The 72089-nt window shown below is 38.0% G+C and overlaps 4 protein-coding genes across 4 annotated transcripts; 3 read left to right on the top strand and 1 right to left on the bottom strand.

Moving 5' to 3' along the window:
- Positions 1-40765: 40765 nt before the first annotated feature.
- On the bottom strand, positions 40766-44830 carry LOC146638118 (alcohol dehydrogenase class-3-like). Its single transcript, XM_085366105.1, has 10 exons — positions 44782-44830; positions 44621-44670; positions 44306-44407; positions 44017-44167; positions 43838-43925; positions 43529-43748; positions 42539-42799; positions 42206-42338; positions 41333-41471; positions 40766-40842 (listed from the first exon to the last, which is right to left on the bottom strand). Exons 2-10 carry the CDS (start codon positions 44636-44638, stop codon positions 40809-40811), a joined length of 1146 nt encoding a protein of 381 aa, XP_085222231.1. The 5' UTR covers positions 44639-44670; positions 44782-44830; the 3' UTR covers positions 40766-40808.
- A 93-nt stretch (positions 44831-44923) lies between these two features.
- gar1 (GAR1 homolog, ribonucleoprotein) lies at positions 44924-48176 on the top strand. Its single transcript, XM_085374642.1, has 7 exons — positions 44924-44970; positions 45269-45487; positions 47168-47322; positions 47426-47485; positions 47564-47678; positions 47871-48004; positions 48099-48176. The coding sequence occupies exons 2-7, from the start codon at positions 45283-45285 to the stop codon at positions 48174-48176; spliced, it is 747 nt and encodes a 248-aa protein (XP_085230768.1). The 5' UTR covers positions 44924-44970; positions 45269-45282.
- A 2821-nt stretch (positions 48177-50997) lies between these two features.
- On the top strand, positions 50998-55016 carry LOC146638116 (alcohol dehydrogenase class-3). Its single transcript, XM_085366093.1, has 9 exons — positions 50998-51046; positions 51581-51682; positions 52401-52542; positions 52653-52740; positions 52922-53141; positions 53584-53844; positions 54030-54165; positions 54558-54696; positions 54827-55016. The coding sequence occupies exons 1-9, from the start codon at positions 51029-51031 to the stop codon at positions 54849-54851; spliced, it is 1131 nt and encodes a 376-aa protein (XP_085222219.1). The 5' UTR covers positions 50998-51028; the 3' UTR covers positions 54852-55016.
- A 733-nt stretch (positions 55017-55749) lies between these two features.
- Positions 55750-59282, top strand: LOC146638115 (eukaryotic translation initiation factor 4E-1A-like). The gene is made up of 7 exons (XM_085366079.1): positions 55750-55845; positions 56619-56722; positions 57030-57125; positions 57795-57858; positions 58338-58451; positions 58743-58882; positions 59150-59282. Exons 1-7 carry the CDS (start codon positions 55750-55752, stop codon positions 59262-59264), a joined length of 729 nt encoding a protein of 242 aa, XP_085222205.1. The 3' UTR covers positions 59265-59282.
- The last annotated feature ends 12807 nt before the right edge of the window (positions 59283-72089 follow it).

Below are 72089 nucleotides of genomic sequence, written 5' to 3'. Positions count from 1 at the left end.
ACAAACAGTGGATAGTGGGGAATATCACAAGGATCAGTCCCTCTTTGGCAGATCCCCAATAGTCCTATGATGGGAACTATGCTTTTGTTACAATAGAAATGACCCTATTGTGTGTGGATCTGTGTGTTTTTTGTTTCTTTCTTTCACTTATAACTTTCTGAAATCCAGATTTAGGCCAGAACAACACATTTAGTTGATAAAATCCATTTGAGTGAGTTATTGCAAAGCATGTACACCCTCTTATTGACAAAAGATTGTATCAATTTAACCTTTGTCATGTGGTAATTTATCTCTGCTGTAGCCATGGGAACACTTTGGTTTACCCAAGTAAGATATTCCTTTGTGGAAAACAGAAGTAATACCAGGGGCTGGTCAGAGATGTTACACGTGAGCCTCCAAGACACACTCGATACTCCTTCAAAGATTATGGTCAAGTGCCGTGAACCCACTTAGCACTTCATCTTCTGCTGTCTGTGCACAACCCTGTGCTTTCAAAATGCATACATGTGTGAAATGCATGAGTATCTGTGTGATCCACAATGTACCACCTCCTCCTGCTCTTTGAGGAGGAGCAGGAAGGAGGAGACCTGCTAGCACTCACTCCCTCAAGCTCTGCATTTCCTCAAGCATTGACCTCCGCCAGACTTTGTCCAGATTCCTCTGTACTTTAAACAAGACTCCCATTACAGTCCTCTTGAGTACAGTAACAGGTTTCCACAGTTTGCGCTGGGCAGTTGCATGGCATATGTGTGCTTGAACATGCCTCTATGTATATGTCTGCAGAACACAGGACTCAGAGCATGTCCATACGTGCCCTTGTGTATAAATCACTTGACCTAGACTTATTGTTGTCCATGGATTTATGCCAGCATGAGAGGGTCCTGATGACACTGTATCTACCTTAGCCTTAATGGATGGTACACAGAGCTCACTGTCATCCGGCAAATATGCTCTCCGACTGAATCTCAGAGAGGCAGCAGGCAACGGCTGTTGGAGAGATGGATGGTGTTCAACTCGGGGTGGAGCTGTCAGCCACAGATTCTCCCCAACAGTTTTTTGAAAACTCAAAATGTTGCTTGACTTAGATCAGCTATCAGCACCACAGTTGGTTGGGTGGTCAGGCTGACTGATGCCCACTGTGCACTAAGCTCAGTGGTAGCGGCGTAAAAATAAGAAAAGGGAAATTCAATGCTCTGTGTTATTATATGTGAAAATGATGAATATCCTCACATGTGGTGAGGACCAAAAGAGGCCAGCAAGGAGCCGGTCAGGAAGCCAAAATGTGATGCAGCATTACATATATGTTCAATTCACAGCAGTATGCTCGGTTGGAAATCCACCACTTATATCATCTGTTGTTACTTTGATAATGTGTAGAATAATAGCATTAGCACTGTACGACATTTATCAAGAAAAATGAAAGCAGTTTTGTGAGGGATCAAATTAAAACCACATGTTTCAGAACTTGATACAATGTATGGGTTTCAACTGGTTCGAGGAGACAACTCCATGATTCTGCCAGACTATCACAAAGCATAACTTCTTCCAGACAAACTGGAGCTATCAGTGGGGGAGAGAGCTGAGAACCTTCCACAAACCACTGTGATGAAGTGTCCTATCACAAGGTTGTCTCCCAAAATCTATGGTCTCTACTCCACTTATAGACAGTCAGAAAGCACAGGCGAGGCATCTTATCTGTACAGTTTAAGTGTCTCTGTGTTGGTGATCTGTGTGTGTATTGTTTTCATTAATAGATGTCAGTATGAATACACTTGGATGTTGTTTTTAGCTGAATAATGGGAAATCCTTAAATGGTTTGATATGATCAAAGTCTGATTTTAATGTGTGAAAGTTTCAATATGAGCACAAAGATTCAATTTATTTTCAGCAATCCCAAAAAGGGGGGAAAGAAAAACGTTTTGATAATTATCACAATCTGTCAAAGCTGAAAGATCTATTAAAGCTGTTTCAAGCAGACTCTGTTACAGAGCAAAGAGCTACAGTGAACCTACACAGATGGGAAAAGCAAACCAGACAGAAGATACTTAGTGTCTGTGTTTGAAAATCCTAATTATACATCTTGCTTTGTATTGAAAGGCAAATTTTCTTCCAGTAGCAATGGTGGATGTGCCTACCTTTTGCTGTTGTGACTACTATCACTGGTATATCTTTAGATGTGCAGTAGGAAACCTTCAGCAGTAGAAATGGAATTTTTTTATTCGTACCGAGTGCATGTATCAAACTAGTGTATACAGTTTTACAGTTTGGAGTTACTTTCACAGACCGGCCTTTAAGGTGTGGGGCGATTGTGGCTCAAGAGTTGGCAGTTCGTCTTGTAATCGGAAGGTTGCCGGTTCGAGCCCTGGCTCCGACAGTCTTGGTCGTTGTGTCCTTGGGCACCCGTTGCCTACTGGTGGTGGTCAGAGGGCCCGGTGGCGCCAGTGTCCACTCTGGAATTCATTCATTTTAACAACATCCCAACAAATTTCTAAAAATCAAGAACATCTGATTCTATTTTAAATTACTTTTCAAACATATTTAATACAAATAGCATGCAGGTGTTGCAGGTTGTAATGCACTTTTAAAGAACCCACAGTTTCTGTTCTTTGTTGGTGTTGCTGAGTATGAAGAAGTTCATTAACACAATAGAGTTTTGACCTTTTTCATACTACGACAGGTGACTGTGATTATTCAAACTTGAGCATGTGCATGATAGCATGTCACATTATTGTGCCTTTAGATTATTTTCAAAGTAAGTTGCATGGGTCAACCCTTCAGCTTTTATTTAGTGTATGGAGGGCACCAAGACATCAGTGAATGAGCACACACTCGCAGAAAGGGTCCCTCATAATTCTGTCCAAACATATGACTTTCAACGTAGGAAAAACCCAATACCCAGTGCACACAGACACACATACATCTGCACACACGCCCTCACACACTTTCTAATCCTCTCATTCACCCTTGTCTTTTACACTCCCTCCCTTGCTGCTGGCGACATCGCTCGTGAAGCACGGACGCTCGTAAATTCCCTTTCTTGATTTTGTTAACCTTTACTGCGACCCGGCACTTCTCTGCTTGGTGTTCTAGCACCCACTCAGTCACAGATGAGGCCCTACTTGCCTCTGCGGAGACGAGTCTTGGCGCTTCTACAGCTCATCGCTCAGACTTCTGGCTCATCATGATGCAAAATGCCAACACACCTCAGAATTATGAGACACTTTTGGACTAAATAATAAATGTTTAAATCAGAAGTTTATGTCTGTCATCATTGCCCAGCATTACACTTTCATTAAGGCTCTGGAATAACTCTGGAAAATTATCAGTCCAAGATTCAATCATTCAAAAATATAAGATCCAGTTTGTAAAAAGAACAAGAAAGGGACCTTAAAGGTTTGGGGTATTAATCATTTTAAAAGAGAGTATTTATTATATATTTTTCTATATTATAATCTATGTTGTAAAATATGGAAAAGCCATTGCATAAAGGCAAACCATTTCAAATATGTGTTAGCGTTAAGTAACTTTAGGTGAACTAATGCGATGCTCCCAGTGCTTTTTTACCTAAATTATACACATCAAAATAGAGAGGAGAGGAAACCATGAAAAACTAATTCAAGAGTAATGTGCAATGTATACAGTTGAAAAAGAAAGTACCATGGCTAGAACCATTCTCCCACTCATTACAACTGAGTAATTTCTTATGTCACAGGTTCAAGCAGCAAAAGTACTTTTCTTACATGAAGTTACTTTCCAGAGGTTTGAACTGCCTAATTCTTTGCATTTTAACCTATGCGTATAAAAGCTTGTATATAGTCACACTGATTTATCTTTCTAATGGTCATTAGACTGACAAAGAATGCATGTCTCTGTCTGTAATATACACATATCTCTGGCTGTTTAGATGTTCTGTCTCCTGATGTCAGCTAGATGGCAATTTGTTTAGTAATTCTGATAGGTATGTTGTCTGGTGTAATGTTGTCTGCATGTTGAGACCTGGACAGCTTGTAATTTGCAGTGTATACAAATGCAGTCACCCAGAAATCAACTTTTTTCAATTTTATCACTTCCTTGACCTTTTCAGATAACATGGATAAAAATATTAATGCATAAGAAAATCACTTTTTTATTCAAGTGACTAGAGACACGGGAGACATTGGCTTGCGTGTGCGTATACCTGACGAAAGACGAAAAAAAAAAACAGATGGAAGTAATAACCATCTATATACACTGACAGAAGTGCCATTCTTTCCTGGCAGGAGCTCTGGTAAAAAAGTTTGCCTAGTCTCACCATCAACATCTCATCAAACTCTGTCAAACGAAATGTTAAATTGATGGATCCCACTGTGAATATATGGCTCATATTCAGTCATTTGTATGAAAACCATTCCAAAAAGATGTTTTAATATAAAGTATTATCTTACTTGACTCCAAGACCTTAATGTGTGTCAGTCTAAAGTCAGTCTTTACAATAGTGCTACAATTGACACTGGGCCACATTACTTTTTGAATAGTCAACAGTTGATAAAATATAAACGTATTTGTAATGTTTTTATAAAGCTAAAACCACAAAATAAGAGCAGTATAGAACTGTCGTAAGTGCACTGAAAGTATTCGTATCAAATTATATTTCAATTTCAATTACAGAAGATGCAATATGGTCTTGAAATTTCTTGATAGGTAAATGTATTAGAACCCTTACTGAGCTGATGAATAAACTGAATGAAAACCATAAAAGTTCAGTACACTCATAGCCAATTTGTTTTAAGTTTTAAGTGAGTTGATGCTTTAAAGGCTGCCTCATGGCCTGATGAGGAACTGTGTTAGTTCAAAAGAAATATATCAGGAGCAGAGATGGGCAGACTGTAATCTGATTACTTTTTTCAAGTAACGAGTAAAGTAAGGGATTACTATTGCAAAAACGGTAATTAGATTACCGTTACTTTCCCGTAGGAACGCTGCGTTACTGCGTTACTAAAACCGTGATTTTTTTGTGAGAATGTCTCATGACAGTGACGTAAGCGAGTGCGAAGTTTGTGGCAACAGCTGTGTGCAGATCAACAATGGATAATATATCGAGTGCGGGAGAGAGTATGAGCGTGCAGCGTTTAAAGCGTGGAAGTACTGACCTTACTTTGAGTTTGATTCCATAAAAAGTGACAAAAACATTAGCGTCCGTTGTGCGTGGGAAGAAAACTTCTTCCTGCACCAGAGCACACCTCCGCCTACCCCACTCCTGCTTTACACGTGAAAATAGAGCAAAAGGACCTCTAGTCTTTGACTTTATTTATTTTCTGCTCTGTTTTACTTGCATCTATTTGAAAGACTGAGTGTAAACACAAAAAATATTTTATTTTATGTGCTGGAATGTGCAGAAAATAGGTTTAAATGTTAAACTAATTTCTTCAAGTCAGAGAATGTTGCATATAATTTAAGTTTTGCTTAATGCATAAAGTTAAAAGATTAAAACTGATAAAACAAGTTTAAAAAAAAAGAGACTTTTCCATTTGATTACATTTTGTATGATGGATTATGTAGAAAAAGTAGAAATGGGCTGAAAGATCTATCGCTTTATCACCTATTCAGGTTGTAAATCGTGTTTTTAAAAAGTAACTAAGTAACTAAGTAATTAATTACTTTTGAAAATAAGTAATCAGTAAAGTAATGGGATTACTTTTTAGGGAAAGTAATTAGTAATTAGTTACTGATTACCTTTTTCAAGTAACTTGACCAACATTGATCAGGAGTAGCCAATTTCCACGAATTTGACTTGCATACTTTAGGCCCTCTTGCTACTTCAATTAGTGCAGATGTTCAGTGCTACTGTACTTGTACTTGCTTTTTACCACAATGCAATGTGTGCATTTATAATTTCCATTTCCAAATTGAATTGCTTTTTTTTTAATTGCTGTAAAATTCAGCTTACCTTTTTGGACAAGCCTGTACCTCTGCAGTCCATTCGTCCATACAGATGCTGACAGTCGCATAGAAAAGGCAACACTGTAATTTCTAAAATTCTATAATAATCACTGCATTTGACATCTAAACAGTGCAGTTTACAAGAGATCATAGTGAGCCCTGGAACCGTTAGCCTTGAATTTAGTTGAGCTTTTGTTCATTCTATATTTAGAAAAGATTTTTCAAAGAAATTTTTAGTTTGTGCAGTCATAAATTTTGGTGACTGCTAAGTTATAAACAAGTGATATACGTTCAACATGAAACAAATGCAAATGAGAACATAACACTGCATTTGCAGGGTGAAGTGAAATTGACACAATATATATATATATATATATATATATATATATATATATATATATATATATATATATGTATATATCATATATATATATATATATATATATATATATATATATATATATGTATATATCATATATATATATATAACAATCAAGAGAATTTACAGTAATATATTATGTTGTATCATACAGAAATTGTTTGTTTTCAAAGTTAAACTCACCACCCACTGAACCTATTAGACACAGTCATTATGCAAACACAATTTCTCCAACATTTAACTATAAATGGACAGCCAGCAGCGCTACTTAAGCCCTCAGAATGTGGTTTTCATCCTGCAGAGTGATGTATCTGCAGCAGCTGTCCTCTATACTGTGCCGGCTTGGTACATGCAAACTCCTATCTTCTCAGTCATGTTCTCATGCACACACACACACACACACAACACACACACACACACACATGAGGGAAATGTCCTCTGAGTAATGAGACATAGCTGGGCCTATGTTCAGTGTCCTGTCACTTAATGTGACATGAATCTCCTTTGCTATGTGTGATCGATCTATTTATTACCCTGTTTATGTAAAGCCAAGCAAAGTCTCCTGACACAGGATTTCATCAGGCTGAAATATCAATGGTCATCACTCACTTTTTATTGCCTTTTTCTTGTCCTTTCTGGTTTTGTGACATTTGTTCTGTGGTCTATTGAGACTAGCCTATAAGATATGGTATAACACTCAACAAATCTACAGGTATATGTGACTGCTTTCTTTTTCTTTTGAATCCTGAAGTATTTTCATAATTGGTTATTGGTATACACCAAATAAAAGATTTGGTAAAGAATAGCAAAAATATTGTGTTTACAATACAACAATTTTTATTTGTCACAGAAAAAAAAATAAGATACCTTGGTGGAACTGACCTTTGTGGAAATGCTTGGAGCAGACTAACCTGTGAGCTGGAGTGTTCTGGGACGTTATATTTTGTCTTTGAATGGCTGCAATCCAGGCCACCCGTCGCCTCTTTGTGACTTGGCTCGAACAATTTCTCTTCAACGATGTAATCCGATAACAACCGATCTCTTTACCCGTCGGCTTCCCGTGGCTGTCATGCGACTGGCTATTGCAGTTAATAATACAACAGCTTCTTGCCATTTTTTGTGTTTCTTTTTATCGCTGTGTAACTGATTTCAATTGAAAGCCTGCGTGCGCTAGTACCTCTTGCCACGAGTTCCCAGAATTCATTGCGGTTTTACCCCTGAATGACGTCACATTTTCAATCTCTATTCCAAGGCAAAAATCTGTATTGGCTGCTGTGGACATGATGGGTCCATGCATGACAAATATGTCTTAACATTAAAATATGTTGTTTACCATTTTATGGTTATTGCTGCCAAATGTGCCATCACCATCCCTGACACCCAGCCTCCACTATCTAATAGCAACCCTCATTAATCAAAATTAAGGTGAACGTAGAAGATGAATGTGGTTTGACCCATGAGTACTGAGTAGTCATTTAGAAACACATTAATGAGTAATAAGCCTGCTCATGGGTCACAACATCCACATGTCGATAGGCATCATTGCTTATGTAATGTCACTGCAAAGAGAAAGTTTCTGTACTAAGACACCAAGACCTCGTTGCTCCAACCTTTCCTACATGCTTTAAACTGTATGCTGGAAGAGTTTGGGGTAAACTGAAAGTCTTTTTATTTCACTACAGGTATAGTGTACATGAATGTACCACCAAGGGCTGCTTACTGGACCTCATGTTAAATGTACTATGATTACCTTTTACATATACACACACAAGGGTGCCAGTTTCTAGGGTGTCACGCAAGAGATGAAGCTATTTTCTGGAAGTGTAGTGTGTGGAAGATATACCCACATGTGTGGACAAACAAGAAAAAGAAAGACAGTGTATATGCCTCTTGTCAACACAACACACAAACAATGTTGGCCTTCATGCATTATAATCACTGTGATCCATCTGTGTCATTTATTCTATCCATAAAACACTATGCATATTTTTTTCCAGTGTGTTCATGAAAACCATATTCTTTATCTTTACCGTGGAAGATACTGATTTTAACCCACACACATATTTCTGATTTTTCTTTCAACAAAAAAATCACATTTAAAATAAAAAAACAAATACCACTTAGACCAGGGATGGCCAACTACAGGCCTCGAGAGCTGGTGTCCTGCAGGTTTTCGATCTCACCCTGGGTCAGCACACCTGAATCAAATGATTAGTTCATTACCAGGCTTCTGGAGAACTTCAAGAAATGTTGAGAAGGTAATTTAGCCATTATATCAGCTGTGATGGATCAAGGGCACATCTAAAACCTCCAGGACACCGGCTCTCGAGGCCTGGAGTTGGCCACCCCTGACTTAGACTGATGTGGCTGAGCAGTATTTCATGTCAGTTAAACTATACAAGAAATCTATATATCTTGCAACTGAGATAATTTCAATATCTATTTGGCATTGTTAATTTTTATGGTTGCAATGTTTTAAAAACTCAGATAATGTTGTGAGACCATCACAGAGTTTAATATTGGATGATTGTCAAAAATGCAAACACCACAAACGGGTTAGGAAACAGGTTCCTTTGCTGAGTTCCTTGTAGAGATAGGAAACGAGAATCCGTCTTGTTCCCAGTATTCCTGTTCCTTGGAATTGTTAGTCAGCTTGTCTATCAGTCTCACTTATCAGTTCCAGTTGCACTTCAGCTAATTTCAGTTTGTGTATCAGAAGAGGAAAATATTAGAGCAGTCTACATCATGGATATGAACACTACTTTTATTTTTATTGCACAAAAGGACAAGACCACTGCATTCAGGACTTCAACTTCATTTTGCAGCTAACACAACTTTGGCTATTTAGAAGCATGTTACCAGTAAGCTTGCCAGACAACTGCTAACGATAAGTTAGCCACAGTTAACGCTAATACTAATGCTAAACTGGCGAAGAACCCAAAGTGATGTTAAAGCTGATTGAATGCTGGCCCCAGGCAACAGCCAGACACTGAACTTTAACAGGTAATACACTGATGAGGAGTCAGGCTGCTGCCTCCATTTTTACTTGTTCATGTTTCTACAGTAGAATCACTTTCATAGAGTCTTTGTGCTGGTTTTCATCTTTGCTTTGCGCTCTCGTCTTTGTGTTCATAGTGTGTTCATGCTAAGAGAAAGATAATATGTGTGTCCTCATTAGGATAAGGATTTCTTTTGGTATGTGGGCTCCAGCTATTTTACAGAGTAACATTAAGGCAATTTAACAAGCAGTATAAAGAATGACTTTTTCCTTGGAGCAATTGAATAATGTACTGCATTACTTTTAAGAAAAATGTTCTATGTAATATGTGTAATAATTACTTTTTTTTGCAACAACTCCAACACTGATCACAACAAACAGGGAAAATACCTCCGACATACAAAAACATTTGATCTACAGCATGCAATTAACTTGCACAAATATAATGTCTTTGATATGCTTTTTAGTGATAGTGGTCTCTCTCAAAGCGGAGCCAATGAGAATCGATAATGAACTGAATCATAATATCGATAATCAGAATCACTAGATTCCTTTTAATTCCCATCCCTAGTTCCTTATGACTAAATGGAGAACCAAGCATTTTGTTTTGTAGTGTTTACTTATTTGTGACGTTTTTTGTGAGGGTTTTTCTTTCTTAGTTAAAAGGCTTTTAAGTTTTCCTGCTTTGTCTAACACTTACAAGAACCAGTACACTATCTGTTCTTTTTACCAACAATCATCTTCAGAGGTGTGCTGGGGGGAACTTCTGTCCTAGCCACCTTCCAGACCTGTTGTGTGCTCAGTTGTGTGAGCGTCAGGGCTTTTGCTATCTTGCAGATGCCAGGCCTTCCTAAGAGGGCTTCTTGGGGCAATCCCAGTTACAAGCTCTGGTGTTAACCTGCTGGAGGACTCTTATCAGCTACATGTCATGTTCACATTTTCCCTGCAGGTCCACCAACCCTCTCACTGTCATCTCAACACTTCCCTAAGCTCCACCCTTGAAGGCCACTTTTATCTGGAGCTCTAAAGTGGCAAACATATTTGTCCAGAGCTTTCCCACAGTCTAGGCTTTTTGAAAGTGGACAAAGCAGCAGCACAGTAAAGCAGAACAAGAGTCAGTATGTCCACATGGAGCCCCCTGTTTTTACAGAGTCCATTTCAGATTAAATAATTATACTATGGTTGTAGTTACATCATCTAAATTGTCACTCCTTTCATTAATTTTATTATGGTAAAATGCAAACATTTTACACTTGCGTAAGATGGTTAATCTGTTATAGTGAACAAGCTGTTAGCTTGTTTTAAATGCAGTTATATTTTAGTAGCAATTATATCTTAAATGTATCATATATTTCAACAAATAACATCTTTTCGGGTGTGAAAATATTATTTTGATATGTGTACTGTAAAAAAATTTTCACAAAATTCCTTTTTTTGTGCCACACCAGAAACAAGTTCATGATTCAGCAACGCAGATTAGTGTCCAGGGACTTTGCTGATTATACTTGATGGACATTGACAAAGTGGAATTCTAAATCCCCTGTTGACAGCCACAAACCATGATCCCCACCTACTGCAGCCTACTGAATTTGTTCATTATAGGGAACAATGAAAAAGAAGAACAGGTACAAGAAAACAAAACAAAGCATGAATGAAAAAACAGTTTAAAGCTTTATTGCTTGTGTGCACCTCAACTTTCTGAAACTTTCATTTTTGTTGATGGGGAGTTGGCTTAGTTTGACTTCATTTGGCTTTGACTTCTGTCAAGCCTTTTATGTTCTTACTGTGGATTTTGGGTCACTGTCAGGGAGACTGGAAGAGAATGTGAAGGAAATTCAAATGTGGCTCTGTAAAAGGGAGAGGAGAATACTGATTGGCCGGTTTACCATTTGGGGAAACGCAGCTGTGTCCTGAGCACTGGAGTTCAACCCAGCCTCTGGTGCCTAAGGAAACAATGTGAGTATATACTTTTATATCCATGTTAAGACCATAAATCATAAGTAACTGGTTGTTTTTCTTCCCACTTGCTAAATTTTAATTTTGTACTGTAATTTTGTATAGTACTTAAGGGATACTTTGGTATTGCTATAAAAATATTTAGAGTCATTTTAGTGCAATAGCGTCCTTTCTCTATTTGTCAATATTTAAAGTAATTGGTGAAATCCTTTAGTTGGCCATTGATTGGGCACCCATCGCTGCCTTAAATTGGCACATTTCCCACCCCTTGGGGATTAAAATCTGTCAATGCACACTCATACGCTTTCACATACACTGCAGTAGCATCTCAAATCTCTAGTTCTTAGAGTGCTCTGTATGATAGTGACTGGGCAAGCTTGGGGCTTGATTAGTGCAGTTAGCCCTTCTAAGGCTCTGGCTGTTTACAGTGGATTACAGGGAGGGAGGCAGGGGTTAAGTCTACCCAGGCACAATGCCCCCCCACCTGCCTCCACCCCACACCCCTACGGGAGCCACTGCAGCAGGGCTGGCAGCTCGTCTGGGCTCCACATCGCAAGGCCAGGCTGACAGGTAGTGGGATTTGGCAGAGCACTTTGCATGAGAGCCAACAAGAAAAACTGAACATGGCGGATTAGCTCGGGATTATGTTGTCAGAGTTAGCCTTGATGGACAAACTACAGAGGAATAAATTGCAATCTGTTTGAGGAGAGGGCTGCCACGCAAACAGGAGAGGCGTGGGCTTGTTTCACAGCCTGTCCAAAATGACAGGGAGGGAAGAAAATCATTAATAATTTATAAACAAAGTCCACTGCCATTACTGACATCTTCCAACTCTGGCTGGACAAGACGTCTGGTTGTCTAACCTCTAACATCAGGAGCTGGTTCATGTTAAATCTTAAAACCAAAAGTGACATGGGCACGTATGAAGATAACAAAAGGTCATACCGAGACAGGCTTCTAAGATGAACTGGCTACCACTGTGATTTGAATACTATCATTGTTTCTGATAAGGAAGTATGTGAGCAGCAGACAGGGAGATGCACATTTACCCAATGCAGTCTCCAAGTTTAATATTCATTAGCTTACAATGACAGGTTCTGCCACCTGCCGTCTTAGAACAAAGTTTTGTCCAAGTAGCTTTCACGAAACCAGAAAAAGCTACTTGAAGCAAGCCCATTATTTACTTTCTCATCAGTTAATTATAAATGCATTTAGATCAATTTGATGGGTGGGTTTGGCATGCAGTCAAATATGGTCAAAGGCAACTTTTAGAGTGTTGTTTCTGAACTGGACAGTTCTGCCAATTGTTGCTTTATTATTTTATTTATTAATTGCATTCAGCGTTCCTTGGAGAGAAGAAATTTTAAGCATTTGTGAGATTTTCATGTCATATAAGACTTACAATGACACTAAATAGCAGCGCCATCTGGAAATTAAATTGTGTCTTGTTTCACACAATACCGGTAAATGTAACAAAATTTAAAAAAAGAAGGAAAAGTGACTTTTTAATTGTTAATGTTTCATGAGAAGACAAGACCAAACTTTGCAGTTGAGGAGGTAATGAGATGATAAATGAGAAACTATCGAAATATGAATTTTTTAAAAGTCCAAAATTTCCACTAAAAACGATGGCTTTATTTAATTTCTTTTTGTTTTCATCTCACACTGGAGAAGCTCTTTGCTGGGGAATTGAATTAGCTCAATTTGACGCTGTGCAGCACCCTTTTTGTGATGAGGACTGACTGGCATGGTAAAATGTATTAATGAGCTTTATTGTATTCCACTCTTCCCTACATCATTAGGAATGCATGTCTGTATGTTAAACATATGAATATGCATCGGCATAGAGCATTTGCTCTCAGAGTTAGCAGTGAGCCAGTGTTGTGCCTTGAATAATAATCTAGCTGGGAAATGAAATTTCTTTGCCTTTGCTTCCTAATTGAAAAAAAGATAATATCAACAATTTTTTATTTTTTATTCTTAATGTCAAATTACATTTTGATTAAGCAAACTGATAACTGTGTTTGTACTAATGTTTGCTCATATGATAAAAGTACATTTTACGTTTCATTTCAAGATTTAGCTTCATTCGTTTAACCAAACTGTATATTTGTGATCACGCTGTATCATGCAATACATTAGCAAACAAGTAGAGTGAATTACAATCTTTCACTGTGTTAATGGGAAATATAGCAAGTAACAATGTAACAAGTTAAACAGCAATATGTATTAGAGATGTTTCATTCCTGTCTGTTTTACTAAAAACATCCAGTGCAGCTTTTCTACACACACAGTCAGCCTGAGGGTGAATCTAAGGTCAGCAGAGATCACTGGATAAAGGTTAACAAATTACCACTATGCCTCTCACACGCTTGATTGATGTTGAGGGGGGGAGATGTGTGTATAGAAGTTAGGTCAAGATAAGGTAAGTTTAAAGCAATGCCATAAAATGTGCTTTACAGAATACTTGAGGCAAAAGTAAACAAAAACAAGTAAAACTGGAAAAAAGGCCAAACTTTTATTATATATATATACATACTTACATACATATATATATATATATATATATATATATATATATATATATATATATATATATATATATATATATATAGATAGATAGATAGATAGATAGATAGATAGATAGATAGATAGATAGATAGATAGATAGATAGATAGATAGATAGACACTATTGTGTATGCTCTTGCATTTAATTGCTTCATTATCTTTTTTTTTCAACAACAGGACACAAGAATTCAGCAGTGGTATGTGCTTACTCGACTAATCGATGGCAAATCATAACTCGCAGATGGAAAGAGGCAGATTTCTTTAGTCAAAGCTGTATTTAATTGATCCACTTGGAATGCTTTTATATCAACTCTGTGTTCCAATTTCTTTTCCAACTGTGCTCTCATCATTTTTGACCCAAATATGATGTGTGGACATCTGTACACATCAGGCAGCATGTCATAGGCATGGATGACATGAAGCAGTAAAGTGAGGGAGGAGCCAAAGTTACTAATTTACTGACAGGACAATTAGAAAGGACTAATCTCCTATCTGAGCAAACTATTCCAGATAGGATGGGCATGCAGCAGGGTGACGAACTCTCCAGGGATCCGAAGGTGGGGGTCTGTTACCCAGCGGGGCGCCACGGGAGTGTTTGTGTTGACTGATTTATCAGGGTAAAGGTGAAATTCGGATGCATCAGACTTCCTTCTGTCACAACTGAGCTGTTGTTTTGCTTATTGTGCTCATTATGACTCAAGCAATTAGACAAGATTTTGCTCCAAAAATAGCAACAGTCCTGAAAATCAGTCCAGATTTAAAATCCAGGAAGTTAAGACCCAGACATCGAAATAGTTTCCAAGATCGTCATAAACCATTCCAAAAGGAGACTAAAACAAAAGTAGCAAGTTAATCACACAGTATATGCTGCTCATCTTTTCCCAATCCCCATTGTAAATACATAGATTAGCTACATCTGTACATGCAGTTTCTGACCTGCGCTGACTTTATTCCTTGAACATTACAGATTTCATTTTCCTTTTCTTTCCTTTTTTTTCTTCCCTTTGATTTTCAAACATTATTATCTTTGCTCTCAAGTGCAAGAAGGGTAAACAGTAGCGGTGGAGAGTCATATGTCTCTTTAAATAAACCGTATTGTCTGATGATGTTTTAATGGGCAAACCTCGATCCCCTGGGCAGTGACCCTTCTGACTGTGTTTCTGCTATGTACTCTGCACAGGGTGCTGAGATGTAATTACTGTGTACATACCAGGCTTTTCTCTGGTTACTACACTGCAAAAAATATCCAACTCCTTTACTATTGCATTTTCACTTGTTTCAGGAAATTCCATTAAACCTTTAGACGCTTCATAACCACTTCTGGAATAAATCCAGAAAGATTCAAATTGGAGATAACATGAATAACCCCTACTCACTTGCAGGCCGGTTTCTTCATTTTCTCCCATAGATCATATTTTAGTTACTCACAACTGAAGTTTTGAAAATCACATCATTTATCATAACCATAACTGGATCCAAGAAAGCAGTGTTAGGATTCCTCCACTGTGTAATGCACTCAACAGATGTTAAAATAAATCAAAATTAACATGGTAGGAATAATAACAAACAAGATTATAGATAGATAGATATGTATAGATAGCCATGGAATATGAGCTTTGCAGTGTTGTGAAAGAACTTCCATCCAAATGGTACAAAAAGAGCTGGTGTAGTTTTGCAGTGTTTGTGTGATATATAGGACGTGTTCCAGTAGGCACACCACAATAGCAAAACATATGCACCAGATGCTGTTGTGGAAAACTTTTTAAGCATCTTCCAACCCATTAGCTTGGATTTGTTTTGTTTATTTATTGAATTATGTAATTATTATCTGGCTATCTGCATATAATGTGCGTCGCTTTTTAATACACACATGTAATTTGTGTCTTTTATTGTGAAGCACTATATGAAAGATGCTATTTAGTGTGAATAAACAAATATATTACCTAATTTTTACCTACTCCAAATGTCCAGGTTTGTTGTGCATCATGTCCTATCACTCTGGGACAATTCAGAATTTGACATTAAATAGTTGAATCATATTTTTCAAGGAAATTCTTTTTTGTAGTGTCTGCCTGTACAAAATGTTCCTCCCACCTTTACCCCCCTGAAGTCCCTTTCCAGTCAAAACAGACAGGGTGTCCACAGAACAGGCAACACATAACTTTGGCTGCTATTTTAGTGATGTTTTCTTGGGAAGAAGCAGAAACGTGCAAGACTGAGGGCATGACAAAGAGGATGGGAAACTTGAATGAAGGAATGAGCAAGAGAGCAAACAATGAGACAAAGTACCTCAACTCATATGTGAACTATTCCCACATTTTCCTTTTTCAACTAGAACTAATGAATTTTTGCAGACACAGGAAATGCTTTGGGAATAGGTAAAATTTCATCAAACACCGGATGTGTGCTTTTGATTAGTCATTCAGACCAAAGCTAACTTTCATAAGACAATATTATAAGAGTGCTCGAGAAAATAGCTAATGAGCAGCTAAGCTAACTTTATCTTGTTCCAAAGCATACAGTCATCTAATTTTTTCAGCACTGAGACCTAATTGGATTGTGAAGAAGTGAATCAGACAAAGAACATTTGTCTTTCACAATTATCAGGAATTCATATCTTGCGCAAATTTGCTGGCTTGCATTAACATTCGATTAAATTAAGTATTGATGAGTAGCAGAAACCATTGTCACTCCAGTCTTCCAACCCTTAACACTCAAGAGATTATTCAAAATTTTCATATTACAGAAAACTTCAAAAATCCAATGAATTCAGGTCATCTTGTTACTTTTATCGGTAATTCACCAGCTTTTTGGCCTCTTGCCTCCGAGCGCCTGTCTTCTATTAGAGCTCAGTGACCACCTATTGACTCAGTGTACAGAGGAAGCAATACAGTGACGTGGTGGACAGTCTAGCGTAATTCACGAGCCGACACTGAGGAAGCAGCCTGATGAAGACGTAAAGTAATATCCCAGCCGCACATGAGGTCAGCGATCCCCCTTTTACAAGCAGCAGGGAAAGAGGTTCGAGCATCGGTCACGAGACAGGGCTGGGTCCTTTTGTTTCAACAAGAGTTCATCAGTTCAGATAATATAACAGGGTGAGGTGGCTGCTGCAGGCCATTTCTAATGTAATTAGATAATATCACATGCATGCACTAAAATTTGCAGACACAAACAATGTTCAAAAGAGAGTTACGTCATTCATTCCATGTGAACTATTTTCCTTTTTTTTAAATTATAACATAAAAAAAATTGTTCCACTTTGAAAGGAAAAGAGTTGCTAATCTGAGATTGGATGTTTCATTTATTTATTATTTTTTTACCTTTTTCTGATTTTTTTTTTTTATTTCTGCAAATAGCACTATAAGAAAAATACCAGCACGTCTCTCTTTTTAAATTATTTAATGATTATATATCTGTTGTCACCGTGATATTTTGTCTAGGTGCAAAATAAAGAAAAAAACACAGTATAAATAACACTGTCTAGTCTGTACTGACATTGTCCATGCCAGGCCACCAGTTAACCTCAGATGGATGGAAATCGCCCACATATAAGGTGGTGTGAGGTGAATCACCATAACTTTGGTATTAGTCCCATAATGCAAGCTGACGGTGGGGATTTCAGAAGCAGAGGAGGCAAGGCCAGAGGGTGGGACTGGGGTCCAAAGGGTTTGTGATCATGGATCTTCTGTGAATCATGCAGCCTAGCGTGCGATCGGCACACTGCCCTCCTCTTGACTCCCTCATAAGCTCTGTTACAATAACACACTTGCCTTCACTCTGGTCCTACCCCCTCCTCCCACCACCACTAATACTCCACTTCCCTGAAAAACACGAGTGGAAGAAAAAAAAAGAAACAGCCACGTACCTAAAGTTTCAAGATAAAAGCTTGATGGTATTTATTTCGGCCGCTGGCTGCCCTCTGAATTCCATACTGTTGTTAGCATAACTGTGATGACAAAGATAATCTTTGTTATTATTATTATTATTCCCCACTTTAATTAATTTCACCCTGGGGCTGAGAATGGTAATGAAGAGCAGACATTGACTGCTTCAGCACCACTTGACTTCCTTAACACTGAAAGCCCAACCAAGTATAAGTCAAGGTTAACAGTGCCACCTACAGTAGAGAGAAAAGTCCATCATGTGCTCTGATGACATGAAAGGAACAACCGTGGACAGATATGAAGTATCAGCTATCCTGTACTGAAAGGATTTTACCCATTTTAATTTAGGCTGGATTCAGGGAAAGTGGGCCTCTTTATTGCAAATAAATTGTTTAAACATGTTTAAAGGTTTTAGAGCCTTAAACTGTGAGAGGCCTCCCCTTTAGACATGAGTTGTAGGCTGAGAGGGACAAGTTGACAGCCTGTGGCTGTATATGTAGTAGTTTAAGTTAATTGTACTAAATTTCAGTCAATTATACTAATTTATACTAAAAGTAACTACTTGTCAGTAGTTTAAAACACTTTAATAAAAAAAAACCTCTAACAAAAAGTATATTTGATGTTGAACCCTGAAACCTGGGAACTAAATACACACACAAAAAGATGTTGTGATTTGAGGCTAAATAAATAAAACTAAACTGAACATACAGAGCTGTATGATGAGCTTTAATGTTGATTTAGAATTCAGAAATTATGGTGTAATATATACAATATGTAATTGTACCACTTATGTAAGTTCACAGAATAAATCATTCATAATCAACGAATAAGATTTGCATTCTGTCTGTCTCTCACAGCTTTACCCTAATCTTTTGTCCAATATTGAATAAAAAATGCTTAATGCCAAAAATGCTACAACTGACACAGAGACTAAAACATCTGAAACAAGTGCTGAAAACAACAAGAAAAGCATGGCATTGTGCATTCTTGTTTTTGATTATGGTCAGTGATGGCTTTGGTTTTTATTAGCTTTTTTGTGTTTACTGTAGTTGTTCAATTTGTAGTTTGTAAAAGAATTGTGTTTTTAATCATCTGAACTGACTGCACTTTAGTGTCATCAAGCAAATATAAATTTGCCTCTCTTTAAATTTCCCTACAGTCATGATAATGTTGCAAAGATCTAAAAAAGACTGTGGTCCAAGTGTCTCATAAGACAAATTCATCTTGATAGAGAAACCCACTCTAAGTCATTGCCTACTTTGTTACAATTTATTATTTCACAGCTGACTAATTTAGTTCATCAGTTTAAGGGACTACCCGCAGGAATCCAGAGATTTAACCATTTGCCTTGGCAAGAGAAAGACAAAAAAGAGGCAGAAGACGAACCATTGATGTTTATCCTCAGCCTTATCACTGCTGGCGATAGGCTTGTAAATATTATCCTATTCTCTTTAATCCACTGCACGACGTCGTGCTCACCCACTTACCGGAAGCTCCGACATTTACCTCGGGATTTGCCGGGGCTTGGGTTAGAGTGGCTGTGAGTGGGAAAGTGCTAATCTACAAGGCCGATTCCGGATTAGTCTGGTGAGCCAGGTGACCTGAGGCCCTGAGATCTTATTGGTCACAGGAGATGCAAGCCTGTGGTCCATGGTCGGGGGGTGAATGGCTAAAGGAAAACTAAGAAAATGAGAAAGGGATCTCACTGACTCTAAAGTCTCTTTTTTTCCCCTTTTCTCTCACTCTTCTTTTTTTTTCCTCCTTTTTTCTCTCCTTGTCTCTCTTCCGCACTCTTTCTTGCTTACTCTGTCTCTCAAGGAGCCTTGATGAGAATTCCACTAATCAGCTGAGGATTAACAGGGACTCAGACAACACTACAACTAATTCCCCCTTCACCGCCACTGGGGCAGCATGAGGCCTCACAGAACACTGCTGTACAACAGCACACTAGTACAGAATAAATCATTATGCATGAATATGAATTTTTCTGCTAGGCTCAGATATAAGAGATATTCACCTGTTGATTTCAACATTGCTTTAAACACGAGCCTGGATTATGTTCAGCTACATCATTTTAGAAGAAAAAAACTGTTGAATTGTCAATGCGTTTAATAATACATTAATTAGCTGTTAAAATAACTAAACAATATGGAAAGTTATGTTTTATTGCTTAATAAACAACTTTTTTTTGTCATTTATTTTTGTTTCATTTTTGGGAAAATGCATTTCACATTTCTGGCCATTTTTTAATCCGCATAGCATTTTAAAAATTTGAAATGAGGATAATTAACTGCAGTTTTAGAAGCCTTTGAGCTACGAAGTAGTAGTTCCTTCCTTAAAACTGTGCAGCTGCGCTTTTGTTGAGCACAAATATGATGAAATATTCAATAAAAACATTTAACAAAGGAAAGTAAAAAAAAAAAATGTTACTACATATATGACTCATCTTGTCTAAAATACCAAAATTGGCAATAATGTGTTGTACAAACACAGCACAGCTCGATGTTTTAATCGTAATGTTTTCTTATATCGTTCATATTTTCTCTAAGACAAGTGTGTAAGCCTGCATGACTGCTTTGAGGGTAATCCTGTAGGCTTGGATAGGAACACGGTGGTCAGCTTGGGTTTTTCAAAGTGACACTGGCATCAGGAGCTCATTCATTTTAATGTCAAGACTCATTCACTTGCTAGGTCATGCAGGCCCACCCACAAAGCAATTCTCATTACAAAAAAAGTGAAAATCAAAAGTGTAAAGTTTCACACCATAGATAAGGTACATATTTTGTCACGATATTTTGAATTTGCTTAATTTTAGTAATGCAAACTGCAATTTGACCAGTCCAGAGTTCATGATAATAAATTAGAGGCACTGAAGGTAATTCGGTTGCATTTTCAGTCTGGTTAAGTACATTTTTGCAGCAGTTCCATGCTATCGCAGAGACAGGTTGGCTTCTCAGCCTCCCACAGTTTTGCAGTAATGAAGGAGCTGTCTTACCCAAACAAACAGGCTCTCTGGAGATGTACCTCAACTACCTCCTTAATCCAGGAAGTCTCCTTATCTCCCCACAAATGGCCCCGTAGTGAGCCACAGCACACTACAGTGTCATTCATCAGTTAAACCCCAGAGCGATGAGCAGGTACGATTGCTTGATGTTCGGAAAGTGAAAAGTGACCGTTCTGAATATGATAGCATAAATCAGGGCTTCACCATTAGTTTTGTCAATATCGCCTCAGCTTATTTGTCACTATATTGAATCCTTACCGAATGATGTGCTGTTACAGTTCACTGGCAGACTATTAACGATCATCTAACCAAAGTCTACCTGGTGTGATGGTGCTGTTGTGTTCTTTCTTTTCAAAACATCACATCTTGGGCAATGAAATTCATTTCAGGTTTTGCAGGTCTAATTCAGTTTAGTTAAAAAAAAATTAAAAATAAAATAAATTCATAATTATAATAAAGGTCAATCAAATGGACCAATATGAAAAAAAATAATAATAAAAATTTAAAAAAAATTTAATGAATAACAAATTAAATCAGTACATCCCTTTGTTCAGATCTTCTTAATGTTAAATGAAGAAAAATACAACAACTGTTGGACTGGATTGATTTGTTGAACATATCAAGAAAAGCAGTATTTTTTAATAAAGGGCCTGTAGATACTAGAACATCATGAGCCTTACTGAAACACACAATATAGCTTAGCCTCACTCACTCCCATGCAATTATTTTCTTTGCTGGTTTTGAAAATAAATTAAACAAATGAACAAAAAAGGAAAAGAAAGGAAAGAAAGATCAGATTTCTGTAAGACTGCACAGAATATAACTTCTATCTTGATATATATGAGCAGTTTTGTTTACGAGTTCCAGAATTATGTTGAGACTTAAAAATATATGGTTTACAGCCCTTAAAAAGTTAAATGTTCAAATTTAACTTTTATGACAAGTTTATGACATCTGATAGAAATACACTGAAAGGGCTTGTGAAAAGAAAAAGGAGGGCCTGGAGGTGTTGACACGGAGAAAAAGGGGGCACAAAAACAGAGGAGGGAGGACTGGAAGCAGAGTAAAGTAATTTGTGGAGGAGTGGTGATACTTGGCGCCACTCATTAGACAGCTTCATAAAGAGTTAAAAGCTTTGCTTCTTGGACTGAATACACTCCCACACAAAGCTTAATGGACCATGTCAGAAACAGAGCTGTCAAATAACAAAAAAAGGAACTTAAAAATTTATATCTATACATAAATATGCAGTATTTTAAGAAGCATTAAGAATTTAAGAAAACAATAACATACGGAACTAAACTGACAAATTACAATCGATTGCAAATAAATATGGATGAATATGGCATGATGGTTTGGTAAGATTATAATTTCATATATTTATTCAGAAATGACACAAAATAAAAAAAAAACCTTTTTTTAAGTTAAACTGCTTTTCTGTTACCAATAACAACACAGTTAAACAATTAAATGCTGAAAATAAGTAAAATATAAATAGACTAAAAATATAAAATTGGTTATGATTTAGCTAATTTGAATTCACTATAATGCCCCCAGGTTTGCTCTTTGTAATTTAGATGATTAAAAATGTCTGATTTTTGTTTTCTTTTAACAGCTGTCAAATTTACCTAGAAAGTTAAATCAATGTAATACGAGACTGACTGTTTTTATTTCAACTGACCTACATAAAAAGTAAGTATTAGGTTTAAGTCTAATCAGTCTTTTTGCTTTTGGTTTGCTAACAAGACTTTAAGGTTGCTTTGTTATTTTGTCATGTATTTACTGTATCTGCTGTATAATTTGTAAATCTTCTAATTTAATAAATTGTGCAGTTCTCTCTTATGATTGAATTGTTGTCTGTGTTAATATGTGTATGTGCTAAATAGCCGAGCAGTTTCCCATTAATATCAATTACTCTGAGGCAGGTTTTGAGCTAGTTGCCACTTGCCAGTTGCCAGAGCTTTCATCCAGCAGTGTTGATCGTTAATACTGATGTGTACATTTTTCCAACTAAAGCTCTTATAAAGAGCTAAGACCATAAGACGGTGTTGGCGAGTTTAGTGACTACGCCAACAAGGCAACAAGGAGCTGGAGAGAATTGGAAACCGAGTACGCAGCCGCTTCAGAAAGCTGAAAACAGCTGTGTTTTTACAACCGCTGAAATACAACGCTGGAAAGGATTTTTTTTTTCCTCAGCTACCCATACTGCACCTGCCATTTCCATCACAGCCATGTGGTCACAAAGGGAGCAGTATATCTGTCAACAGGATCAAGTCCTCAATAGACCCCGCAAGCCACTCAATCCTTCAAGACACCCCCTCCACAGGCCTCAACAAAGCCTCAAAACCCCTCAACCTGGCCATGTTGGCCAAATTCATTCAGGATATCCTCCAGTTTTCTACAAGGAAGATACCTCCATCACCTGTCGAACTTGTCCAAACTACCTGGGGAGCTGTTTATTACCATTCCAGAGACCAGGTCAGAAGTTAGTAACCTGTTTCTGAGCTTACTTTGCGCAATTTTGCACAGCAAAAATGTCTGTATTAGCAACATTATTTAGTGTAGGAAGAACAAGGACATGGAAAAATAAAAACTCACTAACCCTCATAAAGACACCTGTCATCGTGGCTCAGCTCTGAACTCTCCATAAGCATTAAATAGTATGGGTCCTGAGTTATCCCCACATCTGACCCAAGCGGTAGTGTGGGGTAGGCACCCTCTAGGTAAAGCCCAAAAGACGAAGAAAACGGGGATACTGGTTCAACCTGCCGGGGATTAGGAAGGGGTCACAGTGGATTGGCTGGGTTTTCCTCTCCCACCGAGGAGGGAAAACAAATATTAATCACCTCTAGCACTTCACACACAAAGGGCCCCAAGGCACAAGGGCAGGAGGGCTAGCTGAGAAGAAGACACAGGCCCCGACAACTAATGAAACTCCCTCCTTAGTGGCTTTGCCATGGTGGGTCTTGATCTCAAGACACCGTGGAGTGTAGAGTATGTGTGTTTGCAATGTTTGGAGGCAAATGTAGTTGTCCTTCTACATGCATGTGATTACTGTTATTACTGAGTTATTAACATAAAGGTAATAACTCAGTATTAAGTGCATGTTTACATCTATGACCTGTATATGTTTTACATATTCCGTGTACTTAGAAAAGTAACAGAGTGATCAAGACAGAGAAGGAAAATGAGCATGTGTGATAACATAGATAGCAGAAAATGTGTGTTTGTTTACTCTGTTCCTACTTGGCAACACGTTCCTCTTCCTCCCACACCTCCCAAAACTCCCCCGTCCTTCGTCCACAAGGCATCTCACAAGTGGTAACGACGAACCCCACCTGGCATACTGGTGATGGTGCCATCTGGTTGTGGCCAAAGCTCGCCATCGGGCCCGCAGTCAGTACCCACAAGCCAGTGTGGTGTTGTTTAATGAGCGCATATGAGCAAACATTTGACTGCCAGGTGGCGTTGCAGCCACGCCATGCAGACCAGGCGTGGTTCTGCCATTGCCGTTCAAACCCGGGGGCATCAAAGAGGGGCCTTGGATTTCTAAAGTAACTAAGACATAATCCACCCCCTTATTGGTCCCATTCATATTGAAATACATGATCAGAGGAGCTGCAGAGGCCTTAATCTTGCCAATGAGCGGTCCGGCACAGCTGCAGGGATAAAGTCAGAGTATGAGACTGCCAGTATATTAGAAAAACTCAGGCCTTGCTGATTGGATTAGGGGAGACGAAGAAGGGGGGGTGTCTCGGGGGTGAGGAAATGTCATCTTCCAGCGTTATGTGTGGCGTGGTGGTCTCAGTGTTGGCGACCAAGGATCAGGAGGTGGGGCAGACACACTTTGTCCCAGGGTTCAGTGACCCACAAAATAGAAATTGAAGGGGGTGAGATGAAGAATAACGACAAAATGGAAAGCAAAGGCAAAGGCTGAGTGTGTGTAGTCAGGCCTTGATAGCACCACCCAGCCACCCAGCGTGAGCTCGTCTGGTATTAAGTTGTAGCATGGCAGTTTTGAGGAGGAAAAGAAAAAGAGAGTCAGAAAGAGGGAGAGGACTAAACCGGGCATTAGCTGTCGACTTAAAGGTTTGTTCTGGTTCCTCTGGTAGGAAGAGCCGCCCCGTTTAAGTGTGATTGAGCATGGCTTAGATGGGGATCAATGGTTATCCTCTTGACTGTTTTGTTTTGAGGTTTCTTTTCTGTATTTACTGTGAGGAAAAGGAGAAGCCATTTTGTTTCACAGAGCATGAGCCAAATATTTCCATAGTTGTATGTCTGGCACTGGCATTGTGATTTATTCATTTAAACTGGCAAATACTTCTCAAACACACGCTTCACTATTCATTACTGTTGCACACTTAACTCCTCCTTGATTATCAACCTAAACATTGACTATAAAAACTGTGGACACTCATTTTTTCCTGGTGGTATTTTGAGAGTGCTTGTATATCACATGAACATTCTGCTCGAGTTTATTTCTTGTTATTTGGTGAGAGTGGGTATTTGACCCTTGCCCTGTTCTGCAATCTCCTATGTAGAGATGGCTTTAATGTTTATCTAAAATAACACGCTGTATAGGCTCAGGTTTCTTTGCTTTTCTCTCTCTCTCTCTTTTTTTTCTTAGCCTCACTTTCTTTTTTTTCAGGTGCTAAAATCTCCAATCTCCTGAAATCTTTGATACAAACTTGCAAAAGTGGTCATTCTTACCCTATTTTCTAAAAAATAAAATATTAATTTGTTAATTATTCTCTCTTAAGCTTTTGGCTTGGTAAGCCTGCACAGGTTTTTATGTTCTTCTGTATTAAGCACATTTATTTAGCTGGTAATGAAATATGCTATTGACATTGTCATTGCCATTAAGCAACATGTTTACCGTGCCTTTTTCAGACTTCACAATTTAAATTCTATGACCTGCCTGCAAGCTATAATGTCTGTCATTTAAATGCAAATGATATAACATTATCAATATACATTCAGGGTTTAAAGCGCATTTAAAGCACACTTTGTATACATGTAATATACAAAATATAAGCTATAAGACAAACATACACAAAGACTCTACAGTATATATGCAAAAAAACAAAATCTTATGTAATATTTTTTTTCTGCCAGGACATTTATTGCTGTGGGTGATTAGACTGATTCAGCATCATTATCTCCTTCAGACACACAGTTGGGAGCAAAAGCATAGAGTAACACGGCCTATATGCACTGGGCTGACGATGGATTTTTGGCTCATGGTACACCTGCCCAAGATATTTACACTGGATTGACACTTAGCCTGCACTTAGGAAAGTATTGCAGAGAATTGCATGACTCTATTTCACATAAATTATTATTCTAATTTGAAGATTTGAACAATTTCATGATATGATCGAATAATAATGTTTCCTAACCCGATTGCAAAATAGTGCCAAATACACTTCTACAGAGAGAGAGAGATTTCAGGTTTAGGTCTTTTAATAAATAAAAATAAAATAAAATGTTGCACTAAAATCTACATAACGGGGTCTCAATACTTTCTGAATCCCCTCTGAAATTGAATTCATATAAATCAAAGTGTACTTGCGCAAATCATTTCTTATTAGCGGACCATATATTATTTAAAATCCACCAGCAATTATTATTGGATATATGTGTGCCTCGACAGACATATATATGCACAAACATGCGCATGTGCATAACCAGACACACAGGTGGGACATCTAATCTCAGTCATTCTTTGAGTTTGTAGACAGCAGACTTTCATGGAATCCCTTTGCAAATTTAACCAGCCACACTGGAAAAACTTTACCACTTCGTGTTTTCACTGTGAGAATACTATGCCAAGCACATTTCTCCATAACATGTTAAAGATAAACTTTATATCCAGGACAACATTTTAATCTGAGAGACGTATACACAAATAGCAGCTTTCAATTAAGGTTCATTGTATTTTAGGATTGAGTTTAGATTCATTTTGAATCTTTCTCTAAACTGGAAGGTTGAAGTTTAAACTCTCATTTCCTTAAATTAGATCCACATGACCACTGATGTTTTTAATGATACTGCCCTGCCCCAATACATATCTACTATATCTATTATATCTACTATCTACTAGGCATGAATATTTTCCTACATTATTACTGAACAGTATTAAATATATGATTAAATATGACATTGTTGTCATATTATATAGTATAATGCACAATAGACATGAGAGGTGTGCAGTGCAAATCAGAATTACAGATTAGTACAAATGTTTGACCAAACCTCATAATACATTTAGAACAAATTTAACATTTACCTATCAAATACAGGTATAAATCATACATTTCTCAAAATGATGACATATTTCAGCAGTATTAATTCCTTTATATGTGCATTTTTTTCCTTTTTAAACTGTATTTATTCCATTTTGCTTAATTAAAAAAATTCACCGTGAATTACGTAATTCACTGTTATTTCTATTAAATACATGGCTGCACCGGGGTTTGATCCCACCCAGGATATTTACTTAAGCACTACATTGCTGCATGCTCTCTCAAAGAAGAGTTGATCATTGTATTTTGTATTACTATAATGTTCTCTCTGGAGGTTTGGAACCTTAAAAAACCTGTCTTCCTCCGTTATCTATCATATGATGTCATACATCTGCACATGTACCGTTGGTCACTCGAGTCAAAAAACAAATGTCTGCTTTGGTCCCTGTGGGCTAAATGAGCTAGCTCAACAATGCTATTGTTCCTTCGAGGGATCTACAGTTGATTAAGTACCCTGTTGAGAGAGTGGAGCTGTTGCCAAACAAATACTAAAATGTCCACAGCAACAATGGTTGGTCCAGTGCCAGAGATAATTATCCACTGTGTGGATTCACACACCAATGGCGGCAGAGCTGCCAAAGTGCTCGCCTGACATTGAGCATTTAGGGTTCGGTGCCTTACCCAAGAACACAAAGGGACCATGGATCAAAGTGCCAAACTACTCCTTATAATTAGGAGACAACCTGCTCTAAATACAAACTTCTTACCAAGTGTGAAATTATTTTACTTATTTCATTTATGTAGCATTGAAGTTCAGTCTTGTTTATGATAACACAGTGAAACACAATGATGTGATTCAGTTCATTAAAAGATTCTTAAACATAAAGATAGAAGTAATTAATTGACTGGCAGTTTTTTGTTTTTTGTTTGGGGTTTTTTGTAAGTAGTTAGCCGTCTTTTGGTATGACACACCACAAGTATACTGCTTCAAAAACTGAGTGTAAAGAACATGTTGATAGCCATTAACATCTACTTGTCTTATTTATAACTGCATATATATTTCCCTTCTAACGACTGCAATGGTGCCTATTCCTGCTGCTCAGGATAACAGTCTGTGCCAGTATGACAGACGGCAGCACGTAGCCCATGTGCGCCGTGGGAATTGACAGTTTGTGTCAGCTGTGTCTTCTACCTGTCGTCAATAAGCTGCCACTAACTCTCTTCCTCTTTCCCTGAGCAGGCTTGTTTTCCGTCCACTTGTATCTAAAGGCTCCTTGCTGGGTGACATACCTCTGTAATGCCAAGGAGCTCCAGAGCTATTTATCTCCATCTCTGCACCTTTTGGAATTAGTAACATCGCATTTCAATAGTGATTCCTCAATCAACAGTGGAGTGCTTGGACATCTGGCTGTAGCTGTGATACTTGTATATTCTTACATGTTGAAATAGCAGCAAGTAAATGAGGGAGTTGGTGAGTGATTGACTGAGTGTTGAATTTGTCAGGGAAGCACCATGTTTAGTCAGTGGTAAGACCTTCAGGCATACAAACTACAAACTACTACAGGAATGTAATATCAAATCTCCAAACAACTTGTAAATTAGTGAAGCTGAGCATGATCTAGGATGTACTGTCTAAATAACCTTAACAATGAGCTGGCTGCTAGATTGTCCTATGTCAGAATTTTACCTGTACTTTGGGAAGTGTACAAATAAAATATTCTCAATAAACTGCAATAGTCAATTTGCCAGCATTGATTTTTGTTCTGCAGCAGCAGAAAAACGTTGGTATGCCTCAGCCTGTGAGTGCTGACAATTTGATCTAACTAATTTCCAAATATTTGTTTGGCTCCAAGAAGTTTCAGAGTTGACCACACTTATCCTTTGGCAATAACGTGCAAAAACTGCAGCGATAAAATGCATTATCATTCACCGTTAATTGTTAAAGGAAGCTGCAGAGTTGGACGTGTTGTATTTTTAAGTAATATTCTATGAACTGCATCTTTAATAAACTCCAAAATTAATGGAACTGTTTTATTACAGTTTGAAAAAAATGTCCAGAATACCACCAACATCAGAGAGGTTAATTTTGTGAATGTGTGTTTCATCACAGTAAAATATGTTCTACCTAGTATAGCAGACATGACCACAAGATCAACCTGCAAACTGAGTTTGAATGTGGGTATCAAAATTTACATGTAACCAAAGTACTTTGGTTACATGTAATTATGTTACAAGTACAATGTAAAAAATTAAATTTAATGTAATCTGGTCAAAGAAAATGTATGTAATTAGTATACATTCATTGAGCATATTTTGTTAAGTATTTAGAGTTATTATTTTAAATAAATCAACCTTTTAATTTATACATCTCAGTCGCATTTTACTCAAACATTTTTAGTGTCAAACTTACTGATTCATGTTTATGAGGGCAAAAATAATTTATTTGAGTGCTGGTCGCTTTCAGCCACTATCCGGCTTAGAGCTCAGTGACCCTGTCTGTAACTTTATGAAGTCTGCCACTTTATGCCTGAATTGCTGTGGTTTCTAAGCACTTCCACTTTGCAATAATACCAATTAAGATTGAAATATCTAGGATGAAAGAAATCTCACAAGCTGCCTTGTTGCAACAGTGGCATCCTACTACAATCCCACACATGAAATTCAATGAGCTCTTTAGATCAACCCATCCTTTCACAAATGTTTGTGAAGGCAATGTGAATAGCTAGGTGCTTGATTTTATACACATTGTACATTGTCCACAGTGTATTTGTAACTCCCCTTATGATGTATCTTGATCTGGTGGTATATTTCAATCAGCTTTGAATCCATCATGAAACAAACATTGCTTTACTCTGCTATGTATGGTAACCAGTAATTTACCTGAAGCCTGCTTCTCAGCTGCTGGTTAAACATTTAAACTGTGTGTCAAAAAAGTAATATAAAATCTTTAAATTGCCTGGTTTTGTCACTGTAGCTTCAGAATGATGATAAATTAAACTGAATTCTTCATTGTCTGTGGGCTCAAAAGTCAACTCCATATGACAGGAACACTGAAAGAGCTCAATTTTAAGTCTAGGCCCTCAGATTATACTAATTATACGCAATAACAGACTCAGTTCTTTGAAGGTTAAGCCTCATTAACTTCTCCGTGTAGGCACATGTAGCAGTAAAAGATCATCGGAAAACCCCTGGAAGAGTGTCAACATGTACAAATTCGGCTGTATCTACAAGTGGTATGTATTGTAAGTATTTCGGCATGCTGTACTTTCTGTAAATTATTCTGACTTCATGTTTTTTCCATTTTGTAAGTAGTTTTGTTAAAACCACTACTGTTTTCTAGACCAAATTAAAACAATTTGTGCATGTATTGTTTATCCAAGATCCATTCATTCACCTGACAGTTGTTGTTGATCTACTTATCAACTTCAGCTTAGTAAATTGTGTGATTTTTAATGCAATTTTGTTAGGCCTTTTTTGTAAATGAAAAAAGACAAAAAGGTAATCTACTTGGTTTAACTTGAAACAAAGTTGAAACACACAACCCTAAATCCATCTGCTTCCTCGGTGCTGGTACAAAATTCATCTCAAAAACAAACACCTGTTTCAGAGATGCTCGCTCCCTCAGTTTTAAGCTTTATTATTGGAGAACAAACATGGTGTTTAATCGTTCATATTAGACATGATTTTGATAAACCCAAGATTTTAATGTATCTCAGTGCACTGGCTCAAAGGTCACTGCCTTCCACCTAACAGAGGAGTCATATAGTAAGAGAATGAGCCCTGTAAAGGAGACCAGAGATTTACTGTGTCTTCCTCATACCCATGCTTTGATGCCATAACATTTTATGATGTATTTTCAGCAATACTTTTTAAGCACATCTATCCCATAAGGCAGAGACATAATTCACTTATGGCTATAGCTGAGTCATAGCCTTTCAAAGCCTGATCTAAACCTGATTTGAATTGCTGACGCACACAAGAGCTCATCTACAGTGTTATAGAATAGTCCATACAGAACGGATTTAAACTGATTATTATGTTATGTATACCATTGTTATGGTACTATAATGTTATTGTTGATAGTCGCATCATAACTGCACTATGCAAGTCAGTGTCAATTAAAACTCATATATTATACGCTAATTTTATTTCCATAATTCACTTATTATAAATGGGAAAATAATTTTGGTAGCTTCTGTGGATATTTTGTTATATTGTTATGGTTATATTTAACTTATGACTTATTATTTTTGATTTTTATTTAGATTTATTTATTTATCTAGACATATGTTGTGTTGCAAGGAAAATTAGCTAAAACTATTTATATTATACATGCAGAAGAAGAACATTCCCCACATTTTCCCACACTTAAGGTCATGAAAGTGTCTTGAAAAAATGATTATCGAAAAGAAAAAAAATGCTTACATATAGATTTAGCTAGGTGTCTTAACTTAGAAAGGAACCACTGCCACTTTTAGCCACTTCTAAATGTACATGAAACTCCCATTAAATGTGATAGAATAAAAGAAAATATCTAAAGATAAACTTTATTAGATAATTACAATTTATTGTTACTTAAAATGAATCAGAACATTTCCATATAAGGATGTAAGACAAAACACATTCATGTCTGATGCAGACAAGCAAATGCATGCAATATTTAGTTTCAGAAATGTTACACCGTAAAGAGTTTTGGCAGTGAGGCTGCTCTAATTAAGCTTAGATGTTTTGGTTCATAGTTCAAACTCACCCGTTTTTATTTGGAGAGCAGTAAGGGTTCAAACTTGTCCTCTGAGTGATGTGATTGGAGGACACTAAATCCTTGTTCTGTTAAGGCTCAAAGAAATATTGTGGATGAGAGAAAATATCTTGGCAAAAAGCATCAGTCAGAGATGCTCATGGGAAATTATTGTTTTTAAGTTAATAAGTTGTTTTACTCTTAGCTGAGTGAAAGGGGATTTTAGGGATTCAAATCAAAACAAACAAAATGTCCAAATGAACTAAAGTGCAAAGGAAGAATCCTTGGAAGGAAATCAGTTCTACACATGGTATGAGCAAAATAAAGTCCAGATGTAGTGAGCTGATTTTCTGCTTCAGCTGTGTTTATAGGCATGCAATAACTAACACAAACACACACACAAACTCTCAAAATGGCTTGTCAGGAATAAAAAATTATGAAGGAGCCCACAATTTCTTCATACTAATCAAGATAAATAACCTCTACTGTAGCAAATTGAACTCGCTCCATTTAATGCTTCTCTAATTTCTTATCTCAGCTGAGACATGGCATTAATACAAATTGTGAACACGAAGGTTTGGACCATATTTAAAAGCTTGATTGCAGCCACATGATTAATGGATTAATGTAGTAGAGTTCACAGATAGGAGCAGCTGTCATTTTAGCACCTTGACAGTCCATTTTAACTGAGTCTTGTGCACTTTTAGTATATTTACAATATAAAAAACATGTATAATAGCAATATAATAACTTTCATTAAATGTGCTACATTTCATAATAAAGTTTTATGTGTAATATGTACATTTTTTTCTACCTTACACACAAAAGACAGATTTTTCATTATATTATTAAATATATGTTTTCCTTTTCAATAATAAAATTTATAATTACAGTTAACAATGAACTCCTTTGCATGATGTCTCCCAGTTAGGGGATGTACTTTTCTCTAACCAACTACTGTTGCAACGTTGCTCCCCCTAGTGGACGTCCTTCTCTGCTGAATGAACAAGAAAACAGAAATTGTAAACAACTTATTTCACACAAGCAAGACTAGTCATATTTCTTGATGATGTTGTTGAATTTACTTTGAACATGTCTGCAAAGCTACAGGTTTCAACTTGGGCAACAAAAATTAATCACAGGAGACAAATCTCTCCCTTAATATCTCCAAATATTGAGCACATCTCAAAGAGCAATGCTGTAACTGATCATTAGGCAACACTCTCGGGTTAGGGCTCCCTTTGAAAACAGCCCAGTTAGCAAACAGAATGCTGATCCCTCTGTCACTGTGCTCTTCAACCATTAAACCGCCTTTCTTTATGAGTCCAGAGATGAGGTTTAGGTGCTAACAGAGCAGGACGCAGAAGGAGCAAGGGCCATAAAATCACTTGGCTTCCCATATCTCCATAAAGTCATATTTTTCATGCTTCACACAAAGTTACGTTCTATTTGCCCAGAAATGAGATATACCGACTCATAGAGATAGACTGTTAACTTCATTAACCATGAAATTGGATGCTTTGTTCATGTCTTTTAGGTGTTCTGTACTTTTTGAACTGTATTATGTGATACTGGCATTTAAAACACATTTTGAAAACTTAAAGAAGGCACAATTAATCATTTTGATTAATCTAAATGTTCTAAAACAAACATTTTATGGTGGTTGTGGGTGTTCCAAGAGCCCATGCAATAGTCTAACTTGTCAGGGCAGGGCAGAGCTCTGGGGTGGGTAAATCTACCTCCAGTACCCTGGGGATGTGGGATTACCCTGGGCCATTTGGCTGTTTCCAAACAGGTGAGGAGTCAGGTTAGACAAGACGGACTTTGTTGGGGTGTCCAGGGCTTAGTGGATATTACTTTAAAAGCAACTTGGTGGGTGTTCCCTTTGGCATCTCCCTGCCTCTCTGGGTTGTTTGTTTGTCAGTCATTAGAGATGGAGCATTTTGTGTGGGTAGTAGGTCTTAATCCAAGTGATAGTGATTATAGGGGCAGTCAATAGAAGCTAATTGTGTGCACTGCAGAGTTAATAACACAAACATAATCAGTCAGCTTTTAAACGATGAAGTAATCTTGTATTGTGCTGAAGGACTTTCCTTGCTGATTGCTAATGAATTAACATAGTATGAAAACTACTTCTGCGCCTTCTGTTAAAATATAATAATTTCTATGTACAAATGCAATGACCTTTGACTAGGGTGCGTATTCAAAGTCTTTAAATTGAATTGTTACTCGACCAAACTGTCAAGCATAAACCCTACCTTGACTGGGGACTTTGTGCACCTTAATAAAGTCCTAATAACTGGGAAGCATTGTTTATTTTCTGTTACACTGGCCCTGGGGCCAAACAAATTTAAACCCACTGGCACTGTGGCTTTACCTCAAAGCCTCACATATCCGCTAAATACCATTGGAGATCTGAGACTTTTCCTCGACCGTCCCTTTCACTAATGTTTCTGGTGACCTGACTAGGCCGCCCTGGCACTAGTTTCATTTCCTAATAGTGGATCAGCTATGCTTTTTCTGTTAAACATAATAGAGTTCATTCTGCAGGGAGATTTGTTATTGGTTGCCGAGACGCTGTGCCGCTGATTCTTTTACTTGTTATCATTTGTTGCTTTACATGTAATGTTTGCAATTTAGGATTTGTAGCTTGTTTTGCTGTTACTTTTAGTATCCTGGTTAAGAGCAGACATTTAATGCTGAGAAATACAAGAGGAATATCTCTGAAATATCAATGTAAAGCTAGCGTTCTGTCAAAATAGAAATACATAAGCGCTTGAATAATAGACAAAGAATATTTTGATTAACAAGCTAAATTCAAGTAAACATGGCAATCTGGTCTTTTTTTGTTGTACTAACTCTTTAAAAAGTTCTGTGTATTTGCAGTGGCAAACAAATGTTTTAAAAAGATTTGATAGTATTAGCTTGGAGTATTTATAATGTGGATGTGTGGATCTGGGTTTTTGTAGATAAGCACATCACCACCTAGTGGAGCTTATTGTTTTTACAGCTACAGCAGATGCATTTCTGTCTCAAATAAAAGGCAGCCAATAGAATGAATGAAAAAAGAAAACCGCTAAATCATATTTTGTAGAAAATGTCAGGCCATGTATGTCACTTTATTACATCTCTGTATGTTGGGCATTTCAATGTAGATCTAAACATCCCATCCTATAATCGCTGACTGTCACTGATATCCATATCAAGGCCAGATTTTCCACGTTTGCTCAGAGAACATCCCTTTCAAGCAAATGTGTTTGCTCTTACACTCAAGACATGTGAGCTGAGGAATGAAATATCAAACAGGACAACTGTTTAATGGGATGCACGCATGCCCGCGCAGCCACACGGGCGCACACACACACACAGTTATGCATGCAAAAACAAAGCAAATGAATCTCTGAGTTTACACTTGCAGACACTTCATACCTCAGTGTCTTTAATGATAATTAGTCCTCTATGATGCCCACCGAGTGATCAATGACTGTTCTGTGGGTTTTGCAAGAATAATTTGTAAAGGAGAGAGTATGACAAAGAGATTGAGAGAAGCAGTAGCTGTGTCCTGTTGTGTTCTGGGACAGGGGAAGGCTAGATTACCCATGTGCCAGGGGAATCTAATGCAATTACGAGTGTTTGCTTACACCATGTGTCCTCTTCCGTCTGCGCAGCGGCATCGGGACTGCACCCGCCGCCATCCTCCCATTCAGCTCTCTTGTTTGTTTTCAGTATTTACGCCACCACAATTCCCTGCTCCTTCACCACCCCCTCCTCATTTGCCCCTGTTTTCAATATCACTAATTAAAGTAAACCAATAAGGTTGGGGGAGGGCAGAAAATAAGATTTGTTTGAAGACCAGATTGAACTCTACCGGCAACTCAGAAGTCAAAAGAGACATTGTGGGGGTTGTTGTTGGTGGTGTGTGTGTGTGTGTGTGTGTGTTTTGCTGGCAAAATATACATTATTTATAATGCAAGAAAGGAAGCCACAAAGGGAGAAAGGAGGTTTGTTTAAGAGATTAACATTGGCCTGCTTATTAGCTTTAGCACTCATTCCCAGTCATTTGCCTGTTCTCCCATGCCATCCACAATGGAGCCAGATTATTGATTAAAATCAACTTTTACATTTTAGTCTTAATTTGAGTCTCCAATAACGCTTCGCATTAATGTATCTGTACGTAGAGCAGTAGAGGTAGGAGATTGAAATGTTGCCCATTGTACTATATCAAGCCCTGGCTTGGCTGTCGATACCGTGGGACATGGATGACTTAAATATTTTGTGTATTAGCTCCAAGGATGATATTAAGTTAATCTGTCTATGCTCCCATTTGTTCTTTGAGATTTAAGAAATATAAGCAAACATGAAGCACACAGAGACTCCAGCTAAGATGAGGGCCGATTGAGAGACTTTTGGTAAAGAGAGGGAGCTGATCGCAGTGAACTGTTGGCTTTCTCAGTGTGAGGCTGTAAGAACACTGTCCATGTTCAAACCTCCCCGGTTAGGATTACATATTTGATGGTTAATCCTTTGCTTAAGTTTAAATCTGTGTGTCTTGCTGACAGCAAAGTTGACCTTACAATGTGAACCTTCTTAAAAACTAACTTCCCAGAGGCATACAAGATTTAATTCAAGATCACTAGGAAGAGATCACATTTACAAGCGATATGCAGTGAAAAACTGCGTCTACATGCAAGTCTGTGTTTTCAGTAGCAAGTCTTTACTTGCTAGCCTATTAATGAGGAAGAAAAAAACTTGCTGCAAGACCTACACTGTTAGTCTCTAACCCCTTCATTGAACAGCATTATTATCATGCCACTATAAATTTTGTTCCTGTTGCCCACATGCTAGAGTACTCTTACAGAAACTCTCGATATTAAAAAACTCCAAAAATCAATCTATTTATTCCTGCTAAACTGCAACCATTGATAGGTGATACAACTAACATTGTTCATCTCACTAAAGTGCATTACGCAAGCTTTGGGTCGTGACGTTCATCTGAATGTTACACGGCCATATAATTTACAATATAATAAAATAATATTGTATCTGCTTTTGAACACCATTTCTTACTGTCTTAAATGTATTATTCAAATATTGTCTGTGCCCTGCTTCATTACTGCTATAATATAAAGTATAATACAAAAAATAAAAGTTAAACTCTCTTAAGTCTCGAGGCATTAGTTTCCGGTTGCTTTAGCACTACATACATTTCTGTGTACATCGGTGAGATGGATTTATCTAAAACTGCTGAATCTGTTTGTCAGCTATGCAGACTCCTAAAGACACAAAACAAAGTGTCTTTATAATTTAGACTTCCAGGTACGTACATATTTAAATACACGTATATGTGAATTCAGCATTACTCAGTTGAATTGCTGCTGCCCACGTGTAATTGAAACTGTGGGATGGTTGAGTATGAGTAATCTAACCCAGCCACCTATAATGGATCATTTCAGGTTTCTTTTCTGTTCACCACAATTACTATCCAAAGAAAAGTGTATCAACTGTGTGTTTTTTGGGATTGGCCCAGTCTTTTTGTGGACAGGCAGTAAAAAAAAGGAAGCGTGATCCGGGTGCCTCAATTTGGAACAATGGTGAGTTGTTGTGAGGAAAAGTGGAAAAACAGAATGATGTACTTCACCGTGGTGGTAGAGCAAGGTTAACTATGGCCAACCGCACTCATCTTGACTTTTCTTGTCTTACCACAACCTTGAAACTCCTATGAAGCAATGTTCAACTTGGGAGCCATCAGAGCCAGAATATTTTTCAAGGCCAAAAACAACGAGTGCTTGTCTACCACTAAAGTCAATTTATTTCACGTGATTTTTTTTTATCCTAATATTTTATCTCATCATATTCTTGGGAAAAGGTGAACAAAGTTCTTTTAAATAAACTGCAAAAAATGTTATAAAAATGTAACTCGCTTTAAAGGCATATTACTACAGCATATTGACCATTTTAAATTGTTCCATGTAGATACACAACCACTTATTTCATATCAATTATGTTCTTACAGTCACATAAATAAAACGTTCACAAACCCTCCCAGGAATTACCTCAGCCACATGAGGCTGTGGGAAACAGGGGAGAGGTAAACTGAGCAGGTTTGGAAGAAAGGTAAATCTCCAAGTACTTTCTTCATGCTTGTGAACTTCTCCGGGATTACCGGGTAAACACACAGGGTCTCAGAGAAATATTTCCCCTACCTCCATGCCATAACCACATCAAAATACTCTGTTGACTCAAAGTTAGCATACTAAAACAAAGAATAAGTGGCAGATGGGATAGGGCTGTGTTCAAGTCTGTCATGGATAAGTCCTGTCAAGCCCACAGGGTCAGAAGTTATTCCACTGTTTTGGGGCACTACATTTAAGTCAAGTGACAGTGAGTCACGGATAAGAGCATGAACACAAATTATGATTCTCTACTTTTGCCATGGTATCGAATTAATATATAATAAAAAATGTATCCTCAGAGTCTTTAATACTAGGTCATAAGAGCTATAAAAAGCTAGACTCAAACTACCCCAGAGTATGACTCCTTCCCATGCCTGTTGGTGATGTGCTGGGTGACCACTATGGGAGAGACTAAACAAAGGATTGCCATGATAGCACCTTAGAGCTAATCTCTCAATTACTACTTTACTGCTGCTGTCAGACAAAACACAACAAAAGCTTAGACCTGTCACGCATGTATCTCTGTATGTGTGTGTTTGTGTGTCTCTTTGGTAATAGCCATGTGTGGTCTGCCTAATCCTGCTCTTTGTTGCAACTTAACTATTAAACAGTGTCACAGGTTATAAAACACAAACATATGGTCATGCATGGCTCAATAAGGGGTGCATGATAAAGTTCTTATTAGGGTTAAAGGTTTTGTATAACACTAATGCCGCTGAGAAATGGAACTATAGATTTTAATATTGTACGAGGAGCACAGAAAAATGTAATAGTCTTGTATATACTTTTGTTAGCCATGTCATATGTCTTTTGCTTTTAGAGTGCTGTTGCATGGAAAACATTACTATAACAACACTAGTATCTGAATCCATTTCAGTCACTTTATAATGCCAAATGCACTGTTATCAAGTCTTCAACACATGGCAGCCATAATTTCTAAAAATAAATGATAATACCTAGATAAAGTAGGCTATTAAAAATTAAAATTAAAAAAAACTTTTTTAAAGTAATGTCTTTTACTTTTTGAATATACATAAATGTAATCATAAAAATGCATACAGCTTGATTCCAGGTAGCAGGAATGTGAAAATGATGGGGTGAAACAGCTAAACATCGGCTGCTGCTTTCAGCGAATCTCATCGAGTCAATGCCACTCCACAAGACAAATAATATTCAACCGCGTCCTTCTATTTCCATTACTAATTCTTTTGTGTTCAGAGAAACCTTTTCCATATGACATGAAATAACAAACAAAGACCAATATAGCATATTCTTTTTTAAACCCACATAGACTGTTTTCTGCCTACTATTCTTATATTCTTAGCATATATAATGTGCCATCATCCTGTCACACAGGAATATAGCTTAATAAATATGAGGAAATCCCTTGATCCCACTCTAAATGTTGTGAAAAGGCAAGGCAGCATGTTTTGATTTTTTTCCAGACATACCTTTATTTGTGCCATGGCATTTACCTCAAGTATCGTGTCTAAAAGTCTCAGGAAAGTAATGATACCAAGAGAAAACGAAAAGAAAATCAACAGAGGGGGGAAAAAACATGTAAATATCAGGGTTGGTATCTCTTATCACTATTCAACTCCATGCTCCTTCATGCTAAAAGGTTGTATCCAAGAAATATCTGCAGAAAAGCTGTACAGATGAGTGAAAAATATGACGAGATGGACAGTTAAGGCTTTTCAAATGTATACAGTGCTGAGGTTGTAATTCAGATAACATGTCCTCCCTGTGTTGGTGCACAATGCTGTGACAATTCCAGAGGTTACAAGGATCAAAAACAAAGAGGGGAAAAAAGAGGTGGGAGACTTACGGTCGTCACTTTGGATAGTTTTCCCATGGATGAGGCAGATATTTGGACACATGTCCGCAAGAAAGCCTTATAAATCTGTGAGCATGTCCAACATTTATAGATGACAGTGCCCAGTCACATAACCACCTGTCAAAACTTGTCTTCCTATTTCTTTTGATCTTCCCCTCTTATCTCCTTCTACTGCAGCATTATGTGCATTATTATGTGTTCTATTTCTCGACAACTTTGAGGGTTTTTTAGTAACAGAAGGTGACCTAAATTGTATAATCTGTGATTGATAGCATACAGGCAGAGGAGAAGGAAGGGAAGGAAGAGCACCAATTTATTTTCCATTTTAAATAAAGATGGAAAAGTGAGGTAAGTGCCAAGGGTATTCATCTGATCTGAATGGAACTTCAATAAAACAAATTCCTTCGGCAGCTATTTCAGCTCTTCACTGGGAGGCATTCCCCAAACAACCTTTTGTCTTCTGTCCTGACAGCCCACAACTGTTATTCTAGCCCTTCTCTGTGACTCCCATTTAAATCAATATATAATATTACCAAGGATGAAATTTGGTAAGCCTGACCACATGAAGCAGATGCTTCTTCATGGTTTATGACAGATTCAGCTACTTGGTTCCTGTGTCTTTTAGAGCACCTTCTATACAAGGGTATTTAATTACAACTATTGCTGTACATTGATATCTGGATTAGAATGACCATCGTTGCAGCTTCCAAGCATGACAAAAAAAAATTGCCCTGATGTTCCTGCAGATGCTGTATATTTATAAATTACAACCAATTTACAAAAAAAAAAAAGAAGTAAACATTTTTGTGTGATGGATCATGATAAACAAAAACAATAATCTCAGAAATCCACATGAATAAATCATTCTTTGCACACTGAAAACCTGTTTTTATTGAGATGATGCCTTTAGTGGACCTAAACATCAAAGCTTTTACACGACTGCCATCTAGTGGCAGATGGTGGCATGTCATTTCCTACAAAGCCGAGCATGGAAAATATTGTAATTGTCAAACTAACACAAAAATGACAAAAACAATGCAAAATGTTATAAAAGTGACAGAATACTTCATTTTATGAGCAGACATTAAAGGTTTATCCTTTGTTTAAGAATCTTGAAGGCTGACGACAGTGCGGATGCTAAGAAAATAAAAAGAAGAAGATGAATTAATATCGAAGTTTCAATTCCCAACAGAACCAAAACATCCATCCTACAATAGAATTGCAATGTTTATACAATTAATCAATCCAGTGGACATTACTACAAACATTATCCATTTTTTTAAGCCACAAGTCACTGTTCTAGCTTAATCAATGTGAATATTTGGATGTTTTAAGGTCTCAAGGTAATCAAATACTTAATCAATAGAAATATTAAGGACACACTATACCAAATAGTATTTAAATTTTAATGTCCTGGGAAATAAATTTCTGAAATTATTTCTAAAGATCAATCAAATTGAATCTAGTGATTTGTTTAACCAAACAGAACATGTTAGACAGACGTTAAAGATTTGAAAATACTTTTCTTACATACACAATTTTGTCCCTATATAGCAATTCAGCCCCAATATTTATGGCTAAGTAGACTTTTTCGTTGTTGTTTATGTACACATATGAAAGGTCTCACCTTTTACCACTTTTTAAAAGGTCAAAGGCCTTATTGATTTGAACCAGCGGGAGCTTCTCCGTAATAAACTCATCCAGTTTCAACTTGTGATTCATGTAGTCATCCACCAGTTTAGGCACATCCTTCACACTCTTCCACCCTTTAGAAAAAGTTAACAAGCTCAATTTGTAAACATGTTTTCATGTAATATGAATTGCATTGTTGTAAGACCGTCCTGTGGACACATTCACAGCCAGTTCAGTGCACATCAGATGTGAGTTTGATGTGCTCATAGTACATGAAACATATGTAAATGTATTGTTACAAACTGTAAAAGTGATTATATAGTTTATGTAGGATATACCTAACTGTCTGTTCTCACTGAACTTCTTCTTATATACGTTTTGAACTCAGGAACCAAAAACTGATGGGTATTTTGACAGAAATTTAGACGATTCATCGATTGTTTAATTTGTTAACTGAGCACAACTCAAGACTTTTTACAGATTCTATTTTTTGGGGTTATTCTTTGGGTTATTAAATTGTACTTCAATAATATTTAGGTTCAGGAATGTTGATCAGAGAAAACAAGCAATGATTGTTTTTAATGCTTTACCTAAAAAAATTACAAAATAAAATTCTAATGCCAAAGCATTTGTAATATAATTTTTAACACATTTTAAATATTAATAATCCAATAGTAAGGTTTTTTACTCCAATATAACATTCGATTTTGCACTGAAGGGCAACATTAGGGACAGTTTTTCAGGATGATACACTCAATTTTATGTTCATCACTCAATTCCACAATTACACCAGTTACCATAAACCTGTTGATGCGTTATGAAATGCTGTTAAATAATCTAATATGTATGGTAATTTTTTTTACTTCACCTCCAAAATAAGTGCCCTTTAAGGTACGTCCCATGAGAAGCTTTTCAACTGAAATGCTCATTACTTCTGTCTCTGTCCATCCAGCAATGACGCAAGTACCCCAGGCATCTCTTGTGGACTCAAATGCAGCATTCTAGGGTGACAGAAGCAGTTGCTTAGCTAATTATCATTTTGTATTTGCATCATTATAGAACTGTTTCACTTGTGTCACTTTTGCAAAAGAGATCAAATCTAGGTTAACAAGGAAGACATTGTACAGTGTATTCCAATTATAGTCACAAGACTTAATTTGCATTGAACAATCGCACACCAAATTTCAAATGAGGCACCCACCATGATAGCTGGACTTCCAACACACTCTAGCGCATAGTCCACACCTCCACCTGTCTTCTCCACCACAACCTCTTGGATAGGCTTGCTGTAATCTCTTGGGTTTATGCAGTCTGTCGCTCCAAACTGTCGGGCTTTCTCAAACTTGTCAGGGTTGATGTCAACCCCGATGATCCTTCTCGCCATGGCAACTTTGCAACCCATGACAGCAGCCAGCCCGACAGCTCCAAGCCCAAAAACGGCACACGAGGAATCTTTTTCAACCTGAACGCACAAAAGTTGGAAGCCAGTCAACTAACAATTCTTAAAGATCATTTCAGCATTTTCACAGATAGTTTTTACAGTAAATATAACATTTAGAGTACATTCCTTTAAACGCATACATGAGATATTATCAGGTCTGTGAATCTTGATTAAAGTTATGTCTAAATAAATAACGCATGCAAGGATTTCCACTCATTTTTAGTTGGTTTCTTTTTAGTAAATGAGTACAAAAGTGTCCTGATTTTGTCATTTTGTCATTTTATTTATGTGTGTGTGGACCTACTTTTGGCTGCTCCCTTATTCACAAAGGGTCACCTCAGTGACTTTGGCAATTTTTAAAGCAGATTTCTTTCCACATGCAGCCAAAACAGGAACATTTATTTCACATGTTATACAAATGTGTAAACAATTGCACTACTTTGCATTATTTGAATTTGTATAAAGTAACAAATTAAAGTAGTTGACATGTACACCTTATCCTGAAAACTTAGAGGCACTCATGCCATTTCTGCCATCTAGTGTTGATATTAAATGACTACAGTCTTGCAGCATATTGTAAGACAGAAAACTTCCAAATACAAATATCACTAATTTTTCCTTTTTTTTGGTTAAAATATGCTTGGCTGTTTATATATTGTCATGTTTATCAATATATCTTTTCAAATTTGTTGCTTCGTCACATCTGTTCTAAGAGTATTAGTTTGAACCTTTAGAGTTCAGTTTTCTAACCTTGCCTGCATTAATAGCAGCTCCATAACCCGTGGAGACACCACATCCAAGCAGACAGACTTTGTCTAGCGGTGCATCGCTTCTTATCTTTGCAACCGAGGTGTCGGGGACCACAGTGTATTGAGAGAAAGAACTGACTCCAAGGAACTGGTAAACCTGCTGTCCCTTGCAAGATATCCTGCTAGTCCCATCAGCCAAAACTCCAGCTTGCATATTTGTCCTAAAAACCACAAAGAACAGTATTTACGTGAACACATTTTAAGTAATAGAGTAAACGTGGTTGTCTCAAAAATGGGGAAATAAAATCACCAGTTTTTCTTGCAATGATTTGTTTTTGGACTTAGACAGCGTTCACATTCCCCACAGTATGGCAGAAAAAGAGGAATAACTTTGTCCCCTGCGAAAACAGCAAAACAATTATGTAAGTCTGAGAAGAAAAAAAAGAGAAATAAGACAAATGTCATCTGACTGGTTGTGGCGCACTTTACCCGGGGAGAATCTGGTGACTTCTGGGCCAGTGCTCTCCACTATGCCAGCTGCCTCGTGACCAAGTACCAAAGGGAATGGTCTGAATTTCATCCCTTTTCCAGTCTCAAACAGGTATTCCCAGTCTGTGTGGCACACACCTGTGGCAACAACCTGTACAAGCCAAATGATGTGACAGTTTTAGGAAGTGGAAGTGTCTGTGGTTAACAGTCACACTAACAGGAAATTAGATTAATCATATGCAAATCATATGTATTGTCATATTGCTGACAAATTTGAGCTGTGCCCAACCTTAATTCGGACTTCATGAGCTTTAGGTGGTGCCACCTCCACTTCTTCAATACAAAGAGGCTTCCCGGGCTCCCACGCAACAGCTGCCTTGCATGTGATCACCTAAAGGGGAAGAAACCCCAAAACAAAACAAACAAGTTTGCAAGGATGAGTGACTGTGTTTGGGCGCTGTTACAGATGGAAACAAACAACGAACACTCTCCATGACAGAAAACTTTCGAATGAAAAGCAGAACCCCCAAAAAGCAGCAGTAGCTGTTTATAAGACAAACAGTAAAAAAGAAAAAAAAAAGCTTAAAAACAACTTTTCTCTTACCTTTCCAACTGTTGCCATTGTTGACAGATGCTGTCTTCATATAAAACAGCCTGTATTTAAACAAAATAATTTAAATAAAGGAATAATTAAATCTTCACTTATCACCAAAACAGCTGCGAGTTACATTATATCAACATTTGAGTGGGTAAGGTTGAACTAACCGAGTCAAACAGCAGACAGGTTGCACCCTCTTCTAATTCTAGTTTTTCTTCAATGGTTTAGCTCTGTCAGCGCATTTACGACACTTTCCGAGACTGCCCGGTGCCTTTACGGCACGTTACGGTCACACGTGTTGTAGTCGCATGGAATTTCGGCAGGGCGGTCTGAAGTCTAGCCACTCGGTCAAATTTGTGAGTAATTTTCTTTGTCTGTGCAAAAACAGTGTTGCGCACTTTTTCGGTGTGTATGTTTTTAAACGACTACGTATCGTGTTGGTTTATGTTAGAAAAAACAGATGAATTTTCGTACTTTGAATGACTGAGTAATGCTAACGTGAGCTAACGACTTCAGCTAGCATAAGAAAGAGCTTCCAAGTCGGCATAGTTTGCCTGAATCATGGGCAGGCTAATTCATTCATAAGTGTTTAGCTTCAAGCATGAAATCACGTGAGCTGTGTCGTCTTTGTGTTTTCGTTATTTCTTATTACAGAGCATTTGAGGAAAATGTCGTTCAGAGGAGGAGGAGGACGAGGTGGTGGCGGATTTGGACGAGGTGGAGGAGGATACGGTGGAGGCAGAGGTGGTGGCGGATTTGGACGAGGTGGAGGAGGATACGGTGGAGGCAGAGGTGGTGGAGGATTTGGACGGGGTGGTGGAAGAGGGGGTTTCAACAGACAGCAAGACTATGGACCTCCTGAATATGTTGTTGGTAAGCCCAGTTCTAACAAAACGCTAAACCGAGTGCTTCTTTATACACATGTGAAGCTAAACTTTTACCACAGCTTCGCGTGAGTTCTCAGCCATTGAGATACAAGTAAACAGTCTTGATGTTGCCAAAACACTGACTCTGTAATATTACCATTACACAGTTATGGAGAAATGGTGTGGATGAGTAGGCTGTGAGAATTTTGTCATCATCAAAGATGGAGACTATCCAAGGATGTGGAAAACAAGACTTGTCCTGTTGCCTGTCTTCTGTCTCTTCTTTTCTATGTTTGCTGAAAAGTCACCAGGAACTAGTCTGTGCAGTCACAAAAACAAACAAAAAGAACAGGCAGGCATGCAGATGTCCACGCACACCATCTTGCTTGAATCTATGTAAAGCCCATGTAACATATGTAAGATGACATTATCAAGCCAGCATTTACTGTGTTAATTACTTTGTGGTAGAGTCCTGGCAGTTTACATGCGGTGCCAGTCACGATAGAAACAAACAAAAATACCAGAAAGTTTTTTTTCCCCCTTCTGGGTTGCCACTCTATGCTTTGTCATTTTTATAATTGTTCCTCTAGTTTTTCCACATCTTTGTACATTACCCTAGTGTCCATTCCAATAGTTTTGGCAATCTCCCTCCAGGAATTTGCTGCCGATTGTGAGTCCGTATTATGGTTTCTATTCCTTTAACAGATCCTTACATTGTTATTCTGTCATTGACAAATTCTAGCACTGCATCAAAAAAGTAGCCAGAAATGCATAGGAGAAATCAAAGGTATTCAACAGGCCATTCACGGTTGTAGTGGGCAGTGTTGATGTGACATGTAATTAAGTTTCTGGGGAGGTGCATGTCAGTTTATCAGGGTAGGTTGCATTATAGGGTTTCTCAGTGTCTGCGGCTATGTACATTGCCCACTGAAGCATACGTTTCCAGTCAGTGTTAGCAGGCAACTCTAAAACAACGGTGGACCTTTGGGTGTGTGTGAATGGTGAACTTCAGTAGATATTCTATGTGACGAGAGTATGAAATTAATACACCGTGTGTCACCTACATGAGGTATTCAAGATCCAGTTCATGTTAATTAACTTTAACTACATGTTTCCAAGTTGTCCCAAAAACACCAGAAAACCAAAAAGATGTTATATAATATTAGTAATAGTAGTGGTGATAGTAGTAGTAACAATAGTAATAATAATATGAGCAATATGTAAGTGTTTAAATGCAAACTGCATTACAGACAATCTTTTATATATTTAATGATCATCCCACAAAATGTGAATATGACATGCTGTACCAGGAGTTAGGGTGCATGGAATATATTTTTAAGTCCACATTGTAATATTGTTAAAGATGTATCTGTGTTTCTACTCATTGGGCTGTTCAAAAACAATTTTTTTCCAACTTATTTGAACTTTGTTTTTATATGTTTATATTCTAGTGCCTCAAAGTCTCTGTTTTAGCATATATTCTGGGTCACTTCCTTTAACCCCCATTTATTCCCTCGGCCTCCAAAGAATTTCAGACTTACAGAAACCTTGTGCTGGATGCCCATAAAGTGAACTGCAGAGCAGTCAAGCATATGCTGATGTATTATAACCAGACAGAAATTTAAATTGGGTGTCAGTCATGGTATTGCACGTCTTAAACTTTAACTGTGTTTCATTGTCTTCACAGCAGTGGGAGAGTTCATGCATCCATGTGAAGATGACATTGTCTGCAAGTGCACAACAGAGGAAAACAAGGTTCCCTATTTCAATGCCCCAGTGTACTTGGAAAACAAGGAGCAGATTGGAAAAGTCGATGAGATATTTGGCCAACTCAGAGACTTTGTATCCTTTCTATTGTCTTTGTTTTTCTCTAAACCTTTGATTGAGTAGGGGATCTGTTTGACATTGTCAGTGTTCTTGTTGCTTCCTTAACCCACCTTTGCAGTATTTCTCAGTAAAACTTTCTGAAAATATGAAGGCATCTTCATTCAAGAAACTACAAAAGGTACCAAAAATGTCTCACTAAACTTTTCTAGTGACTAATTTAATATCTTAGATTTCTAACCAAAATGTTGTCTTTTAGTTTTATATAGATCCGATGAAGCTACTACCACTGCAGAGATTCCTCCCGAGGCCACCAGGAGAAAAGGGGCCTCCAAGAGGAGGCAGAGGTGGAGGAAGGGGTGGTGGTCGTGGAGGTAAGATGGCATTCTCATTTTAATTTAATCTTCTGGCTACGTGTTTAGAATATATAACAAAACAGACATTTTTGTTTTTCTTTAGGAATTTTGCTCAGTTTTTGCTCAGTATTTACTTTTGTAGATTGAAAATGGAAAAAGCCTAATGCATGCCAGAGTAGTTTGATTAATTTTACTTTCTTTTTGTCTCAGGTGGTTTTCGAGGAGGCAGAGGTGGAGGTGGCCGTGGTGGAGGAGGAGGCCGTGGTGGAGGAGGAGGCCGTGGTGGAGGAGGCTTCAGAGGAAGAGGAGGTGGCGGTGGTGGACGTGGATTCAGAGGTTGGCAGGTTTTCTATCGTCTTACAATGTTTTGGTTATTTTCCCTGATGTGACACATGGTTTATTATGTCTGAACTTTGTTGATCTTTTGTTTTCTTATAGGTGGGAGATGATCTGACTCTGATGGTTCATTGTGACCATCACATCCTTATGGTCACTCTCGCAGCTAAAAGGTTATGATCTGTGTCAGATCCTGGCCTGTTGGACTCATATGAAGATTGTCTCTATTTGTAGAGTTGATTTTCCTGTTCTATTTTAATTTTTTTTTTTACCAGTTTTAGAAGATTGCTGGATCTTCAAGATTTGTATTTAAAATGTATTCTTGTAGCTGGAACCTTTTTGAGTCATTTGTGGGGATTATTGTATATTTGTGAGAAGAATGACAGGCGTTCGAACGTATTCACAAACCTCCATGTCCAAATGTCTTCATGTGCAGGATGTCAGACGTGTTTTCAGCTAAAAACATTGGTAGTTTGTAATATAAAGAGTTACCATTGCAATCAAATGCCTCAATTAAAAAATGTGCTTTGTAATTGTGTGGCTGTTTCTTTATCATTCAGCAGTTTTATCCACATAGAAATTAAAAGAAAAGAAACAAAAAAAACCAGGCACAACTATGTTTTTACTTACTTTGGGCATCTCCTTGCTTATAAGTCACCTAAAAATATGCTCTATTTAACTCAAGTTACAAACCAGTGGAGGTTATGTTTCAAAACCCCTTTAAATTAAGGCTGAGAGAATCCTTCTGCTCATACTGGGTTCCTTGTAATGGCAAGAAGACGTATCTCTTGTCCTGCATGAGTAGGACTGGATGACTTGTGACTTGGGGACAGTTTTGTCAGTTCTTTTTATAAGACTGAAGTGGGAAACTCAAAAGAGGAAGTGATCGATATCATGTTCTTCTTTTGACTTGTTTTGAATGCACTGAGTGACAAAAACAAACGTGTCTTATTCATTGATGTGTTATGGGCTTAGTCTGTGGTTTCTGTTTGGCATGCTTTTACAAAGCAAAAATATACTTAAAACGATGCAGGTGACGGTTTCACGAGATTGAGGCTGGACCATCTGGCTTGTCCATACTTGCGCAGCACATTGAGGTAGTGCACTTTTATAAATATCTGGGTGTCCCACTGGATGAGAAGTTCTACTGGTCACTGAACACTGATGCTCTACACGAAGGCGCAGAGCCAGCTGGTGGGCAAGCCAACTGTGCTTGGCAGGAGGCTGGACACTTAAGACTGTGGTTGTGAGGGATACATTGAACAAAATGAAAGCTATAATGGACAACAGCAGACACCCGCTCCACAGCCTCCTGACTGGGCAGAGGAGCAGCAGTGGCAGATCTGAGTGGTTCAGGAGGCCCTTTGTCCTCACTGCTAGTTTAACTGGCAGTTTTTTTAACTGGTGAAAGAAGTTTTCTTAGTTGTTTTTTCCCCCACACTGTAGTAGGATTCTTCTTTCCTTCTGATTTTTGCAGGTAAAAAATCAATAACTGAAACTCACATTTTTATATCTTTCTTATATGAGTCTGGCATGTTACAAAAGCCAACTCAGCTTGTTCAGTGTGAATCTTGTTTCCTGTATCTGGGCACAGTGTGTTGATCTATGTCTCAGACTAAACCCTGTGAGTTTCTCAGTGTAACAGAGTAACAGCTGGACAGCATTCAATCAACCCTGGGTTCTGGATGAATCAAACCTAAACAACCGAGCCTAAATAAGGACTAAAAGCAATTCTAATAAATTATTTTATTTTATTTTACTTTTAAAAAGGTGCAAAATGAATAATAAAGGTGCTAAATTGAAAACAACACCAATGAAGTAATTATTCATATAGTGCTGAAACAAATGGTTTGTGACTCTGACTTTTAGATTTATATTGAGGCTTAAAAGCAGATTTGGAAGAGTGTGCTGTACTTTGAAACAAGCTTCAACATATCAAAGATAATTTCCTTATCTAGCTTTTTTTTTTTTATCCTAACATCATCAACATTATTTACATGAAGGAGGTGCTGCTGGCAGTATCTCACCAATCAGAAACAAGGACAAGACTACTGGAAGTAGAGTGACTGATTTTAAAAAGGAAACTCTGATATTAGGAAAATATGACGAGGTTAAACACAGAATACAGACTGAAAACACCAGAGTGTGTACGGTATGTGAGGAAATTTAGAGTCTGGTAGGGAGGTCAGCTGTGTAAGGTTGGCATTTAGGCATTATATATATATATATATATATATATATATATATATATATATATATATATATATATATATATATATATATATATATATTTATTTTTTTTTTAATATTTGTATGACAGGTCTATCATAAGTGAATTTGATAGCTTATAATTGTTATTCCAAATTAAATTTTAGATGTGTGTGAAACAGTATTTCAGCTGCATGCCTGGTGCTGCTTAACTGCCATAAGTGAGTGAAAATGAAATATAAAAACAGAATTCAAAACACAAATTGCATTGTAATCCTGCTCACTCTTTAAAGACACCTGAAGCATGTTTGGTCAAGAACATCATTTATTATTGATGTTGACTGGCACCGTTAACAATTGTCTAGTTTAACACGAAGTACTAAGATGTTCAAGTTCAGAGTTAGTACTTATTCCAACTGTACAAATATATCAGTAAACTTTTAAAGATAAACATAACATATTCTCCAGCATCCAAAAAGCAAAAGTCCCCACTGTCAATGATGACATTCAACAATGACTGAAGTTATTTCTGAAAAGTGTTTAAAAAATAAAAGATTGCAGCCTACATGTTTTCATTTATTAATTCGTTTTATTCACAAGTATTTTTTTTAAATATATTTTTTAAAATTATTATCAGTAGTAACATAAGTAGTACCAGCAGCATGCAACTATTTGAAATTCTTAAGCGCCCTTTTTTGGCCTATTTTCTTCATTGCTCCCAAATGCGTCATGCGTACGCTAGTCGTTCTCGTATCTGATTGGTCCGAAGGTTAACTCCTTTACGGCTGCTCAGTGGCCCGTCTTCTTCTCTAGAAACAACGAGCATGGAGACAGCTGGTGAAGTGAGTACTGTTCACAAAGACTGTGTAAGAAATATATGAAAAAAACAAACAAAACAAACAAAGTTTCCGTTTGTGCATTAGTCGTAAAGTTGCCTTAAAGTTCAAGTTTATTGTAAACCTGGCAAGTTCTGTAAGCTAGCATGCACGCATTAATTTGCTCTGAATGAAGTACAAAGAATCACTGTTCGATTACTTAACAGGGAACTTTGGTGGGTCAGCGGCAAATGGTTTTTTGCAAGTAGCTGCAGCACTTAAAAGCCATAGTGATAATAGTGATGGCATGGTTTAAAAAGCATCAAGACTGACGGCGCTATTGGGGGTTATGTAGGCTGAATACTATTAAAGCAAACATCAGGAAGAATCTTAGAGATGCATAATCTTTGACAGAGTGCAAAGGCTAACTACGCTGGGTGCAACTAGCTCGATCTGCCACAGGGACTGTAAAGCTGGAGCCAACCCACAGCTGCAGCTACTCACTTGACTTGGAAAAACATGCACATGTAGACATGGAAAAATACTGTCCTTTGCCTTCAGGTAATCAAGTGCAAGGCAGCTGTTGCCTGGGAGCCAGGGAAACCTCTTTCTATTGAAGAGGTGGAGGTAGCCCCACCTAAGGCCCATGAAGTTCGCATTAAGGTAACTCAGATCATCAGACTCGTTCATAAATCTAAAGCCTGACTTGACTGCAACTGAATAAAAACACAAAACAAAACTATGTTCATTTTAGATTCATTCAGTATTTGTGTATTCTTTTAAGATATGTTGCTATAGTCATGTGATAAATAGCTTTCATAGGACTCTAGGCAATCATTTGAAAAACTACCTTTACTATTCCCATAGGAATTAAGAGGGTAAGTAGCAGCCGGGTGCTGCTAATCAAATGCACTTAATTAAAGGATCATCAGCAAGTGTAGCTTCCATTATTAAAGCAGATTTTTTTGGCAGTTTGCTTGTCTGAAGTATTTATACAGTGCTAGAAGTTTGGACATGGCTTTTCAGAATGGGTGGAAAGAAAAGAATGAAGCTGTTGCAATCATTGAAAGTCCAGACCGCATCCTTAAGAGAGCTTAAGAGCTGTGCATAAACAAGGAAGAGTCCTATGAAAGTGTTATTTGATAAGCAGAAAAATAAACACTTTGTTTTTGCTCTTTATTCTTTCAATCCCATCAACCCCAGGCTTTTGCTTTTAAGGTTTGAAACCACATGTTAAATTAGTCAGTGTTTTTTTTTTTTTTTTTCATAAATAAAGTTTAAGTTCAATTCAACATAATGTTTTAAATGTAGTACTAATATTATACTCTTCCATCCAGCAGCCATGCCTGACGTGAACTTTAAGTGACACTGTGTCTTTCAGATCTTTGCTACAGGCGTGTGTCATACAGATGCCTACACGCTGAGTGGCAGTGACCCTGAGGGGCTTTTCCCTGTCATCTTGGGACACGAGGGTGCTGGAACAGTTGAAAGTGTTGGCGAAGGTGTTACCAAGTTCAAGCCAGGTAAACAACTGCCAAACAAAACATTAAAACTTTAATATTTTACTTCTTGGTATACTTAGGAATAAATATTTGTTGCATGTGGGTTGTTTTTGTCTTGTTCTTTTTCTAAGGTGATACTGTCATCCCGTTGTATGTGCCTCAGTGTGGTGAATGCAAATTCTGCAAAAACCCCAAGACTAACCTTTGCCAGAAAATTAGGTAATGTATGAAGGCCTATTTCCGTAACCTTGAGGTGCTGAAGTCTACTTTTGTGATAACAATTTCATTAAAGAAAGATGCCCCACCACAGGGCAACAAAAGCTCAGTCAGAACAGATTATGTTTTCTTTGCACATTTCATCATGCTAATCTGCACATTTCCTTCCCCCTTCACCCTGCAGAGTAACCCAGGGTCAGGGTCTGCTTCCTGATAAGACATCACGCTTTACTTGCAAGGGAAAGCAAGTGTATCACTTCATGGGGACCAGCACCTTTTCTGAGTACACTGTAGTGGCTGACATCTCTCTGGCCAAGGTGAATGAGAAGGCTCCGCTGGATAAAGTGTGCCTTCTCGGATGTGGCATTTCTACAGGATATGGTGCTGCTCTTAATACTGCCAAGGTGGGAATGACATGACGCTGCTCATCAGCAAAGACATCGTGCAAAACATTAGATTTCATTGGAATATTCACAATCTTTTTACATGTTTGTCGCAGTCTCACCTATAGAGTAATAAGAAAATAGTTGATAGATTCTTTTTTCTTAGTTTGCAGTTTCACACAAATAGTTTTTGATGTGCTAGCAGGTCCTTCAATTTTAAATGATGTATTCAGGTATTTACAGAAAGAATAATAAAGGAGGCAACTGTTAAGATCCATGTTTCAATTATTGTGTGTTTTTTACACACACACACACACACACACACTTAAAAAACATAAGAACAGCAATAGGTAGGCCAAATCTATTTTAGAGTTCATACTTGGATTATTGTTTATATGGTTATTTATCATGTAGGCACAACACTTAAACTTTCACATTTGTATTCTACCTCATGCTCACTCAGGTTGACCCTGGTTCCACATGTGCTGTGTTTGGCCTTGGAGCTGTGGGCTTGGCCGTTATAATGGGCTGCAAGGCTGCCGGAGCAACCGGGATCATCGGTGTGGACATCAACCCTGATAAGTTTGAAAAAGCCAAGGAGTTTGGAGCCACTGAATTTGTAAACCCAAAGGACCACAGCAAGCCAATCCAGGAGGTTCTGGTGGAGATGACTGATGGGGGTGTGGACTACTCATTTGAGTGCATTGGAAATGTGCAAATTATGGTGAGACTCAGGCCCACCAGCATGCATGACCCTCATGCATGCTAGAAAGATGTGTGAAAAAACAGTGCACATTAGAATTCAATTTTTATAGCACTGTGGTGTAACTTTGTAAGTAGTGTACAAGGTAAGTTTAAAAAAACAACAACATTTATTTATTGTTGTTTGGGTTTTTTTGTGTGTGTCAGAGAGCTGCTCTGGAGGCATGCCACAAAGGTTGGGGTGAAAGTGTCATCATTGGTGTAGCTGGAGCTGGACAGGAGATCTCCACCAGACCATTCCAGCTGGTGACAGGTCGCGTGTGGAGAGGCACAGCCTTTGGAGGTAACGGCCTGAGTTAAAGAATTTATTTTAAAGTGCTTAATATTGTCTGGCTGCAGCTTTCGTCTTTATTTTGTGTATTTTTTATAAGCATAACCTTTTATTAAGTGGAGTCAGATAGGACACATTGTTTTGTAATGAAAACACAATCTATAATGGTATTTTATGAGCCTTATTGTTGTTGGCTAATGTGAAAACTGGAATGCATATGCTGTTTTTAAACCCATAGATTCAGCATGTTAAGTTTTGTAGCTTCTTTTAGTTGTATTAAGACCTATTATTTATCTATTTTATCTATGTAATTGGTGCTTTGCCTCAACACTTTCAGTAAAATGGTTCAGTCATGCCTTACTGATATTGGCAGTTGTAAAACTGGTTTTGTTGTTCACCCTCAGGGTGGAAGAGTGTGGAGAGTGTTCCTAAACTGGTGGAAGATTACATGAGTAAGAAGCTGAAGGTGGATGAGTTTGTAACCCACACACTGCCCTTTGAGAAGATCAATGAGGGATTTGACCTCATGCATGCTGGAAAGAGGTGTGGAAAAACAGTGCACATTAGAAATTCAATTTATAGAAGTGGCTCTGTAGTGAATGTATTTTGTTGTTGAACTGCAGTGCCTTGCATCCTTAGCCTAACTTTCTTTTTTTTCCCCTTCTCATTGCAGTATCCGCACAGTGTTGACTTTCTGAAGTGCCTGAAAGAAACATCCTTCACATCCAGCTTTTAAAGAGTCTCCTGCCATAGTTAAAGCACTTGTTTCTCAGCACTTGTTTTGATAGTGTACTTTTGACTGTTAGATGTTTTTACTAACAGTAAGATATGTTTGACTGATCCATTTCAATTAAAACCTCTGTAAAACCAAAGGTTTCTGCTTTTCTGTTGGTTGTTGGCTGCTCTTGAGCAGTGTCTTTCAGTGACATTTAGTTGGTTAATATCAAGATGGCAATATTTAATCATTAATTTACATAAAGGCACCAATATTTGTTATATTTTGGAAGCACCTGTTAGATAATACCACAGTGAAATAAATTAATAATTAAGAATGTTGCTTACATACTGCAATATGGTCTCACAGGTCACTCACTCATATTTCCAGTTCTTGTGTATCATATAATGGACAATGGACGTCATACTTTTTCCTATACAGGTACAAAATGAATTTAAAAAATTGCCTTTGCGATATTCTAATGTCTTGTGCATCAGGGTCTGTATAAACTGACAGGCTGTTTGGGTCAGAGGCATGCATAGTCGAAACACAAGAACATATAAATATATATATACACATACACACACTGATTTTCCTAAATGCAACAACACATTTTAGGAATAATTGTCCATATCAAACTGTTATTTAGAAAAACGACAAGTTCCCACTGCTACAGTGAAATATTCAGTCTTAACCATAAGATGATTCTGTTTTCGCGTAATGTACATAATTATTATGAATACAGTTTATTCAGTGCGTTCGTATCACTTCAGAGTTTATTTCCACTAACCACTGTCCACGCTATCAAACCTGAAGGAGGATGACGTTTTTCCCCCTCACACGTTGAACCAATATTTAATTTTGTACGTATTTGCTTGCGCATGCGTGTTGTGCTTACCATACGACCCAATCCAAGCTATTTTAACACACGGCGAAAAACTCAAAGTGATTTCCAGAAGATGGCGACCGCACTGGTGGTGAGTCCCTTTGCTAGAATAGGTTATATGTGGTTCTTTATCTTTCAAACAGCACGTTTATGGAGTATTTAATTAACCAGCGGTAAAAGACAACTAGGCGACAGTTTAGTCTAAATAATCGAGAGTCTGAGAAATCTCGTAAACTTTACTTCTGACAGGTAACAGAACTCGCTAGCCGAGCAACTTAGCGTAGTAAATTATAGCCAGTTGTTTTTAAAATCTTAATATCAGCAATATTGCTTGTAAGACCATTTACAGTAACTGTTTTTAAAGCATCGTTTACGCCGGGTTAACACTGCGTTGACTGGGTATATGCCCCGGTCGGTGCCCTGAGTTGAACTCAGATACTTGTATGAATGAGAGGACACCGGTAACGACTCTCGTGGGTTCCAGCTAACGTTAGCTGGAAACCAAATGTTGGTCAGTGTGGGGAAATGTGTTTAAGAATGAGCTAGACATCTTCTCTATAATGCAATTTAAAGTGGCAAACGATAATAAATGCTACCCTTTGAGAAAACCTATTTCTTTTCTCAAGTTTGCTACAAGTCTGTAGATTCAAGCCATTTTACGTCAGCATGGTTCCACGGGGAGGTGGAGCACTCAACAGGGCTAAAGAGGCCCTGAACATGTAGACACGATAGCATAATGTGGCATGGGTTGAAACGATAAAATATCGTAAGACGTTAAATTACTAAACCTCTCAGACACCGTGTGCACACACTTGGTTATAATCATTAAAATACCAAAACAACTTGCACTTCTTTTTCTTCTAGGTGTCAAATTCCGTTCCTGCAAATGGTGAAACTGAGAAATGTGAAACAGCTGTTCAGAAGGTTGTGAATCCTGAAACGTACATCAAACACCCACTACAAAACAGGTAAGCATTTATCCACGTCTGTCTTTTCTTGTAGAAGTATAAATCGATACAGCTTATAACATTCATGTATCATTCTACCTTATGTATAACAGTTGCAAAAATACTGAAGACAGTTAAACTGTTATATTCCAGTAGTGTGAGTCTCCTTAAATGAATTTTGCTGTTATATAGTATGTGTGAGGTGGTAAAAGTTTGCAAATTTTTCTTCACTACCAACCTGACAAATGTAGACAGTATGTGGTCATACTCTGTAGTAAGACGTTTGTTTGTTTGTTTGTTTGTTTGTTTGTTTGTTTGTTTTTCCCAGGTGGGCTCTTTGGTTTTTCAAGAATGACAAAAGCAAAACGTGGCAAGCCAACCTTCGTCTCATCTCCAAATTTGACACTGTGGAGGACTTCTGGGCGTACGTTTTTGTTACTTGTTGAGTTCATGCCACTCAGTATCATAGACTTAAATGCAAAGCTAGAATTATAGTATGGATGGGTTTCTGGTTTTTGTTTTTTTTGAGCAAAAATGTTGATGATAATTCCTGTTTGTGTTGGTGTGTTTCAATGAAATTCAAATTGGCCTATTCGTTGAGGAGAGGTTGCATGTATTCATATGCTATGCTCATTATACTAAGCTTGGAAAAAAGCATGCCCATCCTTAAACTATAGATCCTATAGTGTAGTCTCTGGGCCAATGGTGACCCTTAGAAGTTATGAACCACTGTAAATTTTATTTGTCGCAGAGTTGACGCCTTATTGTGATGGCATCTCTCTCCTTAAGAGAGAGAGAGAAGTATTTCCTGTGTTGTCTTCTGTTCTAGACATCACAACAGACTAAACCTTCCTAACACTGCCAAATCCAGCTTGTCACAAAATATGAGCCTCACAGTTGAAAAAACAAAATAGACTCTCTACAACTTAACTAACAGTGTTTGATGTTTATGTTTGTCCTGCGCAGCCTTCAGTCATATGCTGAGTCTATGAAATAGGAATTTATTTTTTTTTGTGTGTTGTGCCAAGACGAGCTGTGGGTTGCTGGTGATGCATGAAATTAATTTTCTTTAAAAAAATGCTTTCTTTCTTAGATTATACAATCACATTCAGCTGTCAAGTAACTTGATGTCTGGCTGTGACTACTCTTTATTTAAGGTAAGAAGTGCTTTTGTCCCTTTCAGGACTTGCAGTATCCCCATGTAAAATGACATTTTTCTGGTATTTCCTAGTCTCTGGTTCACAAAAGTTGTTTTAGTAAACACTGAAAGTGGACCCCACCTATCGAATAATCAGAATGGAAAGGAGCATCTTCTGCATTAGGCTGACAAATGGCGTAGTCCGTGTGCATTGACTGGTTTATTTCAGCTTTTCAGTTTATTGAAATGCTTCATCCAGTCTTTCAACAGAAAAACCTTCCAAAATTTAAAATCCCACAATAGAGTATTTATTTATTTTTTTGTCTTTTTTCCTCTCCCCGCTGTCATAGATGAGGGTAGTTGTGAGCATACAAGTGTCTCAGTAATTCAGCTTCATGTGACTTTAGTTAATACATTAGTTGTCTGTTAATGTATTAATTTCTTGATGACTTGTTTGCAACAGTGATGTATGTGGTGTGGGCTTGTGTTTGAATACAGGATGGGATTGAGCCCATGTGGGAAGATGAAAGGAACCGGCGAGGCGGCCGCTGGCTGATAACTCTGTCCAAGCAGCAACGTAAAGTAGACCTGGATCGGTTCTGGTTGGAGACGGTATGTTGCGCCCTCTTGTATTTTTGTTTGCTCTAACAGAGTCATCATTCTTTTCATCTATTGGCCTTGTACACTGTGTATGTTTTGACACATGGCAATAGGAATGTACAGTGTAAATGGGTGTAGATAAAAGGATGAGTTCCATGTAGCAGTCTTTTTTTATAATAGCAAACCACAACTGTGACAAGCCAGTGAATGCTAAGTACACAACTTTTCAGGTACTAACTGCATGTAAAACAAAAACATGTGTCCACAATAACAAATCTTTTAAAAATTCATATTTTCCTGCAGCTCCTGTGTCTTGTTGGAGAAGCTTTTGACGACTACAGTGACGATGTTTGTGGAGCTGTCATTAATGTTAGAGCCAAAGGTGATAAGATGGCTATATGGACTACAGACTATGAAAATAAAGAGGCCATCACACACATAGGGTAAGTTGAAAATGCCACAATTAAAGATGAGGGAAAAAAATCTGAGCACATTAGATGCTGTTGTGCAAGTTTTTGTTCTTTTGTCTTTTCTCTCTTCTGTCTAGAAGTATGATTCAGAATGATCTGTAGTATCATATAGTATTAGTCTTGGAGTAAGAAGCCTGTTACAGGAAGATATAACAAATGTGTGGGTTTTTTTTTTTTTTTTTTTTAAAATGACTGAGTTTGTCTCATAGCTACTATGTAAAATGTCTTTGCTTTTTTTAGGCGTGTGTATAAAGAAAGGCTAGGCGTCCCACCAAAAGTGATCATTGGTTACCAGTCACATGCAGACACGGCCACAAAGAGTGGCTCAACAACCAAGAACAAGTTTGTTGCCTGAGGATCCAAGGATTATCAACCAAGCCTTCCTGTGTTTCCAAATAGACTTTTTTTTTTTTTTTTTTTTTTTTAAAGTGAATGTAACTTCGATCTTTTGGAAAACATTGGGGGGAAAGGGATAAAATTGTTGTTTTTTTTTTTTTTTGGTTTTTTTTGGTCACTTATCACATGTTTGGGACACTTAAGGAGACTGTGTGATAAAGATGCCTTTTTCCCCCATTTGGTTCTCAATAATTTGGTGTATTTTTAACTTTTTTTTTTTTTTTTCGTTAAAGTACTCAACATTAAAGGCATATGCAATAAAAACATGTAGTTTAATAAACTGGTACTGTACTCCTGTAGCAAATTTCCAGTAACGGCATAGGGATTTAAAATGTTTACATTGGAATTAAAATTAAACGAATCCAAGTTATGCGTTGACTTCAGAGGCTACTCACTGTAGAAGCAAGGCAATACTGACATCGTTGCCGTTGACCCACTTTGGGTGTCACTAAAGTCACGGTGGGGTTTTTCTTTTCTTTTTTTTCTTTTTTTTTTTTGAAACGCCACCCAAGCATGTTGTGCAATATATTTGTAATTTTTTTTTTTTTTTGGGGGGGGGTTCATGTGAGTGTCTAAAGAGTTAAAACTTCACATCTCTGTAAGGACATCAACATCAGTGTTCCATGATAGATAAAATTTATTTTCTTTGGCCAAAGTATGTGTTCGGTGCATGTGTTTTCCAAAACATGCGTGTTATACAGCATTTGTTTCTTGAAGTGAACAGCCGGGCTGTTCACTTTCTTTGCACGGTATTTGTTTCTAGAACATGGTTAAGCTTTGTTAAACAATGCAAACAGTTATTTCCATTCCACATTTTTGTGACAAAATGAATATTGTTGGATGAAACGGTGCCTTTAATGTAAATCCCTGCCTGGTATTTCTGAAATGTACAGAGCGGCAATGTAAATAAACTTGTACAGTGGCTTTTTTTTTTTCTGTTTTTTGTCAACATGGTGTGCTATAAACTTGTCAGAAAATGTTTTAAAGCCTCTACCAAAGCACTCAACAGTGGGTTAGGAGAAGTTACTTTTTTTTCCCTGCATTGCAAATGTCTATTATGAAAGAAACTGATTTCAGGGGGAAAAAAAAAGGTTTGATTCTTGTGTCCAAACTTAACTTTGCTGCTTCATGATGTTCTTTTTTTGGCATGGTGTTCATTCATTGAGGAAAGCCTTGTGCTTTATTTTTTTATTTATTTTAATATTTATTTTTTTAGAGACGCACTGCTAAAATGCTTTCAGCCTTAAATAGTGTTTTATGAGGGTTTTTCTTTAATCCTATGATACCCTGTTCACCATTTAAAAAAAAATAAATAAATAATAATAATAATAAATAAAATAATAATAATCACATTACTTTTCTGAGATCCTCAGACTCGGTATCCTAGCATTAGGATAAGACATTGTAAAAACAAGGTTTGATATTTGTTCTTCAATAATTAAAGGTTTACACGAAGCAGCTGTAAGTGATGATCATCATAAAGTTGCCCCTGTTTCTTTCTCGAGCATTGTAGGGTTTGTGTTCCAATTTTGTTTGCTGGTTTTATAACTACAGTCTATTGAGGAAGATTAAGCGGTTTCAGTGGGAACCGCTGCATCACTAATTTATGGTCCGTGCCTTTATTAGGCTGCACAAATTGCAGTTTAAGGGGGTTTTAAGTAATCTATGACATCAATTGACTGATACTTTAGAGCAACAGCAGCTTAGGCCCTCCTGTCCATTTGAAATAAGCATCCTTGTAATTGACACAATCTATCTGGTCACGTTTTCACACGTGACAACTTGGAGGAAATTAGAAGAGAGCTACAGGAAAGTCTCTTGAGGTCATAAGAAAAAGCTTTACCTCATCAAAAGTATTCCTTGTTGAAAGCTTTGGAGCATTTTCATTTTGCTCCCTGGTAGATATTCAAAACATTATTTGTTGATGTTGAACAAGTGAAGGTAATTGAACACATTAAATCTCTCTGCTTTAATGCAGACCAGAGTGACTAGTAAATGTTCTGCAGTTAAAAGGCACTGTTAAATGTTAGCTGTGTTCTACAAAGCCCTTGACATTATGCTTCTTTTCCACTCATTCACATGCTTACACCAATAGTAACAGAGCTGCCATGAGTGCTGCTCACCACTGGGAGAAACTGCAGGATCATGGTCTTGCTCAGTGGTACTTGAGCACATGAAAGGGGCAGGGTATCAAACTGCTAACACTGCAATTAGTGGTTAGCTTGTTCTACAGCCTTTATATTTCATATATTTGCAATGCAGACAAAATACATATGGCCCCATGAATCATGTCTAACCTCATACCTCAACCTTTGGATGGTGTCACCTTGGACTCTACTGCTACTCCAGTACTGCCATTTTGGACCAGGTTATGTCCTTAAGCTTACACACTAAACAAACTACTACTACTGCTTTCCCCAAGTCTGTGCAGGGCTGACAAAATATTGTTTGTATTTGACTGACACTAAAAAAAACTAGTGCATGGATTTACTTCCAGGGTGGACACACAGAGTAATTTCATACTGTCAAGTTGTCCTAAAAACTCCTTGCAGCAAGAGTTCTGACAAGGCACTCAAAAAATAGATATCTCTTCTCCAGTATTAGCTTCAGTGGCTTCAATTTTAATCCAGAATGGAATTTAAAATCATCTTCATATACAAAGTGCTGAATGATTAGGCCCCGTCATATCTTAAAGAGTTCATATTACCTCATTATCCCCATTTGGGAGACAGACAGCCTCTCTACTTTTAAGATTAGACTTAAAACGTCCCTTTTTGATAAAGCTTATAATTAGGGTTGGAACCTGATTAAATTCTTGTGATGTTACAGGCTCAAGCTTCTGGCAGACCTCCTATGATACACGGAGCAGTTCTCCACGTCCCTCTTTTCATGTCCTATTTGTTTTCATACCACATCAACTTTTGTCTGCTCTCTTCCTTAGTTAACTATAGGCATAGCCTAGTCACCTGACGTTCCCCTCACCCTTCAACCAGTTGCACTAGATGTCTGCTACTCCTTGAGTCGGCTTCTACCTGAAGTTTCTTCTTTAAAGGAAGTTCTTTCTCCCCACTGTTGCCAAGCCATTGCAATTTATCTCCAATATATTAAACTATTGTAAACTCCATTCTTATACTCATGGCAAGCTGTGAGTGTGCCACAATAAGCTCTGGTTTTATTGTGTAGTTTTGAAAGAAAATGGTGGATTGGTTGAAGATCTTGTCATAAGACATTGAGTCAAAAGTTTTATAGGTGACTTTGCATTAGTTTAAATGATATCCAACTGCATTTCCCCATCTTGGATAGATTCAGATAGCAATGTCAGCCTTTGCAACTATACCAAAAGATTGCTCAATTTACTAATATCCCACTCTTTAATGTAATGCTGCAGTTATCATAAATACTAATCAATATGACTGCCTATCTAACTGTTTTTATAGCCAGTTATGTCAGGTCATATAAATGCATTTTTAGGTGCACTAAATGGAGCTTATGCGTATGTTCAATAAAAAGAATCTGTATTCATTCATCTGCCTGGATTCCTGGGTGTTCAGGCTGCTAATCTATTCTTTACATCACTTCCGCTTCCCCACACTGTCAGACTTGTTGTCTGATCCAATCAATTTCTTGCCCACCTTCTGCAAGTCAATCCACCTCTCTTCTGTGTGCTTTAAATCTCAGTGCTCTTCTGTCATTCTGTAAGACTCTCATTAGTGCAACCCACCTAGAGATCTTCCTTCACCTGCTTCATCTCTGACATCACCAGCATTTTGACTCCGGCAGTCCTGTCCTATTTCCTACCATCATTAGACTCCACTCTGCAATGTAGATATCAATGAACCATTTTGACTTCCACCAAATGATTCCTTCTTCTCAGATGCTGTTCTTGTATTACTGATCAGTGAGATCATTTTCCTTTTTAGTGTATAAAGGTGTGTCTTTCTTTGCTTGCGCCTCCATCGCACAATCCAAAGACAAGCATGTTACATTGATTGTTGATTCTGTAGGTGTGGCTGTGAATGCTGTCTTGCTTATAATGTTTGCCTGTGATAGACTTGTGAATAAATACTGAGTTTACCACACTCAGTGTCACTGCCTCTGACTCAGTGCCAGCAGGGATAGGATGGATGGATGGATGGGATTTAATTGTCTCTTTGGATAGGCAAAACTATGATACAGCATCCAATAAAATCTCAAATAAGATATATTTCTTTATTTTATCAAACATGTCCCATTGTTTTTAACTTATTATTATATATCTGTTGCCACCGGGATGTCTGCCTTTCCTTTATTTTAATAATTTCAAAGCAAATAAGATGCCTGACGCTGCATTATGATCATCTGTTAGCATATTTAGTGCGAGTTTGTGCAACCTGCTTTTCTTCATATGCCTTTTTAGCTGATTAGCACTTCTTGTGCTCCTCTTGTTTACACAGCTGACACCTGAGGTCTGTGGATTTCATGTCTCTGATGCCTTGACAGATGGAATTGCTAATCTGATCTGACACCTAAAATTGACAGTCACAACATTAATGTGATTCCCATGAAAATCAGGTGCAAATTAAACAGGAGTAACGTATATTTCCCTTCTTTTTTTTCGATTTGTATTTTTAAATTTTGAGGATCCTGTTATGATTCTTAGAAAATGCTGGAAATATTATTCATGTCTTATCTATCTATCTATCTATCTATCTATCTATCTATCTATCTATCTATCTATCTATCTATCTATCTATCTATCTATCTATCTATCTATCTATCTATCTATCTATCTATCTCATTGTTGCTATGAGTGTAATTAATGATGAGCAGTTATGTTGCCATGTGAGTAAGGCAGAAAGGTTCTTTTCGTTTACTAAACTGTCCACCAGGAGGCAGTATAGCTACACACTTGACTTCAGCTTTCACTCTTGAATCCCCCATAAATGTTTTGGTAGATGAAATTGGGATTCCACTGAGTGAGTCTCTGTTGCACACACCAGGGAAAGAAGATATCTGTAAATAGCAGGTGGGTGCCTTATTTATTTATATATCCCCCCCAACCAAGAAACCCCAACTCCCTCTGCCCCCCACCCCCTAGTTGCTTTAGGCAACTGTCAGCCTCCTGTTCACCAGCCCACCTCATATGCACAAGTGCAGCTATAAACACAGTGACATGACACCCCGTTGGATGAAGCTGCAGCATAAAAGGTTGCAGATAGTTCCTTGCATCTGCAGGAGGTGCTGATTCCCTCTGTGTTTCATGACAGATGTGTCACTGAACTACTCGTTCACTGTACCTCACCAGCGGCTGCTTTTGAGGACTCTGAGCTAGTCTCACTAGGTAGGTTATTATCCATGGTGCTGCTGACAGAGTCCTAGAGTCAATAATAATCTTGTCATCTTTCTGTGTGAACCAGAGGGAGGGATCCACTCATTTGCCAAGTAGTATATAGAGGGCTTCATATCACGCAGACACATATAAGTGTGCACAATTGCACACAAATGCACAAGCCCTAGAGTTCTGACTGCATAAGACTCAGGTCCTGTGCTTTCAGATCAGACTCACGTGCAGGCTGCTTGGTGTTTCTGTCTTAGAAGTAGTACACGAGAGACATATATTAAGCCCCTGGTGTTGATAAAAAAGGGAAATATTTGAGTTGACTGCAGTACATTATAAGTATTTGTGTCTCCTTCATGTATTTTTTTGCATATATGACACACATACATTTTAATATTAAACAAAGTGAGTAGATACAAACTAATTACAAAATGCAGTTTTTAAATGATTATTTAATTTATTAAAGGAAGACAGAATCCAAACCTAATATTAATGTGGAAAAGTAATTACCCCGTAAACCTGATAATAGGCTGTGCCACCCTTGGCAGCAAGAACTACAGTCAAGCATTTAGAATAACTGGCCACAGTTCTTGTGGTAGAATTGTGACCCACTCTTCTTTGGGTAGTTGTTTTAAGTTGTTGTTTTGCTCAAGCAGCACTGGAGCATTTTGAGCATGAAAAAATTTAAAAATCCAGATGGGGACAAATACATTTTCAGGACACTTTATACGTCAAAATATAAAGTTTGTCACATAAAAAAAGTGTTAATATTATCATTTCACATTACACACATTACGTCACACGAAGGTAAATGTATATGTGTCTGTTTGCTATACCTGTGAACAGTGCTTCTACATTCTGTGTTTCATCCATTGCCCTTAATTAATTCAGAATAAACGTTTTTTAAAGCTGTAATATGAATAATTTCTATATATCTTAAATTGTTGCAAAGAGAAAGGCTGTGGGGCTAACACCAGCACAAACTAGTTTCGCTCATAACTGCTTCAAACAGATCTGTTTCCAAGTATAGAGAAGCTATTTTACTACCCAAACACAAATCAACTTGTGGAAGTACAACCAGGATTATTCAAATGATCCATTTTCATTCAAATACTGATCATTGTACCACTTGATTGTTTCCAAAGCAAAAATGTCTGCCACAGTAGTTTCATTATTCTTCGTGTAACAACAGTGAATCAGCAGCTGATCACAGAGTCTGAATATTTTTAGACGTAACCCTAATGTGTTAGAACAAGGGGGAAAAAATGTCACGTTCTGTCACATATTTCTCAGCCTTTTCTGTGAACAGACTGCAAAATGGCTAACACTAATGTTAATAATAAGCTGCCTGGACCCTTCAGCAGAAGGATAGATCATGTGTATCTGTGCCTGCAAAATGGCATTACTCAATGAAGTGAACAGCCACAGTAAGCTAATTTATTTAGCAGTTCACTGACTTGCAGTGCTAGAATACAGTATGATTGTCCTTAGCAGCTACAGTTGATGTAATCTGCATGCAGACAATAGCTTATATGCCAATAAGCAAAGCAAACAAAGTGAACGTTAGCTTTTTATGAATTTCTTGAACTCAAACTGACATGAAAATCCAATTTGAACAATGGAAATATACTAAAAATGGTAAAAAAAAAAAAAAATGGAGATGGCAAAACATTTACAATGCAATACAATGTAATGTGAAGTAAATATATTACTGATCTGAAACTATGTACCCTCATGACTTCCTTCTGGATCCACAAAAATCCAAATAAACATTTAAGGCTTTCATTCTTATACCCCATACCTGAAATTATAAATGAACAATTCCTTTTTTGGTCAGAGGACTAGTTCTGTTACCACTGCTTCACCAGGTGTTGTTGTATTGATTTAAATTGCATTCGTGCCCTGAACAAAAAAGCAGCACCAGAATCAGCAGGCTGCTGACAAACATCATGCCGCAGAGAAATAAAGAGAAATAAAAATCACTTACTTGTGAAGAGTGAAGTGAAAAATACTATGAGTCACCCTTGAAAACACCAGCAGTCAGAAAACATGGATTCTGACTAATCAAAGGCTCTTTTATTAAGCCTCTGAACCCTTTCTTGAAGATTTTAATCATTTCAAAAGAATCGCAAATCATCCTTAATTTTAGGAATCAACTTTAATTTTCTATTCAGATCACCAAATTTGGTTCACCAGAACTTCTTTTTTTTTAATCCATTCAGTTGGTTTTTGTCTTGCTTTGTATTTTCTTCTTGAAAATTATAAACTGTGTTGAAATGTGATAGCACTGATTTTTGTATGTCTGCTGGAAAACTCTTTCACTGTGCAAAACCCAGTAATAAGCAGTAACACTACTGATTAGAGTCTCCGAGGGAAGGAATTAACCTATGTAAAATGGATAAAAAGTAGTTAGGGAAAATAATCCTCAGGTCTTTATTATACAGGAAAAGTAAACAAAGTCTTTTCCACATCATAAGCAATGCTCCCATCCATGCTGATTTGACCTTGAGCGAAACAACAAACTCCTACCTGCTTCGGGCAGTTTTATGCACTGACCCAGTTGGTGAAACAGTAATGTGTTTGTGTGTAACACAGCAGGCAACTAGCTCTTTTTAAAAAAGCACTTATTCCCTTTCGTCAGTTTCTGTACATATATTCAGTTTGGCAGTTATTTAGCTAAATGAGCTTCAGCAGTAATCACTAGTGTCACAACTCCAGAATCAAATCTATGTTAAATTCGTTCCCCAAAGCTTTGGGTATCATCCATCTCTTAGCTTCCTTCTGTGGACAGGTTTGGTTTTATGACCTAGTTTTTCTTTCTTTCTTTCTTTTTATCTGCAACACATTTACATCAGGTAATATCGTGGCAGGATGAGCTGCTGCTTCTTATGCAGAGTTTGATCCCGACTCTGCGGTCAGCTCATCGTGGCTAAATGGTGTTTCCCTGGCAACATATTCCCTATAAGAAATGCTGATGAACGCAGTGGAGTGAGTGGATTGGAGATCTGGGAAATCATTCACTGGTTGCAAGAGCTTGTGATGAGGATAACATATCACTAATATTTGGGACATAACTGAAACACTTTCAAAGCACTCATAGTGCCTGTTTAAAAAACAGGAACATATATAATATATATATTCCTTTGGACATGCTTTTGCCACTTATTTTCCGTGTAGTTCTTGTACCTGATGGTTTCAAAGCAATGTATTTTTGTTTGTTGAGCCACTGTCACAAAAACACATCACTTGTTCCCATTTCTTTAGCTGAATCTAGAAAAACCTAAAGTATAAATGCTATTTTTGCACCAACAGGGTGATTCCCAATAAACTTGGTATATCTCAGCATGGCGTACAATGATTTTGAGGAGAAAAAAAAAGCAGTGGCAGGATTAACAAAAAAAACTATCAACAGCAAATGAACAGTATCTGAAAAACATTTCAAACAGTCCAGTGAAGATGTGACACAGGAGCTGAGAGATGCATCTGGCCCTTGATCCATCTACTGTTCACTGAAGAAATGGTCTCAGTGGAAAGGTGGCTGTCAAGAAGCGGTTCTTAGGGAAGAAAACAGGCAAAAGGGCTGAGATATGCCAAGTTACACAAGAACTGGGCTGGAAATTAGATGCAAAAGGTCTTCTGAAGTGATGAATCCAAATTTGAAATTTGTTCAAATTGTGGTTAGTTTGTATGGAGGAAGTCAGATGGAGGAGGTACATCAGTGAGAGCCTCCAGCCATCTGCACAGTGGTGGCTCTGTCATGGTTTGTATTTCAGTCAGTGGTGTTGGGGATCTTGTCAGGCAGCCAACATCCAAAGAAAAGCCTTGGAATGTGCTTCAAGAAGCCCAGACAACTATTCCCAAAGACTAATTAAAGGAATTACAAGAAAGCTAGGCAAAGCGAGTTCAGACTCTGTTGTAGAATAAAGGTGGTCATAACAAATGTATGACTTTTAAGTTTATTAGAAGTGTACAACCTTTGTTTTTGCCTTATATACTTGTACAGATGTACTGGTCGATATATAGATCTGCACTTATTACCACTTTTACTAGAACAGTTTAAAGATGGCTCCAAGTTTTTGTACAGTGCTGGATATTTGGTCACGCTGTATTGACTCATCCTTTTCTGCTCGAAATATGTTAGGTTAAATCAGATACTGATATGCCACTTCATTTGAGGCATTTGCTTTTTTGTGACGGATAACTGGGGCGTGATATTGTTTGCGAAACAAACAAAAACCCGCTCGCTCTCTTCTTCGGGACAAAGGTTAATGCAACAAATCTGGCATGGTCTATATTTGTAAGTATACAAAACTGCCTCTAATCCAAATCTCCAGCATTTAGGGAAGTGCCTGTGATTTCCAATGTGTGTACATCGATTTGTTAGCTGTGTAATCCTCGATTGTGACAATGGTCAGCGAGATTAGGGGCTAGAGCCACAGCGTCGGCCCTTTTAGGCGGGTAATGGGCAAAAAAGCGTGTTAATTGCCCTTGACTGTTGAAAGTAAATTAATTATTGATCGCTCTCTCGACTCCTCTTCTGTACTTACATACCCTTACAAATCCTTTTATCTCCGGCTCAGAGTAAGAACATTTCCTCTTTTCCCATCATTATGCAGGGTGGTGAGCAAGAGGACCACTAGCCTACCTCTTCAACCAAAGCCATCTTGAATTTTGTTCCCGCTTGTAGTTGTGTAGCATGCTGAGCAGTCCTGTCAGAAAATCTCACCTCAAAAGACGCTTACCTTCTTCTCTGATCTCTTGCCACCTCTCTCACTCACACCTCCTGTCAGGGGTAGACATTTGTTCAAACACAAGTAAGAGAAATGAGACAACTGCAGACCGACTCAGAGTGTAATTAGAAAACGTGCGCACGGGTGAATGTCTCTCTGAGAAGACACACACACCGAGCACAGGCTCGCTTGCTTTATTTATAAGGCAAAAATGGGTTACATAGTACTTCCTCTTTTAACTGTCAGGGAAGAGGTTAAACATTAAATCAGCTTATCTGATCTTTCACACACTGGGATAAGAATACAGAAGTATATCATGCTTTATCTGACATCACAGACACTAAAGGAAAAGAATGCATCATTATATCATGCTGTCAAACATCTCAGACACTGAGGTAAGGAATGCATCAGTTTTCCTTTAACAATAGACTTGGTTAGGTGATTCTTCAACAATAGGCTTGGTTATGTGAAAATATATGAACACACAAACTATAAGGCATACTTGGTTAGAATATAAGGCTTACTTGGTTAAAATATAAGGCTTACTTGATTATATTGTATTATAGAGATTTGGTTATAATGTATAATGTAGAAAATCTCTAACACCTCCTCTCTCTTTTCCTCCTCCTTTCTAATTTTCTAATAGTGTCTCCTTCATGTTTTTGCTTCTTCCAGCTCACACGCACACATACTTACAGCCCACATACTACGCACATGTCCCCATATACCAGCAGTGGTTGCAAATAAATAAGTGAAAATGAATAAAAACCCGGTTTGAGGTCTAAAGTCTGCTTAAATTGATGACAGTGAACATAAAGGCATGGAGGCAGTACAGACAACAGCATCATTATTCTACCTATTGATTTTCTCCGACTGCTACTAAAAGGAATAAGCCACCTTGGACTTGAAATGAGATATAAACAAAGTCCAACATGATACAGCTGCATAATTTTTTTTTCTGCAGCAGTAGATGTGAAAGCCCACGCTTAGCTTAGATGCTTGGCTACAAGTTGAACAGCCACAAGGGGCAGTACCCTCCATGGAGAAGGAGGCTAGAGGGCAAGATCAAAGTAGCACGGAGGGAGGTTAGCCAACTAACGGAGTAGCAGAAAGGTGCGACAAAGAAGGTGCATAAGAAATACAGCAAGCTGTCCATACCTGAGGCCTTGGAAACTGACAAGCAAAGACTCACAGCCTTGGCCAGCCGCTTGAGGAGGTACACCAGAGAGATAGAAGGCAGGAGAATAAACCAGCTGTTCTCCACAGAACCAGCAAAGGTGTACTCTCAGTGGCAAGGGAACAATAATAAGAGAACAGCACCAATACTGGAAGAGCATATGGGAGAAGGACGCAACCCATAACGGCAATGCTCAGTGGCTAGTGGATCTGAGGGCAGATCATAGCGACCTCCTTGAACAGGGTCCAGTAACCATCACAGTGGCAGATATCCAAGAAAGGGTCTCCAGTATGAAGAATTGGACAGCACCAGGGCCCGACATGGTTCACGCCTACTGGCTAAAGAAGCTGACTGCACTCCACGAGCGTCTGGCAGCACAAATGAACCAGCTGCTAACCGAAGGTCGGACAGTCCTGATCCCCAAGGACCCCAAGAAGGGACCGGTCCCCTCCAACTACCGACCAATAACCTGCCTCAGTACTACATGGAAGCTCCTGTCAGGCATCATATCGGCTAAGATGAACAGGCACATGGGTCAATACATGAGCGGGACACAGAAAGGAATTGGCAAGAATACCAGAGGCGCAAAACACCAGCTACTGGTAGACAGAACAGTCAGCCGAGACTGCAAGACCAGACTGACCAACCTGTGCACTGCCTGGATTGATTACAAGAAGGCCTATGACTCAATGCCCCACAGCTGGATACTGGAATGCCTAGAATTGTACAAGATCAATGGGACCCTAACAGCCTTCATCAGGAACTCAATGGGGATGTGGCGCACAACACTAGAGGCCAACTCCAAGCCCATAGCACAAGTCACCATCAAGTGCGGGATCTACCAAGGAGATGCTCTGTCCCCACTGCTGTTCTGCATAGGCCTGAACCCCCTCAGTGAGATCATTAACAAGACTGGCTACGGATACCGACTACGGAACGGAGCAGTTGTCAGCCACCTCCTGTACATGGATGACATCAAGCTGTATGCCAAGAGTGAACGAGACATCGATTCGGACTGGAGAAGTGTAGTCGGATGGTAACAAAGAGAGGGAAGGTAGTCAGAACTGATTGGGGATTGAACTACCAGAAGGCAATCTTGCAGACATAGAGGACAGTTACAAGTACCTGGGGATCCCGCAGGCGAATGGGAACCATGAAGAGGCCGCTAGAAAAGCTGCAACCACCAAGTACCTGCAGAGGGTCAGGCAAGTCCTGAGGAGTCAGCTGAATGGTAAGAACAAGATCCGCGCCATCAACACGTATGCCCTGCCCGTGATCAGGTACCCTGCTGGGGTAATAGGCTGGCCAAAGGAGGAGATAGAAGCCACTGACATAAAGACAAGAAAGCTCCTTACCATGCATGGAGGGTTTCACCCGCAGTCCAGCACCCTGAGGCTGTACGCTAAGCAGAAGGAAGGGGGCCGGGGACTGGTGAGTGTCAGCACCTGTTACGTTTCGGTGTTGTCAGTGTTTTGTTTTTGCGTGACTGTCATGTGTTTCCTGTTTTACTTTGAAGGTCTGTTGTTATCTTAGTGTGTTCAGTTTACGTTTCCTTGTCTC

Source organism: Diplotaxodon limnothrissa, linkage group LG2 (genome assembly GCF_057381915.1).
Source record: "Diplotaxodon limnothrissa isolate DT_005_m linkage group LG2, D_limnothrissa_male_GT1.1, whole genome shotgun sequence".
NCBI classification, from domain to species: domain Eukaryota; kingdom Metazoa; phylum Chordata; class Actinopteri; order Cichliformes; family Cichlidae; genus Diplotaxodon; species Diplotaxodon limnothrissa.
This window is presented reverse-complemented; position numbering and strand designations above follow the sequence as displayed.

Bases quoted from the DNA above. Each gene is read 5' to 3' on its own strand.
- LOC146638115 (XM_085366079.1), top strand. From the start codon at position 55,750: ATGCGTGTTGTGCTTACCATACGACCCAATCCAAGCTATTTTAACACA. The intron at 55,846-56,618 runs GTGAGTCCCTTT...TTTTTCTTCTAG, and splicing joins AGATGGCGACCGCACTGGTG to GTGTCAAATTCCGTTCCTGC. The intron at 58,883-59,149 runs GTAAGTTGAAAA...TGCTTTTTTTAG, and splicing joins GAGGCCATCACACACATAGG to GCGTGTGTATAAAGAAAGGC.
- gar1 (XM_085374642.1), top strand. From the start codon at position 45,283: ATGTCGTTCAGAGGAGGAGGAGGACGAGGTGGTGGCGGATTTGGACGA. The intron at 45,488-47,167 runs GTAAGCCCAGTT...TTGTCTTCACAG, and splicing joins ACCTCCTGAATATGTTGTTG to CAGTGGGAGAGTTCATGCAT. The intron at 47,679-47,870 runs GTAAGATGGCAT...TTTTTGTCTCAG, and splicing joins AAGGGGTGGTGGTCGTGGAG to GTGGTTTTCGAGGAGGCAGA.
- LOC146638118 (XM_085366105.1), bottom strand. The intron at 43,926-44,016 runs GTAAAGTGCGCC...CTGTTTTCGCAG, and splicing joins AGTCACCAGATTCTCCCCGG to GGGACAAAGTTATTCCTCTT. The intron at 43,749-43,837 runs GTGATTTTATTT...TGTGGTTTTTAG, and splicing joins AATCATTGCAAGAAAAACTG to GACAAATATGCAAGCTGGAG.
- LOC146638116 (XM_085366093.1), top strand. The intron at 52,543-52,652 runs GTAAACAACTGC...TCTTTTTCTAAG, and splicing joins TGTTACCAAGTTCAAGCCAG to GTGATACTGTCATCCCGTTG. The intron at 52,741-52,921 runs GTAATGTATGAA...TTCACCCTGCAG, and splicing joins AACCTTTGCCAGAAAATTAG to AGTAACCCAGGGTCAGGGTC.